Genomic DNA, 72,089 nt, shown 5'->3' on the forward strand with positions numbered 1-72,089 from the left:
CCTCGTTTCTCATCATTTTTGACCATGGGCTATAGCCCATATCGTACGGCATACTATAGCGCGCCGTTTTTCATCATTTTTGAGGATTTGAAAAAAATGACAAAATGACAAAAACGATGGGTTATAGCCCATGTTTTTTGAAATTTTGAAAAAAAAAGTTAGCCTCGTTTCTCATCATTTTGGACCATGGGCTATAGCCCATATCGTACGGGATACTATAGCGCGCCGTTTTTCATCATTTTTGACGATTTGAAAAAAATTACGAAATGACAAAAACGATGGGTTATAGCCCATGTTTTTGAAATTTTGAAAAAAAAAGTTAGCCTCGTTTCTCATCATTTTGGACCATGGGCTATAGCCCATATCGTACGGCATACTATAGCGCGCCGTTTTTCATCATTTTTGAGGATTTAAAAAAAATGACGAAATGACAAAAACGATGGGTTATAGCCCATGTTTTTGAAATTTTGAAAAAAAAAGTTAGCCTCGTTTCTCATCATTTTGGACCATGGGCTATAGCCCATATCGTACGGCATACTATAGCGCGCCGTTTTTCATCATTTTTGAGGATTTGAAAAAAATGACGAAATGACAAAAACGATGGGTTATAGCCCATGTTTTTTGAAATGTTGAAAAAAAAGGTTATCCTCGTTTCTCATCATTTTGGACCATGGGCTATAGCCCATATCGTACGGCATACTATAGCGCGCCGTTTTTCATCATTTTTGAGGATTTGAAAAAAATGACGAAATGACAAAAACGATGGGTTATAGCCCATGTTTTTGAATTTTTGAAAAAAAAAGTTAGCCTCGTTTCTCATCATTTTGGACCATGGGCTATAGCCCATATCGTACGGCATACTATAGCGCGCCGTTTTTCATCATTTTTGAGGATTTGAAAAAAATGACAAAATGACAAAAACGATGGGTTATAGCCCATGTTTTTTGAAATTTTGAAAAAAAAAGTTAGCCTCGTTTCTCATCATTTTGGACCATGGGCTATAGCCCATATCGTACGGGATACTATAGCGCGCCGTTTTTCATCATTTTTGACGATTTGAAAAAAATTACGAAATGACAAAAACGATGGGTTATAGCCCATGTTTTTGAAATTTTGAAAAAAAAAGTTAGCCTCGTTTCTTATCATTTTGGACCATGGGCTATAGCCCATATCGTACGGCATACTATAGCGCGCCGTTTTTCATCATTTTTGAGGATTTGAAAAAAATGACGAAATGACAAAAACGATGGGTTATAGCCCATGTTTTTTTTTATTTTGGAAAAAAAAGTTAGCCTCGTTTCTCATCATTTTGGACCATGGGCTATAGCCCATATCGTACGGCATACTATAGCTCGCCGTTTTTCATCATTTTTGAGGATTTGAAAAAAATGACGAAATGACAAAAACGATGGGTTATAGCCCATGTTTTTGAAATTTTGAAAAAAAAAGTTAGCCTCGTTTCTCATCATTTTGGACCATGGGCTATAGCCCATATCGTACGGCATACTATAGCGCGCCGTTTTTCATCATTTTTGAGGATTTAAAAAAAATGACGAAATGACAAAAACGATGGGTTATAGCCCATGTTTTTGAAATTTTGAAAAAAAAAAGTTAGCCTCGTTTCTCATCATTTTGGACCATGGGCTATAGCCCATATCGTACGGCATACTATAGCGCGCCGTTTTTCATCATTTTTGAGGATTTGAAAAAAATGACGAAATGACAAAAACGATGGGTTATAGCCCATGTTTTTTGAAATGTTGAAAAAAAAAGTTATCCTCGTTTCTCATCATTTTGGACCATGGGCTATAGCCCATATCGTACGGCATACTATAGCGCGCCGTTTTTCATAATTTTTGAGGATTTGAAAAAAATGACAAAATGACAAAAACGATGGGTTATAGCCCATGTTTTTTGAAATTTTGAAAAAAAAAGTTAGCCTCGTTTCTCATCATTTTGGACCATGGGCTATAGCCCATATCGTACGGGATACTATAGCGCGCCGTTTTTCATCATTTTTGACGATTTGAAAAAAATAACGAAATGACAAAAACGATGGGTTATAGCCCATGTTTTTGAAATTTTGAAAAAAAAAGTTAGCCTCGTTTCTTATCATTTTGGACCATGGGCTATAGCCCATATCGTACGGCATACTATAGCGCGCCGTTTTTCATCATTTTTGAGGATTTGAAAAAAAAGACGAAATGACAAAAACGATGGGTTATAGCCCATGTTTTTTTTTATTTTGGAAAAAAAAGTTAGCCTCGTTTCTCATCATTTTGGACCATGGGCTATAGCCCATATCGTACGGCATACTATAGCGCGCCGTTTTTCATCATTTTTGAGGATTTGAAAAAAATGACGAAATGACAAAAACGATGGGTTATAGCCCATGTTTTTTGAAATGTTGAAAAAAAAAGTTATCCTCGTTTCTCATCATTTTGGACCATGGGCTATAGCCCATATCGTACGGCATACTATAGCGCGCCGTTTTTCATCATTTTTGAGGATTTGAAAAAAATGACGAAATGACAAAAACGATGGGTTATAGCCCATGTTTTTGAAATTTTGAAAAAAAAAGTTAGCCTCGTTTCTCATCATTTTGGACCATGGGCTATAGCCCATATCGTACGGCATACTATAGCGCGCCGTTTTTCATCATTTTTGAGGATTTAAAAAAAATGACGAAATGACAAAAACGATGGGTTATAGCCCATGTTTTTGAAATTTTGAAAAAAAAAAAGTTAGCCTCGTTTCTCATCATTTTGGACCATGGGCTATAGCCCATATCGTACGGCATACTATAGCGCGCCGTTTTTCATCATTTTTGAGGATTTGAAAAAAATGACGAAATGACAAAAACGATGGGTTATAGCCCATGTTTTTTGAAATGTTGAAAAAAAAAGTTATCCTCGTTTCTCATCATTTTGGACCATGGGCTATAGCCCATATCGTACGGCATACTATAGCGCGCCGTTTTTCATCATTTTTGAGGATTTGAAAAAAATGACGAAATGACAAAAACGATGGGTTATAGCCCATGTTTTTTGAAATTTTGAAAAAAAAAGTTAGCCTCGTTTCTCATCATTTTGGACCGTGGGCTATAGCCATATCGTACGGCATACTATAGCGCGCCGTTTTTCATCATTTTTGAGGATTTGAAAAAAATGACGAAATGACAAAAACGATGGGTTATAGCCCATGTTTTTTGAAATTTTGAAAAAAAAAGTTAGCCTCGTTTCTCATCATTTTGGACCGTGGGCTATAGCCCATATCGTACGGCATACTATAGCGCGCCGTTTTTCATCATTTTTGAGGATTTGAAAAAAATGACGAAATGACAAAAACGATGGGTTATAGCCCATGTTTTTTGAAATTTTGAAAAAAAAAGTTAGCCTCGTTTCTCATCATTTTGGACCGTGGGCTATAGCCCATATCGTACGGCATACTATAGCGCGCCGTTTTTCATCATTTTTGAGGATTTGAAAAAAATGACGAAATGACAAAAACGATGGGTTATAGCCCATGTTTTTTGAAATTTTGAAAAAAAAAGTTAGCCTCGTTTCTCATCATTTTGGACCGTGGGCTATAGCCCATATCGTACGGCATACTATAGCGCGCCGTTTTTCATCATTTTTGAGGATTTGAAAAAAATGACGAAATGACAAAAACGATGGGTTATAGCCCATGTTTTTTGAAATTTTGAAAAAAAAAGTTAGCCTCGTTTCTCGTCATTTTGGACCGTGGGCTATAGCCCATATCGTACGGCATACTATAGCGCGCCGTTTTTCATCATTTTTGAGGATTTGAAAAAAAATACGAAATGACAAAAACGATGGGTTATAGCCCATGTTTTTTGAAATTTTGAAAAAAAAAGTTAGCCTCGTTTCTCATCATTTTGGACCGTGGGCTATAGCCCATATCGTACGGCATACTATAGCGCGCCGTTTTTCATCATTTTTGAGGATTTGAAAAAAATGACGAAATGACAAAAACGATGGGTTATAGCCCATGTTTTTTGAAATTTTGAAAAAAAAAGTTAGCCTCGTTTCTCATCATTTTGGACCGTGGGCTATAGCCCATATCGTACGGCATACTATAGCGCGCCGTTTTTCATCATTTTTGAGGATTTGAAAAAAATGACGAAATGACAAAAACGATGGGTTATAGCCCATGTTTTTTGAAATTTTGGAAAAAAAAGTTAGCCTCGTTTCTCATCATTTTGGACCGTGGGCTATAGCCCATATCGTACGGCATACTATAGCGCGCCGTTTTTCATCATTTTTGAGGATTTGAAAAAAATGACGAAATGACAAAAACGATGGGTTATAGCCCATGTTTTTTGAAATTTTGAAAAAAAAGGTTAGCCTCGTTTCTCATCATTTTGGACCGTGGGCTATAGCCCATATCGTACGGCATACTATAGCGCGCCGTTTTTCATCATTTTTGAGGATTTGAAAAAAATGACGAAATGACAAAAACGATGGGTTATAGCCCATGTTTTTTGAAATTTTGAAAAAAAAGTTAGCCTCGTTTCTCATCATTTTGGACCGTGGGCTATAGCCCATATCGTACGGCATACTATAGCGCGCCGTTTTTCATCATTTTTGAGGATTTGAAAAAAATGACGAAATGACAAAAACGATGGGTTATAGCCCATGTTTTTTGAAATTTTGAAAAAAAAAGTTAGCCTCGTTTCTCGTCATTTTGGACCGTGGGCTATAGCCCATATCGTACGGCATACTATAGCGCGCCGTTTTTCATCATTTTTGAGGATTTGAAAAAAATGACGAAATGACAAAAACGATGGGTTATAGCCCATGTTTTTTGAAATTTTGAAAAAAAAAGTTAGCCTCGTTTCTCATCATTTTGGACCGTGGGCTATAGCCCATATCGTACGGCATACTATAGCGCGCCGTTTTTCATCATTTTTGAGGATTTGAAAAAAATGACGAAATGACAAAAACGATGGGTTATAGCCCATGTTTTTTGAAATTTTGAAAAAAAAAGTTAGCCTCGTTTCTCATCATTTTGGACCGTGGGCTATAGCCCATATCGTACGGCATACTATAGCGCGCCGTTTTTCATCATTTTTGAGGATTTGAAAAAAATGACGAAATGACAAAAACGATGGGTTATAGCCCATGTTTTTTGAAATTTTGAAAAAAAAGGTTAGCCTCGTTTCTCATCATTTTGGACCGTGGGCTATAGCCCATATCGTATGGCATACTATAGCGCGCCGTTTTTCATCATTTTTGAGGATTTGAAAAAAATGACGAAATGACAAAAACGATGGGTTATAGCCCATGTTTTTTGAAATTTTGGAAAAAAAAGTTAGCCTCGTTTCTCATCATTTTGGACCGTGGGCTATAGCCCATATCGTACGGCATACTATAGCGCGCCGTTTTTCATCATTTTTGAGGATTTGAAAAAAATGACGAAATGACAAAAACGATGGGTTATAGCCCATGTTTTTTGAAATTTTGAAAAAAAAAGTTAGCCTCGTTTCTCATCATTTTGGACCGTGGGCTATAGCCCATATCGTACGGCATACTATAGCGCGCCGTTTTTCATCATTTTTGAGGATTTGAAAAAAATGACGAAATGACAAAAACGATGGGTTATAGCCCATGTTTTTTGAAATTTTGGAAAAAAAAGTTAGCCTCGTTTCTCATCATTTTGGACCGTGGGCTATAGCCCATATCGTACGGCATACTATAGCGCACCGTTTTTCATCATTTTTGAGGATTTGAAAAAAATGACGAAATGACAAAAACGATGGGTTATAGCCCATGTTTTTTGAAATTTTGAAAAAAAAAGTTAGCCTCGTTTCTCATCATTTTGGACCGTGGGCTATAGCCCATATCGTACGGCATACTATAGCGCGCCGTTTTTCATCATTTTTGAGGATTTGAAAAAAATGACGAAATGACAAAAACGATGGGTTATAGCCCATGTTTTTTGAAATTTTGAAAAAAAAAGTTAGCCTTGTTTCTCATCATTTTGGACCGTGGGCTATAGCCCATATCGTACGGCATACTATAGCGCGCCGTTTTTCATCATTTTTGAGGATTTGAAAAAAATGACGAAATGACAAAAACGATGGGTTATAGCCCATGTTTTTTGAAATTTTGAAAAAAAAGGTTAGCCTCGTTTCTCATCATTTTGGACCGTGGGCTATAGCCCATATCGTATGGCATACTATAGCGCGCCGTTTTTCATCATTTTTGAGGATTTGAAAAAAATGACGAAATGACAAAAACGATGGGTTATAGCCCATGTTTTTTGAAATTTTGGAAAAAAAAGTTAGCCTCGTTTCTCATCATTTTGGACCGTGGGCTATAGCCCATATCGTACGGCATACTATAGCGCGCCGTTTTTCATCATTTTTGAGGATTTGAAAAAAATGACGAAATGACAAAAACGATGGGTTATAGCCCATGTTTTTTGAAATTTTGAAAAAAAAAGTTAGCCTCGTTTCTCATCATTTTGGACCGTGGGCTATAGCCCATATCGTACGGCATACTATAGCGCGCCTTTTTTCATCATTTTTGAGGATTTGAAAAAAATGACGAAATGACAAAAACGATGGGTTATAGCCCATGTTTTTTTAAATTAAAAAAAAAAAAGTTAGCCTCGTTTCTCATCATTTTGGACCGTGGGCTATAGCCCATATCGTACGGCATACTATAGCGCGCCGTTTTTCATCATTTTTGAGGATTTGAAAAAAATGACGAAATGACAAAAACGATGGGTTATAGCCCATGTTTTTTGAAATTTTGAAAAAAAAAGTTAGCCTCGTTTCTCATCATTTTGGACCGTGGGCTATAGCCCATATCGTACGGCATACTATAGCGCGCCGTTTTTCATCATTTTTGAGGATTTGAAAAAAATGACGAAATGACAAAAACGATGGGTTATAGCCCATGTTTTTTGAAATTTTGAAAAAAAAAGTTAGCCTCGTTTCTCATCATTTTGGACCGTGGGCTATAGCCCATATCGTACGGCATACTATAGCGCGCCGTTTTTCATCATTTTTGAGGATTTGAAAAAAATGACGAAATGACAAAAACGATGGGTTATAGCCCATGTTTTTTGAAATTTTGAAAAAAAAAGTTAGCCTCGTTTCTCATCATTTTGGACCGTGGGCTATAGCCCATATCGTACGGCATACTATAGCGCGCCGTTTTTCATCATTTTTGAGGATTTGAAAAAAATGACGAAATGACAAAAACGATGGGTTATAGCCCATGTTTTTTGAAATTTTGGAAAAAAAAGTTAGCCTCGTTTCTCATCATTTTGGACCGTGGGCTATAGCCCATATCGTACGGCATACTATAGCGCACCGTTTTTCATCATTTTTGAGGATTTGAAAAAAATGACGAAATGACAAAAACGATGGGTTATAGCCCATGTTTTTTGAAATTTTGAAAAAAAAAGTTAGCCTCGTTTCTCATCATTTTGGACCGTGGGCTATAGCCCATATCGTACGGCATACTATAGCGCGCCGTTTTTCATCATTTTTGAGGATTTGAAAAAAATGACGAAATGACAAAAACGATGGGTTATAGCCCATGTTTTTTGAAATTTTGAAAAAAAAAGTTAGCCTTGTTTCTCATCATTTTGGACCGTGGGCTATAGCCCATATCGTACGGCATACTATAGCGCGCCGTTTTTCATCATTTTTGAGGATTTGAAAAAAATGACGAAATGACAAAAACGATGGGTTATAGCCCATGTTTTTTGAAATTTTGAAAAAAAAGGTTAGCCTCGTTTCTCATCATTTTGGACCGTGGGCTATAGCCCATATCGTATGGCATACTATAGCGCGCCGTTTTTCATCATTTTTGAGGATTTGAAAAAAATGACGAAATGACAAAAACGATGGGTTATAGCCCATGTTTTTTGAAATTTTGGAAAAAAAAGTTAGCCTCGTTTCTCATCATTTTGGACCGTGGGCTATAGCCCATATCGTACGGCATACTATAGCGCGCCGTTTTTCATCATTTTTGAGGATTTGAAAAAAATGACGAAATGACAAAAACGATGGGTTATAGCCCATGTTTTTTGAAATTTTGAAAAAAAAAGTTAGCCTCGTTTCTCATCATTTTGGACCGTGGGCTATAGCCCATATCGTACGGCATACTATAGCGCGCCTTTTTTCATCATTTTTGAGGATTTGAAAAAAATGACGAAATGACAAAAACGATGGGTTATAGCCCATGTTTTTTTAAATTAAAAAAAAAAAAGTTAGCCTCGTTTCTCATCATTTTGGACCGTGGGCTATAGCCCATATCGTACGGCATACTATAGCGCGCCGTTTTTCATCATTTTTGAGGATTTGAAAAAAATGACGAAATGACAAAAACGATGGGTTATAGCCCATGTTTTTTGAAATTTTGAAAAAAAAAGTTAGCCTCGTTTCTCATCATTTTGGACCGTGGGCTATAGCCCATATCGTACGGCATACTATAGCGCGCCGTTTTTCATCATTTTTGAGGATTTGAAAAAAATGACGAAATGACAAAAACGATGGGTTATAGCCCATGTTTTTTGAAATTTTGAAAAAAAAAGTTAGCCTCGTTTCTCATCATTTTGGACCGTGGGCTATAGCCCATATCGTACGGCATACTATAGCGCGCCGTTTTTCATCATTTTTGAGGATTTGAAAAAAATGACGAAATGACAAAAACGATGGGTTATAGCCCATGTTTTTTGAAATTTTGAAAAAAAAGGTTAGCCTCGTTTCTCATCATTTTGGACCGTGGGCTATAGCCCATATCGTATGGCATACTATAGCGCGCCGTTTTTCATCATTTTTGAGGATTTGAAAAAAATGACGAAATGACAAAAACGATGGGTTATAGCCCATGTTTTTTGAAATTTTGGAAAAAAAAGTTAGCCTCGTTTCTCATCATTTTGGACCGTGGGCTATAGCCCATATCGTACGGCATACTATAGCGCGCCGTTTTTCATCATTTTTGAGGATTTGAAAAAAATGACGAAATGACAAAAACGATGGGTTATAGCCCATGTTTTTTGAAATTTTGAAAAAAAAAGTTAGCCTCGTTTCTCATCATTTTGGACCGTGGGCTATAGCCCATATCGTACGGCATACTATAGCGCGCCTTTTTTCATCATTTTTGAGGATTTGAAAAAAATGACGAAATGACAAAAACGATGGGTTATAGCCCATGTTTTTTTAAATTAAAAAAAAAAAAGTTAGCCTCGTTTCTCATCATTTTGGACCGTGGGCTATAGCCCATATCGTACGGCATACTATAGCGCGCCGTTTTTCATCATTTTTGAGGATTTGAAAAAAATGACAAAATGACAAAAACGATGGGTTATAGCCCATGTTTTTTGAAATTTTGAAAAAGAAAGTTAGCCTCGTTTCTCGTCATTTTGGACCGTGGGCTATAGCCCATATCGTACGGCATACTATAGCGCGCCGTTTTTCATCATTTTTGAGGATTTGAAAAAAATGACGAAATGACAAAAACGATGGGTTATAGCCCATGTTTTTTGAAATTTTGAAAAAAAAAGTTAGCCTCGTTTCTCGTCATTTTGGACCGTGGGCTATAGCCCATATCGTACGGCATACTATAGCGCGCCGTTTTTCATCATTTTTGTGGATTTGAAAAAAAATACGAAATGACAAAAACGATGGGTTATAGCCCATGTTTTTTGAAATTTTGGAAAAAAAAGTTAGCCTCGTTTCTCATCATTTTGGACCGTGGGCTATAGCCCATATCGTACGGCATACTATAGCGCGCCGTTTTTCATCATTTTTGAGGATTTGAAAAAAATGACAAAATGACAAAAACGATGGGTTATAGCCCATGTTTTTTGAAATTTTGAAAAAAAAAGTTAGCCTCGTTTCTCATCATTTTGGACCGTGGGCTATAGCCCATATCGTACGGCATACTATAGCGCGCCGTTTTTCGTCATTTTTGAGGATTTGAAAAAAATGACGAAATGACAAAAACGATGGGTTATAGCCCATGTTTTTTGAAATTTTGAAAAAAAAAGTTAGCCTCGTTTCTCATCATTTTGGACCGTGGGCTATAGCCCATATCGTACGGCATACTATAGCGCGCCGTTTTTCGTCATTTTTGAGGATTTGAAAAAAATGACGAAATGACAAAAACGATGGGTTATAGCCCATGTTTTTTGAAATTTTGAAAAAAAAAGTTAGCCTCGTTTCTCATCATTTTGGACCGTGGGCTATAGCCCATATCGTACGGCATACTATAGCGCGCCGTTTTTCATCATTTTTGAGGATTTGAAAAAAATGACGAAATGACAAAAACGATGGGTTATAGCCCATGTTTTTTGAAATTTTGAAAAAAAAAGTTAGCCTCGTTTCTCATCATTTTGGACCGTGGGCTATAGCCCATATCGTACGGCATACTATAGCGCGCCGTTTTTCATCATTTTTGAGGATTTGAAAAAAATGACGAAATGACAAAAACGATGGGTTATAGCCCATGTTTTTTTGAAAATTTGAAATTCCACAGCATGGAGGAGGTGGAGGTGGGAGATCGCCGTGTCCGGCGTTGGTGAGGCAGAGGGAGCGGGGGGAGTTGGCGGAGCCGTTGGTTGCTGGACGCGGAGGCGGCTACCCGCCGGGTTGCCTGCGTTGCCTGGGTTGCCGTGGACACGCCGATGACCGGGAGCTGATCGGGGCAACGCGCCGGTCGCCAGAAGCCTCTGGAGGAGCGGCGTTTCAGGCGAGTCCGGGAAGGTGAGGTCGTCGTCAGAGGGAAAGAGATCAATGCTATCCATTTCGCTAGAATTGCTTGGGAACGTGTGCTGTGTAAGTACGGGACGTACGAGATACGATGCACGAATGGCTGGTGAAACAGGCTGGCATATATACTCTTCCCTTGGTGCAGCGAGGGCGGCGATAGGGTGGAGAGCTGGCGGTTGACATGGCAGCGAGGTCTCGGTGAGTAGTGAGGGTGGAGCTGGCGTTGGTAACCATGGCAGATTGATTGGGCTCGATACCTGAGGCTAGGGAGAGAGTTAGCATGGCATGGTGGCAGAGGAGGCCAACGATCTTAGCTTGTAAGCGTGGTCTTCCTCCTGAACATATGTTGTACCAACTTCAATGAAAGAAAACTCAAATGTAAATAAACATTTATATGAAAATATAACTACAGCCACGTCTATAATACATGTAATACTTTACTATTCTGCCCTGGTACAGTCAGTGAGTGGTTTAAGAAATGCTAGCCCTGAAACTGTCAGCTCGTGAAGTACGAGCGTCATGTGAACCATAAATTACCATACTGTAGTTTAAGAAATGCACTCTTTCATTATTTTATCCCCGAGATTAACATATCTACACTCTACAGCCACAAGGGAGCGCTCTGTACCAAGACGATCTGACGAGTATAATGGAAGAAAATAAAAACCAGGTTTAAAATTCTAATCAAATCATAGATGTAAAACAAAAGTGTGGGCAATTTGCCCTGTAAAAAGTCATTCATATTAATATATCAAACCATGGTGTGGTCCTGCTGATTGAGCTGAGCAGGACGTCCATCCATGGGAAAGTCAGAAGCAGTTTAACCCCATTTAAGGCCTGACCTCAGAATTAAAAGAAAAAGTCTTCTAAATCCTCCAGTTTTCTGAAATAAATATTTTCACGATTTTTCAAAAATAGCAGACCTACAAGCTCGTAGCGCGCCACTCGGTGGCGCGCTATGAGCTTGTAGATATGCCATTTTTCAATAGCTAAAGTATAACATCATTCTTAAAACACCAAAAGGGGTACCCGGCCAAAAGAGACAGCAGCCATGACGTCGCATTCTCCACAGCTGTATGGATGGACGTATGGGACGATCCACTCTGGAGGTGATGGAAGGAACACACCTGCAACCCATCAGCCTCAACACTCAAGGGATACAGGTTCAGTGGGCACATCAATGTTAAATTAACAGTTTCTCTCTCCTAAAAAAAAACATGTATGATTGGAATACATGTAAAGTATAAGATTTGAGACCAGCTCAGTGTCTTTGTGGTTAGAGTGTCCGCCCGAAGACTGGGAGGTCAGGCTTCGATCCCTGGTTGGATCATGCCAAAGACAAAAAAAACCCAAAAAGAAAACGGTGATTGGCACCGCCACCTACCCTTAATTTAATTGAGCCTTTATCTCCAAAATGACTGGATATAACAGGTTTTGTAGGAATTTGTATTATCTGTAGAAATGTTAGGCTTCAATATTATATAGTATGTATTTAGCCCCTCACTAATAAAATAAATGTAAATTGTAAATTGTAAAATGCAAAATACAAAACAATATATATTTTTAAAGGGTGACAAGTCCGTTGCTCACTGTTCCGGTTATCCCATCTACTGCAAGACAGGCTGCGTCTTCAATGAACGACTAAATCAATGGTAATAGACGGTTTAACACGGTCTAAAACCCAGACAGAGTGAGACAATTTATATGTTCACGGAAAAATCTGTTGTTCATGGCAGCCGGCAGTACATTACATTTACAACACATCATTGTGACAGATCCATTGCAAACAGCACCAGAGAAACAAATGCAACGCACACAAGGGGGACCTAGAGTGAGTCAATTTTAATGTTAATGCACTCCATTGAGGGGCTGAGTTTTTGGTGCCCTTCAAACCACCTTCATAACCCACTCACGCTTCATTTATACTTCGACCGTGGCGCGCACCCAAAATAACAGATCTACAAGCTCACGGTTCATCTCACGAAGTATAAATAAAGCTTCAAAACACCCAAATGAGGTAACTAAATCACACAAAAATAGGTCAGTAAACTTGTACAGTACAGTTCTTCTTCCTCATTTGAGTATCTTTGCAGCAATGACAATAAAGAATCTTCGAGATTGAATCAAACAAGAACACAATAAAAGGGGGGAAAGGGGCAGAATATAAGGTGGATGCTTCTGCACATCAACTCTCCTAAACCAATAAATATGATGCAACCACAACAAGTTGTTTGCGCAGAGGGGCTTCCAAAACAAAAGGGGGATTTACAATCAGGAAAATAGATGCTCTTTTAAACCCCAATAGACACATGAGGGATTAATGCTCTCTTGGCTTTAAGCAAAGAATTCTCAGGCAACTGTCTAAATATATTTTTAGTGCAGTTTCGGGTTTCTTAAATATAATTTCCTATAGACTAGTACTTTTCTCTGGTCGAGTATTGCAAGATGACCACTTCAAAAGAGGGGGGTAGGGGTGAAAGTATCAGTTTCTTTTCCATGATGCTGGTATACACAATCTTTTTTTTCTCTTCTTCCTCACAGAACTTACAGGACACATGCGTCATTACAGGTTTGAGATCTACACTTTGAAGGGGAAAAAGGGGAAAACAAAAAAGAACCTTATCAAAGGATAAATCAGCTTAGAATCATTTTATACTAGGGGTGTAGTAACTGCATCGAAAAATCTAATTTCAAGAATCGGAAGTTTAACGAATTGTAAACGGCAACATATCGTATTGTTGAAATTCAAATATTTCGAAGCAGTTACTATATCCTTACACCCCTACTAAATACGGTACTTTCTTTCTGTAGTATACTTCAAGATCAAGGAGTTTCTTCCATGTCCATGTGAAGTTTTTGTAGTTGTTCTGACTTTGGGAGGAACCAGAGAGCTCTTTCACATTACGTGCCGCTCCTCCTCGGTCTTCAGTGCTTTGTGTCTGAGACACCAGTCAGTCGGCAGAGTCTGTTGGAGGAGGTGGAGGTGTTTGAGAGGAGCGCCCCGCGCATCAGGCCGGGTCTCGGTCTCTCGTGCCCCGACTGACACTTTGTTGTGCCGTTGGTGTCACGTACTGAAGACGGCAATCTACAAGCTCACTCGTGGCATTTAGTGAGCTCGTGGTGAGCTCGCAGACCAACCATTTTCAGCAAGTGATACAACGTACGACAGAGCATAAACGACCCTCCAGTGTCCATGGGCACATTGGGCACGGTTTCCGGAGCTATACCAACTCTTTTCCCCTCCCCGCCCGGCCCTCCTCGCTCGCTCACTCACTCACTCGTCTTCGTCGTCCTCCTCTTCCTCACCGTCGGAGAGGGAGGTGCAGGGGCGGATCTGCCGGTACCCGTCCAGCCACTTCTCCACCATCTGGGTGACCAGGGGGTGGTTGCGGCGACGCGAGCTCTTCTGCATGGCGGCCAGCATGCCTCCGTCCGTCACACAGCAGTCCAGCCATTCCCTTAGTAGCTTCTCCTGCTGTTCCTCGTTGCCCATCTGAGTCACACATTAGAAGAACATTGATTTAACCCATTCTGACCTGAGATCAGAGTCATACGAGGTTTCCTACTGGACACACACTGGGTCTGATTAACCCATTCTGACCTGAGATCAGATTCTAAAAATGTCAGTCGCTCTTCGATTTTTCAAAAATAGCAGACCTACAAGCTCGTAGCGCACCACTCGGTGGCGCGCTATGAGCTTGTAGATCTGCTATTTTTCAATAGCTAAAGCATAACATAGTGCTTACACCAAAATGGGTTCCCGGTCAGAATGGGTTAAGGTTCTCGACTCCGTGAGCATAGTTTAACACCCTCCCCGCCCCCCCCCCCCCACCCCTCGTTTCGCTGTAAATATACCTTATGATGCCACCGAGTTTGATTCCAATATTATGTGCATGCTTTTTAGCATAACCTTTGACAGTACTACCTGACAGTACTACTATACTGTCTTCAAACTTAAAAAAATACGATGTAGCATACATCGGTTGTTTTATAGACTTTAGAGTAGGATATTCTGCATGACGTGACATGTAGATTGTAGAGGGTTCAGATCCGTTCTAGTGCAGAATGCAAATGGTCTGTGTGCGTGCATGTGTGTGAGAAAGTTAATAGAGTCTAGACCGTTCTGAGCACTAAACAAAAAATAGAAACCAGGCTTTCCATAGGCATTGCGTTTCCACAATTGTGATGCAAGGTTTACATACATATGGACACGGCAAACCAAAAGCTGGTGTTTTGCCCATTGTGGTTAGTAGGACATGTTTGTTAGTCGTTACTACAGCATGCAGAACGATTGCGTCATTTGCAGCCAAGTTTTCCTAATCCATGCAATGTGACATCTTAATCGTATACAGTCGACTTGACCTGACAGATTGGATTTCCACACAAAAATGATTTTTTCTTTTTAACATTTAGAAGACACTTAGCATTTACTCTTCCCTGAACTCTTCAACTGCATGTGGAGATGACAGGTACTTTATCTGCTTTCAATACTGCACTGGAAGCAGAGAGACAAAGGGCTACCCCTTACCCCAAACTTATTTGCCATTTTTTACTATTTTGAAAAACATTTAAAAAGATAGTTCAAATAGCCGATCTACATGGTCACAACGTGTCGATGTAGATAAGCTGGTTCAACGATATTAAAATGTTTTTCAAAAAGGTCTTGTTTTTTTGAAAAACCATTTCAAAATAGTGAAAATAGCTGATCTACATCGACACGTGGTGAGCTCGTAGATCGGTTATTTCCACCATTTAAAAATGCTTTTTAAAATAAGGGGTAAGGCGGCGTGCAAGATAGGTCCCACAGGCTCATTCCAAATTTTCTTGGGAAATTGAGAGGGAACTGCGTAAAAATTGCAGCAGGTCATCTATGATTTTTAGGAGGCCAGCGGTATGGTCTAACGACTCTAACTCTAAAACAGATCATATACCGCTGCGGTTACTCATGTTTATTTTGTTTATGTTTATGAAAACCCCACACACACGCACTCGCATACGTTTGACAGAGACGTGTGTTCCACGTGTAAAACATTGACAGTGGGATACATGATACTGGGAATTGATACTGTATCTGTAAATACAGTGGCTGTATAGGCTTCTAGTGTTGTAGTACTCGAGTTCGGTCTCGAGTCCGGTCCTGGTCTCAAATCCACATTTACTCGGTCTCGTCTCGATCTCACACACAATATTTGACTCTTGACTCTGTCTCAGACAAGGGACTCGGGACCCTCCCCCCACCGAGTCACAAGTCACTACAATGCTATAGAATAAATGTATTCTGTAGGGATGTCCTGATCACATTTCTTTGCTCCCGATCCGACCATTTGATTTTGAGCATCTGCCGATAACAATGTTTCCCCATCAGATATTTATATTTTATAGAACACGTTTATGCCATATCAGTGATATCACAATAGCACAATATCCCAAATCACAGACAATATCCAGTCTAATATCATGATATGGATATAATCTTGATCTGCTATTTTTGAGTGCAACCACTCCAAGGAACAGCAATGTCCGTGTTCACCTATGTGTGGTTAACCTATGTGACGTTAATGAGCACCAGTATGAGTTGTGCCATGCAGAAACAGAGAGAGAGAGAGAGAGAGACAGAGTGCTTTACTGTTGCCTGCTAATGAGAGAGAGAGAGGGGGGGGGGGGGGGGGGGGGGGTTGCACCACTCGGTTCACACGGGTGTGATTTTCAATAGCCAAAAGGGGTTCCCGCCCAGAATGGGTTAAGGGGCTTGCCTTGACGTCGATCGAGCTCTACCGTTCCCCTTACCTCTTGCGCGGACAGGAAGTGGACGTGCAGCAGCTTCCTCTCGCTGTCCACCAGCGGCAGGAAGGTGACCGTGACGTCGTCGTCCGTGTTGAGGTTGGCGCCCGCGCCGCGATTGTCGTAGCCGTCGTTCTCCATGGCGACCAGGGCCGAGAAGTGGCCCCGCGTGTAGCCCAGGGCGATGGGGCTCTTCCAGCAGAAGCTCTGCTCCCAGAGCAGAGGCAGGTACACACCTACACACACACACACACACACACATGTTGACTATAACAGAGGCAGGTACACACCTAGAAACACACACACACACACATGTTGACTATAACAGAGGCAGGTACACACCTAGAAACACACACACACACACATGTTGACTATAACAGAGGCAGGTACACACCTAGAAACACACACACACACACACACACACACACACACACACCCACACACACACATGTTGACTATAACAGAGGCAGGTACACACCTAGAAACACACACACACACACACACACGTGTTTACAATATAATCAGAAACTCTGCTCCCATAACAGAGGCAGGTACACACCTAGAAACACACACACACACACACACACACACACACACACACACACACACACACACACACACACACACACATGCTGACTATATTGCAGAGTGCAAAGGTACACACCTAGAAACACACACTCACACACACACACACACACACGTGTTGACTATATTCAGAGCGCAACACCGGATCGCAAACCAAATGTAAAATTACTTTTAGTTCTACTGGATATCCACTAGTCCCTCCCTGACATTTTAGTCTAGTTTTTATTTGTTGATGAAATGGGTCATTATATTTAGTCTTAGTCGTCATAGCTTAGGTTTCGTCTGTCATACAAGGTAGTCCACACACACACACACACACACACACACACACGTACGTCAGTCCAGCTGGGGACCGTTGCAACAAAAGCCTGAGTCTCTGGACACTCAAGCGCCCCCATAGGGACATGTGGCTCCTGCTGTTCCAGAGTCAGATTACAACACAGCGTGTGAGTTCTGCTCGGGGCGAAGCTCCGTCTCAGTATTGGACTGGGCACCAACAGTGGCTGCTCTCCAGGTCCGGGCCCAGAACAACTGGCCCATTGTGAGCTCTGTGAGGAGTGAGAGAGAGCAGCCTCTGTGCTCCCCGGTGCAGCCTAGTGCCCTGCTTTTTTCATCACTAAAACCCCCAACCCAACCCCCATCTTCTCCTCCTCTATAGTCAACTTGGCCATTGCCCGGCATAGAGACTTAACCCATTCTGACCTGAGATCAGATTCATACGAGGTTTCCACTGGACACACACTGGTCTGATTAACCCATTCTGACCTGAGATCAGATTTAAAAAAATGTCTGTCGTTCTTCGATTTTTCAAAAATAGCAGACCTACAAGCTCGTAGCGCGCCACTCGGTGGCGCGCTATGAGCTTGTAGATCTGCTATTTTTCAATAGCTAAAGCATAACATGATGCTAACACCAAAATGGGTTCCCGTTCAGAATGGGTTAACCACTTCAACCCTATATACACATTTCGGCCAATTGAAAAATCGGCCGATCTACAAGCACACAATGTGCCACATTGTCAGCTTGTAGATCTGCGATTTTCAAAAGGTTTTTATACTGTACTGTGTGAAAACACAACGAGCACTTTTACTTGGTACTTTCACTACATTGTGATGCCAATACTTTTGTGCTTTCACTCAAGTATATATTGAATTTGAATTTCTACATTGCAGTAATGATACTTTTACTTAACCCATTTTGACCTGGGAACGATTCTACATTGAAAAAGCTGTTTCTATGTCAGTCGTTTTAAAACACTTTCATGTCACTTTTCATGATTCTTCAAAAATAACAGACCCACAAGCTCGTATGAGCTTGTAGATCTGCTATTTTTCAATAGATAAAGCATTGCATAATGCTTAAAACACCAAAAGGGGTTCCCGCCCCAAAATGGGTTAAGTAAGAAACGCGAGAACTTTTTCCACCACTACAAAATGAGGCCTCTACGGTCGATGTTGGTTCATATGTCTATCCATGTATGGATGCCAGCACCAAGCCCCAGCCTCCCTGCTGCAGGGCTGCTAGTCGGTCACCAGACAAACCACTGGCCAATTAGCCTGCAATGCAGACTGGAGCCAACAACTCCAACTCTGTGGCACACGCACACACACAGAGTCTGGTCGTCATTACTGCTTGCTGCTTTATGGCCTGTATTGCAGTCTGCCGTTGACTTGAACGCTGTTGTGTAACAATTATACACAGTTTAAATTCTTACATTATTCTTTTGCACAATGTGTAACTCTGAGAAGGTGCAAATGCACGGTCCGTTTGCACCCTCTCAGCAGGCCCCTTTTCCACCGGGGTCGAACCGGTTCGGTTTCCACTGTATTTCTACTGAAAATTAATTGGTTCAGAACTCTTAAAAGTTGGTTCGGAACTGGAACCGTAAGAATTCCGTGAAAGCATCAAGGTTCCAAGAATCCAGAACGGAACCAGTTCCAGAACCGAAAACGTTTCTTTTGGTGGAAAAGGGGCCTCAGAGTTAAACGAACACAGAAGATTTTTTACCGGTGTGGTTTTGTAGATTAATATAGGTTACGACTTCTTCGTGGGATTATTGTGCATCTCCAGAGACAGATATACTACAGGCTATTGGCAGGAATCACTGTTCAGCACAAAAAATAAAAAAAATAAACCGCAGACCACATCTGATCTGATCGAGGGCCCGTTCATGCTACGGGTCCAGGTGGATCCAGTTAAAACCCCATTTAGAAACTCAATAATAGAGTTAATGCTTTTCCCAGGTTCTGCAGGGTTGCTTATGGTTGTCAAACATCATTCTCAAATACATAACTGCAAGCTAAACGGTCTCTCGTGCATGTTAAATGACCAGTGGTTGAGAGTCACGAAGTACATTTACTCAAGTACTGCACTATTACTTTACCCGAGCATTTCAATTTACCGGTACTACTGCTACTTTATACTTGTACTCCACTGCATCTCAAAGTAGGTATGTCAATTTAGAGAGTACCTTTCACAGACTAACAAATTAATTAATACAATTAAGAAAAAAATCACACCCGTGTGAACTGAGTGGTGCAACTCCCCTCTCTCTCTCTCTCTCTCTCTCATTAGCAGGCAACAGTGCAATAATACCATCTCTCCCTCTCTGTTTCTGGCAAACAGCGCCCCTACTGGTACTCGTGCTCATTAATACATACATAGGTGAACACATAGGTGAACACACAGGTGTACACAGACATTGCTGCTCCTTGGAGTGGTTGCACCACTCTAAAACACCCCTTTTACTACACCAACATTATTATTTGACTGCTTTAGTTACTAGTTACTTTGCAGATGTAGTTTGTTAACACAAAGTATACATATACACTAGTATGTACATACTGTACATATGGGTGAAGTGGTCCTTTGAATAAATTAAATATGAATGCTTCTCCCATCACAACAAGTGAAGCCAGACATCGGCGGCTCACCTTGAAAGCGAGTGTAGCCCAGCGTCTCCCCGCGGAAACTCACCTTGAAAGCGAGTGTAGCCCAGCGTCTCCCCGCGGAAACTCTTGTAGTATTTCACTCCGTAGACTATGATGGGTCTGCGAAGGATGTGTGCAAGGACGAAGATGTGGGTCTGCTCCAGGCTGGCCCCGGGCTGTGGTGAAGAGAAACACATCCCAAACGGGATGGTTGGATTGTTAACCCATTTTGACCCGAGATCAGATTCTAAAAATGTCTTCTAAATCCTGACAGTTTTCTGAAAAAGCTATGTTTCTATGTCAGTCGTTTTTTTCAAAAATAGCAGCTAAAGCATAACATAATGCTAACACCAAAAGGGGTTCCCGCCCCCAAAATGGGTTAATTAATTAACAGAGTCCGATTCTACTAAGTGTCTTCTGTTTCAGTGGTGCTCAAACCTTTCAAGGCCCCCGAGAAACCTCTCCAAAATAAGCGCGGCATGAAGTGACGCAACGTGAGCTTGTGAATCTGCCATTTCTGAGTAGCCCTGCCAAATAATTTTGGTTACAATTGATGTAGTTTGACCAGCTTTGACCTGATGCCCTGAAGAGTCCACTTGAGACCTAAACATGTTGGCATGTTTTAGCCTGTTCAATTATGATCTAGCGGTTTTAACCTTTTGAAGAGTTTAATTATAGGTGCTTAAAAGTGCTTTCCTCCTTTTGGATCAAAGAGCATCTTCTACACCTTTGTCTTCACTCACTAATCTTTTATTTTTTCTTTATTTTTTGTACAATATTTATCCCACGATTTATTTCATCACAGTGTAAATTATCTAATGTAATCCTAGGCACTACACTCTCTTCTGCCAATCTGGGGAGAGCAACGGACTGACCCCATGTTTCCTTCTATGCATGAGTGCAATTAGCCACTTCTTTTCACCTTTTCAACACAAGTTTTCCCGGATGGACATAGCATGTGGAAGGAACACTTTATTCCAACCAGTTCCTTTCCCATCCACCAGGTGCCCCGGCTGGCCAGGGGGAGGCAGTATAGTCTTCAATAGTCTTACAACACCGTAGCGTTCGTAGCCCTCCCCTTTTTTTAAATGTTGAATGGAGGTGTCTGCCTACACTACATTATGTGTTCACCCGCCACCTCGATTTTCCTGGTTCTCTCAACTGTGCCGTGCCATGTAAAGCAACAAACGCTGGAACAGAATAACCTTTCAAGCGTACTGCACAGCTCAAGATAAACATAAATAATTCTTTGAGGGACTTCAAAGTCACCGGCGTAGGAACATGAAGGGGTTGGATCGGCCATCACGTCCCCGGGATCACATCTCTCCTTGGCAGCCGAAGGCCTGTCACAGTAATCGCGTGGTAGCTTTGTAGGGTTTTGTTTATACTGCTTATAGTGCTTTGCAGCACCATCTAAATGCCTGTAAATCCCTGCAGGGTCACATGCTGGGAAAGGAGCACTGCATCAGCAGGCCTTGCCACTAGGCCAGACGAGCCATCAGGCTGCAGCAGCTCTACATCTTAAAGGATCTAGCTTGATGATCACTTCTGTCCTCTCCTCCGGGAACAGTGGTTACCAAACCTTTTCACAACAAGGCCGCCCCAACTGAACAATTATTTGCCTAGCGGACAAAATGAGCTTGTGGATCTGCTAATTGTGATACTTTTGCGTGACACCGTAGTATGATCAAGTAGTAGGGCATTGTTCATTTACGAAAAAACACCAAAAGTTAAAATATGGAGGTTTCTGCCCGACAGCAACGAAATGCCTTCTAAATCTGAAAAACGTATGTTGCAATATATAGCTATAGAGCTACAATTTAAAATGACAGATGCTTTCCCTGTATCACGGCTTGAACGGCTCCACAGGGATTTCCACCTACGATAATTGCCATAATTTCCTCAGAGATCCTAGTCCCCATTATGTTCCCATCATCTCCCTCACACTCACCACCACCGACACATTGTCCGTTCCGTGAACTCAAGTCATTTCAGAACAATGTATTGGAGGAGAGCTCCATGGTTACCTGGCTGGCCAGGGAGAGGATGAAGGTCCAGTCCTCCTGCCACTGCTCCTCTCTCAGGGAGAAGTGCAGGCCGAAGCTCTGAGAGTACCAGGACTCCCACTCCTTCCAGCGCGTGTAGAACCTACAGGGAACACACATTTCACTGGACCATTAAAATGTCGCTCAAATGATTGCGATTGATAATTGAATTGCCGCCTCCGTTATGTCGTGTTATGTCCGTTATGTCGTCAGAACTTTATGAATAAAATGTACTTTTCTGTTTGACTTCGTAAACAAAAAGGTGCACTGGGCAGATATGACAAATAACTATATATAAATGTATACTTAAAGACCTAGGGAAAGGAAAAATATGTTTTTCACACCTTTAGAGCATATCATGTGGGCCTAACAATCTATGCCAAAACAATGAGAACATTTCCATTTTTGTGTATTTTTATATCTAAAGTCCATAAAAAGCCAATGTTAATTACTTCCTTTGAACGAAAAGGAGGCCTGCATGAATAAAAAATTATCTTGATTTCATTCACCTGGTTTATTCCCACCGCTGTGTGTCCTCCAAACACAGCTGATTTTGATTACAGAAACATAATAATTCAAGATGACATCCAGACAGTGTATTACTCGTTTTAAACTTAATCGGCAGGCTAAAATATGTATCTGAAAACATTATAGGGATAGAAATAAGCTACAAGCGTTGCTGCCCGTCTGTCAGTGACTTGTAAACAAACAAACTCCATGCAGAGCTACGTCCCATAGCTTGAAAGGATGCTCTGATTAGTTAATAGTTCAGTAGCCTGAGCTAACGTGTTAAGTTTCTGGTCTATAGGGGTGGGTCGCGGCTGAGATTTGCGCACGCCCTGATTGGATCTCACCGATCTGTCCGTCAGCCCTGGCCACTCCTCTCCCACCTAGTGAAGCGCTACGTCACATAATGTGGAGCGACACCCACCCGGAAGCGTTGACTCCCACTTCTAGACCAAGGCAGCCAATGTGTTCCTCCAGGCTTTCATTTTTCGCGCAGACGAAATGAAAGCCTGGGTATCGAGGCTAATAGTTCAGAAACTTTCCGTTTCAGAGTGAAACTTCAAAGTAAAACTTAAAAATAAAATGCCCCAGAAAGCCATTACATGTACTGTACACACGAAGAATTAGCCCTCGTTTACAGAGTACCTGAATCTACTGTATTTGACTGCGTGTGCAGCCCAATCCCCATGCAAATGCATGGGGATTGGACCTGCAAGCAAATGTTCTAAACTGTACAGCATGACAACAAACAGCATGGCATTGGTGGCACGACTTATTTATACACCGTAGTCATTTGTAAAATCTATAGAACAAGTAGAGCACTCACTGTATCACAGCGCCTTGACATATTATATCACTCTCTCTGGATGTCTATATATAGCTTATGCGTGTGTGTGTGTGTGTGTGTGTGTGTGTGTGTGTGTGTGTGTGTGTGTGTGTGTGTGTGTGTGTTTGTGTGTGTTTGCACGTGCGTGCGACGTGCGTGTCAAAACACTGAACCCCTAAAGTAAATAATAAATAATTGTAAATAAATGCACCATTAACACAACTATGTCCATCACTCATTCCCTACACATTCAATTGTTTTGCTAATGGTGGAAATAAGCTCTTGAACTTTATTGGATTTCATCATTTGAATACAATTATAGTGCAATTTGTCCATTAAGTTGTACAAATATACATGTTTGCACATTGCGCATTTTGTCCATTAAGAGGCCAATTGATCAGCTCAGCTGTTTTTACACACTGCACTGTCTAAAATGTTCAAACTAAACAGAAGGCAGGTCGTAGCACATCACACATTGCATGCCAGCCTTGCCAGGATTTATCAGAAACGTTCTTAACCCATTCTGAACGGGAACCCGTTTTGGTGTTTGCATCATGTTATGCTTTAGCTATTGAAAAATAGCAGATCTACAAGATCATAGCGCGCCACCGAGTGGCGCGCTACGAGCTTGTAGGTCTGCTATTTTTGAAAAATCGAAGAACGACTGACATTTTTAGAATCTGATCTCAGGTCAGAATGGGTTCATCAGACCAAGTGTGTGTCCAGTGGAAACCTCGTATGAATCTGATCTCAGGTCAGAATGGGTTAATATCTCTTATTATCCTGCCTGCATGCGTGCGTGACAGCTGAGGCAGGCACAGGCACAAGATGTCTGTGTGAGTGACGAATAAAAGCTTGCCCAATACTGACTTTGCAGTAATCACTTGGGTCTGTGTCTGTTAACAAAATGACTGGTGTGAACCGATTAAACTTGGCGTGAATGATTAACAAGCTGCCCGCAGACATTATTAACATTTGGGTGAACAATGTCAAGGTAAGAATATCGGGGAAAACTCACAGATGCAGAACCAGATTAGTAGGTAGATGCAGTGTTTGCTCCCCATGTTGTGTTTTTGAGTGGTGCAACCACTCCAAGGAACAGCAATGTCTGTGTTCACCCGCCTATGTGTTGGTTCACCCACCCATGCACCTATGTGACTGTGAGCACCATTAGTACACTATTAGTACCAGTAGGGGCGCTGTTGTGCCAGAAACAGAGAGTGAGATAGTGCTGCACTGTTGCCTGCTAATGATTTTGTTTAAACATTTAAAAAAAAACAGGAACAATTCGAAAGCCGATTCGTTGCGAGCTTGTATAGAGATCAGCGCTTTCTTCTGCCGTTCAGTGTTAAGCATACAGGGCTTAAGTGGGTTAAACGGCTACTCTACTTGTACAAATCCACGCTTATCCTGACGACAGGGGGGGGCCTTGCCGAGGTGCAGCCCAGTGATGATTTCGTCGACTAAAACTATGACGAAAAATGTTTGTTGACTATATTTGAGGGCCGCTAGTCCCTCCTATGCCCAGCTTTATGTCTGTGTGTGTGTACCACGGAAATGATTTGATTGGCTGTGCACGGAATGTAATGTATGGTGATACAGAGAGCGCCCCTCACTTCACATGAGTGTGATTTTTCTTCACAGACGAAAACTAAATAAAAAACTAAATACAAACTAAGCTGTGATGACCAAAAACTAAGAATAAGTAAACCGACAATTTTGTCAATTAATTAAAACTAGACTAAAATGTTGGGGAAGGAACTAGTGGAAAAGAGATATAGTAGAAATAAAACTAAAAGATAAGTCATTTTATGTTTGGGTGTGTGCACTGCAGGTGTCACTACATGAAAATAGCCGATCTGCAAGATCGCAAGCTCACAACGTGTCGCGTCACGTTGTGAGCATGTACAGTACATCTGCCATTTCCGTCACACAGCAGAGTATGAATCGGGCATTTCAATGCCATCACGGGCCACAGAAATACATTCTAGTTGACTAAAATCTTCTGATATTTAGTCGTCTAAAACTAGACTAACACTAAAACATCTCAGATGACTAAATATGACAAAAACTAAATGGAAATAAATAAACTAAGGTCCGCGGCACCTAGACTGGTAAATCCAGCGTGTCGCTTGCAGGTTCGACTCCCGATCCCGACGACCGGGGGGGGAAAAAAAATCAGACCAGTCTGAAGTGAATGGGCTGACTGTACTCTTGCTGTACTGTACTGTACTGTACTGTACAAGCCCTCCTCCCTGGCCTCAGTGTGTGTGTGTGTGTGTGTGTGTGTGTGTGTCTGACGCTGCTCAACAGTGCCATCCAGTGGTATTAGCGAGGTGTTTCAGCTAATCGCGCTCAGACAGACATAAGGGACACGTATAGGGGCCACACATAGCTGTGTATAGGAGTGGCTAACACCACTCAAAAAGTCAAATCAACACTGGTGCAGCCAGTGAGCGTGTCTCACCAGTGCGAGCAGTCGTGCAGGCTGTCGTGGAGGGTCTTGCGGAGGACAGAGTCCTTGTCGTAGATGCCCCAGGTGGCCTGCAGCACGGAGTCCAGGAGGCAGTCGCCCGCCGTGCGGTTCCACAGGGCGTACAGCCGGCTGTCCAGCGCGTGCCAGCTCCAGGACCAGTTGATGACGGGAGACTCTTCTTCTAGCTCTGTGGCAGAGGAGGAGGACGAGAAAACACAGGAGGAACAGGGTTTAGTGAGAGCAGTGGTTCTTCTCCACCGTTTCTTTTTAGAGCAAGGACCACCCCACAACAATATACAGTATGTGTGTGTGTGCGTGTGTGTGTGTGCGTGCACACATATACACACACACACACACACACACACAGTACAGTATTGTACAGTTATACGTAAGTAGCTATACTGTGTATGAACGCATGAACAGTAATTTCTGTTTAAACATGTTATAATTTAGCTATTGGAAAATATCAGATCTACAAGCTCATAGCGCGCCACCGAGTGGCGCGCTAGGAGCTCGTATAGGTCTGCTATGTTTTAAGCATCATGTTATACTTTAGCTATTGGAAAATAGCAGATCTACAAGCTCATAGCTTGAAGGTCTGCTACTTTTGAAAAATGCGGCACAAATCTTTGAATATATATTCTTTCAGAAGACTACAGACTATGTCCATTTTCCCATGGACCACCTGTAAATTATGCCACGCACAACCAGGAAACGGTGAGCTGGAGAGAGAGAGAGAGAGAGAGAGAGAGAGAGAGAGAGAGGCAGATGGTCGGTAGAAGAGAGACAAATGGCGACGTGGCGGTCAGCAATAATTCTATTAGTGGTTCCTCAGCACTTCTCAGAACAATGTGGGGCACCGTTCCCTTGGAACCCAATTTGATGCAGAGCCTTACATAAAAGGGTCATAAGACACCTCTGAGGCCTATGACACACACACACACACACACACACACACAGACACAGACACAGACACACCTACGTGGGAGGGGAAAATGAGAAGGCTCAATTAGTCTAATTAGCGTGGGAGCAGGAGAGCAAGGCAGGTAGTACAGTACAGTATAGTATAGCTTGACGATGGAAGAACAGCTCCAGCAGACTGCATTGCAGAAGGAGAGGCCAACCAAAAAAATAATAATAATACATTGTTTTGTTTTATATAGTGGTTAACCCATTTTGACCCGAGATCAGATTCTAAAAATGTCTTCTACATCCTGACAGTTTTCTGAAAAAGCTATGTTTCTATGTCAGTCTTTCTTCGATTTTTCAAAAATAGCAGACCTACAAGCTCATAGCGCGGCACTCGGTGCCGCGCGATGAGCTTGTAGATCTGCTATTTTTCAATAGCTAAAGCATAACATAATGCCAACACCAAAAGGAGTACCCGCCCAAATTGGATTAACACAAAAATGTGTTAACCACTTAACACAGTGTCCCAGTGTCCACTGGAGCTTTTTTTCCTGGGCTGGAAAGGCCTGGGTGCTCGCCAGCCAGGCAACACGTCCATGAACCGGGGTTGGAAATATTTGAGCTCTCAGCAGGAGGTAGAGCAAAGCGCCTCGCATGCACGAGTGCGAAGGTAAAAGGCCAGCACAATGCCAAGCTGCTGGCGTTTACAGAAACACAGCGATCCCGTTACAAACCATTAAAAACATGCGCTGCGCTCAGGATAAACATCTTGGTGGCCTTAAGCCCCATGAAAAAAACATTTCAAGAATAGCCTATTTACAAGAGACAAGTTTGAAAGAAATTGGAGATAGATAGATGGATGATATACATAGATTGATGATAGGATGACAGACAGACAGACAGACAGACAGACAGACATGCCCAAATTTGGGATGCCAGGTCAAAAGTAGTTAGCCGTGACCCATAATTGCCTACGAATGTCATCCCTTGTTCCAACTGCTTTCATTTCCATCTTTTATTTAGTTTTTTTTTTAAATTCTGTATGTAAAGCACTCTGTGAGAAGTGCTATATAATAAATACTCGATAAATGGGGGTGGCTCTACACCCACAACACCATCACGTGTTACCGGCTGAAGTTGCACGTTAGTGAGAGGTGGTAATAACATATTCCATTAATAAACATAGATAACACAGTACATATCCATTACCTTTCTGTACATCACGATCCAGCACCTCATCAAACAGTTTCTCCTGGACAGCAGGGGGGAGGTCCTCTATATCTGCAGCGAGAGAGAGAGAGAGAGAGAGAGAGAGAGAGAGAGAGACAGAGAGACACATGAGTAAAGGCATTGAATTTCCATGGTCATGATGAACCCGGGCTGTATGCGAGTGCACCAGAGGCCACACAGAACGACCATGGTTAATGACACACAGAGGGAAATGTGGGCTTTTTTTGTGATTCCATTCATCGGCTGACATTTCGTCAATGGCTGACTGTAAACATCAGCGCTGTGCAGCACGTTGTTTGTGTGTGTATTGCACACACACACACACACACACACACACACACACACACACTCCATAGTGAATACACTACGTTGAAAAGAGAGAGAGAGAGAGAGCGAGAGAGCCCTGGAGATGGCCCAGGGCCAAGTTCTGCCTGCAAAGAGAAAATACTTGGCAATGACGGCGAAACACTCAAATCCTCCGATGAACCCTGCGTAATCTTTCATCCTAGCAGCAGCGGAGGCATGTTCTCTAACAGAGCACTAACCAGCAGAGTGTGCATGTTTTCAATGAAGACATTATGCCATGGGGCGTCGAGGATCTGACAGAGAGAGAGAGAGAGAGAGAGAGAGACGCTGGACTGGGAGGCTAGCCTGCATGAATTCCTTCTACGCCCCAGTAAAAAAAAAAGAAAAGGACAAGAAAAATCACTCGAGTGAGATCACATGCCGAAATGTTGCACCTTTATACCATTCCGAGGGAAATTCTACAGATGAGCGTGAAACTAAATCATGAATATAATCCTGAAGGCCACAAGGAATTAATCTTTACCAGTGCAATGAGGAAACGTATTGTTTTTCTGCGCTGGGAAACTCGTAATGTTCAACTAAACATCAATCCTCATTTAGGGACACAAAGTACAGATGTTTAGAGTATATGAGCCATGCTGGCTGACGGTGTTGCATTATTAAAAACCGCTGGCTGTTTTGTTTCTGATTTGGATTGCTTAATGAGGAGCACATTGTAAAGTATTGTGTATTTAATGTACTTTTGTCCGTGGTAACTATGGAGTCATGGCAGCTAAATTCACATAGTCCACACTTATTCCTTTAACCCATTCTGAACGGGAACCCATTTTGGTGTTAGCACTATGTCATGCTTTAGCTATTGAAAAATAGCAGATCTACAAGCTCATAGCGCGCCACCGAGTGGCGCGCTACGAGCTTGTAGGTCTGCTATTTTTTGAAAAATCGAAGAACGACTGACATTTTTTTAATCTGATCTCAGGTCAGAATGGGTTAATCAGACCAGTGTGTGTCCAGTGGAAACCTCGTATGAATCTGATCTCAGGTCAGAATGGGTTAACTACTAGAGCAAGGGTCTTCAACAGGGGGTACGGGTATCCTGCAGGGGGCCTGGGCCACCAAATCTTAGTGTGGCCCAGGCCCTTCCATCCCTATTCTGTGGGGAACATTAGCCAAAAAATAGCAGATCTACAAGCTCGCAACGCGTTGTGAGATTGTAGATCAGCTATTATCAGTGAAGAGGTTTGGTGTTGTACAGGGAAAAAAGGAGCAGACCAAGTACCGAGCCAAAGTTGGTTTAAGTTGTTAAATGTCTGAAAGTGAAAACACACATTTAAAGTGGGGGAGCCCTGCTTCATCTCACTCAGCTAAGGGACAGGGAAACACTGAAGAGCACTGGACTAGAGCTTTATTATTTCATGCAATCAGACATGATTTATTAGCTACGGGCAGCCAGGCTGGGCAGTGGACAGAGTGGTTTAGCTACGGGCAGCCAGGCTGGGCAGTGGACAGAGTGGTTTAGCTACGGGCAGCCAGGCTGGGCAGTGGACAGAGTGGTTTAGCTACGGGCAGCCAGGCTGGGCAGTGGACAGAGTGGTTTAGCTACGGGCAGCCAGGCTGGGCAGTGGACAGAGTGATTCAGCTACGGGCAGCCAGCCAGGCTGGTTTAGTGGACATAGCGAGTGGTCAGTCACCTGCAGGCAGGGTGAAGGTCACCAGGTCAGAGAGGAAGTAGCAGGCGAAGTCGCCCTTGCGCTGGTGCAGCGAGGCCGCGATCTCTCTGCGGATCTGCTCCGTCAGCTCAGGACACACCATGGAGGGGATGCACTTAGCCGCCTGCTGGTTCACCTGGTGGGAGGTTAGAGAGAGATGGAACATTAACCCATTTTGACCTGGGAACGATTCTATAAATGTCTCGACAGTTTTCTGAAAAAGCTATGTTTCTTCTGTTCTTCGATTTTTCAAAAATAGCAGACCTACAAGCACAAACACCCGTGTGAAGTGAGGGGCGCTCTTATCATCGTACATCATCTCATTCCGGCCAATCAGCATTTGCGTCCTCACCTTTGTCTTCAATGTTTGTGTTTACACAAACACTGAAAATTGTCCATTCATTGTCAATGGGATTTAATGTTTGTGTTAGGACAAAGTCTGTGTTTGCACACATACTAAAAGCTGGACATGGGAGGGGCAATCGCCCATCCCATGAAAATGTCTGTATGGCCAAGTCAAAGGCCAATGTGCAATTTGTGAAACATTATGAAAGGACTCCCCCACACACTAGCAATGATGTTTTAGTAATATTGTTTATGCCAACCAGGTGAATAAATCAAAATCACAGATTGAGGCTTTCTTTTATGTGAAATATCTGAGACCGTTAATGGAAGATGTGTCTGAACATAATTGCTAGTTTGACGACTTCAAATGCTCCAATCTTATTGACAGCTTGTAGCTATTTTCGCTGTGCAACATGCTTCCATAGAAGACATGCTGGCTTCTATGGGATCCAAATGAGTGAAATGCCCATATATGGACTGGACATGCCTGAAGTTATCCCAAACTTTATGGCAGTGCAAATCCCGATCGTTGCTAGCCTGGATCGAGCCCAAATACCCCGCCCACTCTCTGAGTGGACTAGAGTCTGATAATCAGGCTAGATCGTTGTTTTTAATATGAAAGCAACAGGATGATTTGACCAGAATTTGGCTGGTGACTGATGTTAACTCATTTGATAATATATTGCAGTATTGATACTTTTAATTAAATCAATAATTTGAGTACTTTTTCCACCACTGACTTGACTACCACCAGTAGACACAGTGTCACAGTGAGTGCACAGGCAAGCTTTCAACTCTGCCCTGCTGCCACAGTCACTTGCGTGTGCTTGCCTTCCGTGTCATCCCTAATCACCGCCTGCCCTCTCTCTCTCACTGCGTGCCACATGAGCTCTGTGGCATGGTCACCTCCACTGAGAACCAATGGCAGGAGGATTGCAGCTTGGCTAATCCTGGCCCTAATCCTCAAAGTACACTTCCCCTGCAATCATAGTCATTATAGTAAAGTCCTACTATTTGTCTGAAACATTGCTGTATGCAAAGTTTGTTCTCCACGTTTGACCCATCTTTTGGAGCGGTGATCCGCAGCAGTGCCGCACTCGGGAATAATCTGTCGTTGATCTAACCCCTATCCAACCCTTGATGCTGAGTGCCAAGCAGGGAGGCATTGGGTCCCATTTTTACAGTATTTGGTATGACCCAGAGTAATCTAGTAAGAGAGTGGCCACATTAACATTGACTCCCATTGTAACAATGGGATGCGGAAGTGCTCATTCTATCTCAATGGGACAGTTCCAATGTTTGGAACTATAGCCCATAGCACCCCGCTTTGCGCCGAGATCAAAGCGGGTCGCCATTCTCTCACTAGATTACTCTGGTATGACCCGGCCGGGGATCGAACCTCGACCTCAGAGTTTCAGGGCGGACACTAACCACAAGGCCACTGAGCTGGTCAGCTGTATATCGTCTCTGCTGGGCCTCGACAAATATAGGTGGTGTAAAAAGAGATGCGTACTGCTGTTGACATATATATATACATTTTTTAATAGCCATCTGTTGTCTGCGATTGACGTGGGTATATATATACACGTTTTAAATCGCTTTATATGGATCTGAAACGGCACGCTGAAACCTTTAGCCCTGAGCCGGTTGCTAGGCAACGCCTTTCTCACCCCTGCACTGCGTAAACTACTGTTATAATTAGGATCTTCCCTGGCTCTTTTCTCCAAAACTACTTCGCTGTCCGTTGTACTGATCAGACATCCCGAGGTTTGGATCTCATTTTAGATTTTTCATCGCATCGCGATCGAAATATAAACATTTCTGGAGAAAGATAGCTAGTGTGAGCATTAGCCCTTTCTTATAATGGCAGTCTGCAAGCGGGGGAAATGGAAGTGCTCCCCAATTCCGGCCCCTCGCAAGATATTTACCACTTAAGGCCACACGGTCCTTGTGTTAACAAATTCAATAGTTCGACACGCTATGACCAAACCAGATAATTTGGCTTTAAATGATCAAATGATTCCCCCAACAACATGTTTCACAAAAGTCACAGGTCGTGTTTTTCACCGTGCAAGCATTGCACCTTTCGTTTGGTGTCTCACGAATGGAGGTGGAATTAGCATGTTAATGCCAGTATGCATACTGCTGATATGAGCTTTTAGCTAAGCCTGTGTACGTCAGGAAGTGTGTGTGTGTGGGGGTGGTTGAGTGAACGAACTGCTTTTTAAATAGGGCTCAGAGTATATTCACGCCTCTTAAGTTCCTCAAAGGAGGTGGCATTAAAACCAGAGGTATACTTGGTGGCAGATCGTGTCGTGCACCAATCTACAAGCTCCCTAATGCATAACGTTGTGGCGCCTTGCGAGTTTGTAGGTCTGCTATTTCCGGTGTGTGCGGCATGGTGTGCAACAGAGTATAAATAAGGCTTTATCAAATACTATATGGGTACCGTGCATTTTTTGAGTTGCTAATCCCTTCCTAGTGCAGTCAGTGGTGAAAGCAAAGCCCACTCCCCCCTTCCCTCTCTGCCTCCCTCAGGACAAGCTTACCTCAGTGAGAAGGATGGCCAGCATGTCCTGCCTCTGGAAGCGGATGGCCAGGTGGACCAGTGTGAAGCCCACGTCGAACGCCGACTGCCGGCTGAGGAGGCGCACTTCGTCGGCGGTGAGCTGCCGGGCGATGTCTCCACCGGAGGATTTATAGGCTTCCACGGCCGTGAGGTCGCCTTCGACCACGCCTGTAGTATAGCACAGTTGCGAGAAAGAGAGAGAGAGAGAGAGAGAGAGGTCGAAAAGGTCAAGGAGTGCAGGAGTGGCCGACGTGGAGCCTTGAGGGGGTTAGACGGAAGAGGTCTGCTAACATGCCAACTGAACAGACTGTCAAATGTGATGAATGTGAGGGCGACACATGACCATGGTGTTTGCGGTTCGCATTCAAGGAAACAACACTGTAATTCCCAGAAAACAGTGATTCACCTTAAGCACCTGTCAGCTCTCTCAGGCAAGCACTGCCGTCAAGATGTCGGGCCGCTTGGTAAACAATACGATGAAAACATGCTTCCTCAAATACCTCTGTGTGCTTTTCAAACGCATCTGCGAGGCAATTTTGTCTTAATGATTTTTTTTCTTTCTTTCTTTTTAGACAGAAATGCTCGGGGGATGGATGGATTAGTCTGGCATTTGGACGTGCTCCAGCTGCAGCAGTGTGTGTGCCTGCTGCTGTTAATGAAAAGCGGGACATAATGGACAGCTTGTCATGTTCATTAACCCATTCTGACCCGAGATCAGATTCTAAAAATGTCTGTTTGAAAATGACAGTTTTCTGAAAAAGCTATGTTTCTATGTCAGTCGTTCTTTGATTTTTATAAAAGAGCAGACCTACAAGCTCGTAGCACACCACTCGGTGGCGCGCTATGAGCTTGTAGATTTGTAGTATTTTTCAATAGCTATATTATAACATAATGCCAACACCAAAAGGGTTTCCCGTTCAGAATGGGTTAAATGCACTACAGAGGCGTCCATCAACCGCGAACACACATCAAACCCGCTCCTAGTCGATGGCAATTAATCTGAATTTTGCCTATGAAAATCTGCAGCGGCATTTGCATAACCAATGTGTACCAGCAGGCACAGAGAGAGAGAGAGAGGGAGCTGAACGTTGTACACCTAACCAAGCACGCAGAGAGAGAGGGAGCAGGGTTCTCTACTAGTGCCTGACGTCAAACCTCCATAACTCAGTCATGACCTCTCTGGGTCAAACATGCATTTACTAGCTGACCCAAGGGTGACTAGTTATCACCCTATCATGGGCCTGCAAAGCAGAAACAGGCAGAATCCTTCAATTAAACATAACGGTTTAACAATCTAAATGTCTGCGGTTCCATCATGGGGCAGTTTTCTGTGAATGTAATGCGGTCTACGCGTGCATGTGGCCGAAGAAGTCACGCATGTGGGCCGGTTTTAAAAAAAGTCGTCGTCCCCACCTTGGTAGCCACAGAAATGTCTCTGCTTTTGCATGTGATGTGACAGACAAGACAGTGCACTTTTTATTTCATTTTATTCCTCATACAAAGACGCCATTGCCTGGCCCTGTATCTCAAATGGTCAATAATTATTTGATTAAGGAATATCATATGCCTTTTGTATTCTTTCTGTGTATGAGCAAAATGTAGATTTTTATGTTCGACATTGAGGGGAATTAAGAAAAATAAACTCTGCTTATCGTTATCATAACCTGTTAATCGATCGATAAGGTTAACAAAACATATGAATTATCAATTATTTAATTAATCAATAATTCCCATCCTTAGTGTACAGTCTGTACACATTCACTGCACACCTCCGTCTTCACCAGAGACTGTAGTTAGGGCTGTCACGATTACAGATTTAAGTTGACGATTAATTGTCACACAGACAATTGCGATTGTTCCAATTATAATTTTTTGGCATTGGAACATAGAAGAATACATTTCTGTTTGCCTGGTAATCAAAAAGATGCACAGGGCAGATTTGACAAATAATTGAAATATATATACAAAGAAATGACTGACACATTATTTTCATAAAAAAATGGAAAAATAAATCTGTTTTTTTTTTTTGGTATGAAAATTTCAACATGGAAACTATGACAAAATAATTGCGATCATCTAAAAAAATTGCGATAAGACGATTATGTAAAAATTGTGACAGGCCTGTATCTGTAGTCCCAGCATCTGTTATGACTGAAACCAGAGGCGGAGGTAGGTATAGTGCAGAGAGAGGCGAACCAGGAAGCGTATGGCTAATTTTAAACAGATTCCCAGAGAGAGTACATTCTCTGGCAGAGAAGACAGTAGAGAGTGTTCTAACGCATTACCTTCTTCCTCATAGGACCTGGGCTGGGACACGGCAAGAATGTCCTCTGACTTTAACCATGCCAGGTGACATTTGGCAAACCTTTTCATGGGCTGCCTCAGCCTGACAAAGGATTTAAGGTTAGGCTACATATAACCAGATGCTATGCTGGAGATCTTGTATGAAAAGGTTAAGGACAGAGCAAGATTACAGTAAGTGTATGGGTGGGTACCGTGTGTGGGTGACACATTTCAGCATACAAGATCGGGGGGTTTTCCTGTCTCCGAACAGAGCTTTCTTTGGGGGGGGGGGTGACTAGACTACACACACGACATTAATAATAATACTAATAATAATAATACATATTATTTATAAGGCGCCTTTCAGGGCACTCAAGGTCGCCGTACAACAGGTTGAAACAGTTTATACAAACACAGTTAAAAGCAAAACATAACCAAGGCACAGCTTGCAGCAGAAGACAACAGAGGTCAGCCATATGCCTGCCTAAACAGGTGGGTTTTGAGGCGGGTTTGGAAAATGGTGATAAGAGTCCATGATTCTAATATCAGGGGGGAGGGAGTTCCAGAGGTGGGGGACGGAGCGGCTGAAGGGATTAAGCATGATTGGCCTCCGTCATGAACAGTGTTACTAAAACTATGGCGAAAAATGTTCGTCAACTACCGTATTTCACTGACGAAAATGTAATGAAAACAAAATAAGATCTAAACAAGACGACTAAATATGCAGACAATTTTGTAGACAAATAAAAACCAGACTTAAAATGTTAGGGAGGGACTAGTGGAGAAGAGCTTGTAGATCTATTTTCGGGGCATGCTGTAATGATTTAGCTAGGGCGCCCGAGCCGGCGACCTTCGGGGGTCGCCACAGCTGCCAAATCCATATGGCCACCATTAACATCCTATAGAAGGCAAAAACTAAATCTAAATTTCATTATGCTTTAAGTAGCATGTGACATGTCAAACTAGGGGGTTTTGTTGATTCTGCATCCATTCCAAGCATAGTTTAGCAAGAAACACACTCCTTGGGCTAAAGGCCAAAAGGGCTAAGTGCCAAGAGGCCATAGTCACTTGCCCAAATGTGATGACGGCTATGGACGTTTTTAGCCCAAGGAGTGTTTTTCGTGCAAAACTAATGTTTTGCACTAAAGGACATCACAATCACAATTGTACAATTTGTAGATGCGTTGCTTACAGTGTGTTAGCACAAGTGCTAATTTTCACAACCTGTCCACAGGAGACTTTTCAAAAAAATATGTTTGCCTTATATAGGTTCAGATTGTTAATGGTGGCCATATGGATTTGGCCGCTGTGGCGAGTCTGGCGACCCCAAAGGTCAGCGACCTCAGGAGCCCTAAACAAATCATTAGAGCATGCCCTGGGCTACATCTGTGCAATATTTGGCGCTTTTAGACGAATTAGCGAGCAATATCCCTAAGCTCCTCCACGACCAGGAGTATATACAGTAAACACTTTGTATATCAAGTACTGGGGTTGAGTACTATGTCCACCACTGTTATCAACACATTAACTTTGAGTCCAACATGAACGACGGAGCTCTTTTATCAAATCTAATCTTGGGGGAGTGGGGAGGTGGACTCATTGAATTCCAATTATATAACATTTCCATGCTGAAAAAGCAGCACTAAAGTGTTTTCATGATTTTGTTTTAATAAAGACTCATTTTCTCCACAAGGGGAAAATGTATTCAGTTGCAGCATTTAGTTGGCTCGCCGAAACAAAAGAACAATATTAAACAAACAGTGTCCATTTCCTTGTGAGGAAAAACAGAATGGATTGGGATCATCCAGTTTTGGCCCCAGATGGGGCAGCACTGAAACAACATCAAACATGAACTGCGGGGAGCGGTCGGAGCAGCGTGAGGCGAGGTTCTGGGACTAGAGGAAGTGCTGGACGTGACCATAATGGACTGCCTGGCTCGGACACTTCCTCCATCAACAAATACCACACACTCTCACAGAACGCACTTTGAACTTGCCTGCAACGAATGCGTGTACAACATGACCGAGACCAATTAGATCCCATGGCACAACCGAAGCAGATAGAAGCAAAAAAGAAAGAGGCCGGGGTTGTTCAGCAGCGAGTCATAAGTCATAAGGCCAAGTTAATGAACCATGAAAAGGCTTATGTCAGGGCAGATCATATAGGCCATAGGTGAACTGTCTCACTGGTACATCTGTCTTGTCTGTCCCCCCTGGCTGGAATAATATTTTCTACTCCTCAGCAGCAAAACAATCCAAACAGGCAGCAGAGAGAGGCAGGAGGGAGAGGAATCGTGTGAAGGTCAGGAGGACTCTGATCACATGCACTGGTCTTTTCTTTTTTTTGGGTGGGTGGGGGGGGGTGGGCGGAGACTGGTGCTCATGTCTTGTCAAGGCTATTTTAGCCTGCTGGCTTGCTTGGCTCAGCACATAGACACCAGTGTTTACAAGGACTGTTGACGGGGAGCCAGCCAGGAGGAGCCTAGCTTCGGATCCAGGGGCTCCACTCTCTCTCCCTCTCTCTCTCTCCCTCCCTCTGCTACCCAGACGGTCCATTCATCCCCACCGGGCGGCCAGGAAAACACTCTCACTCACACTCTCACACTGCCTGAAAAGATGCTCACAGTGCCGATATAACCCAGCGATTTATTGGGGGGGGGACTATGCCATTCAGCTCTCCCCGGTCCGCACATGATTATGTCACTCTGTATGTCCATATTTCATCATTTATAATTTTTTCATATATTTACACCAAGTAATGACAGTATGACATGGTGTTGTTGCGCAAAAGTAGGAAAAAATAGCTCACTATACATCACGATTCGTGATGTGGCGTGTTGTGACCTTGAAAACGTATTTTCATCTCAACATCTTGAAACTAGTAAAGGACATTGCCCCTCCCCCGATGATATGCCCAAAATAGGGGTGACAAAGTCCGTCTGTGGGTTTTATAAATAAATATTTAACCATTTAAAAAAAAGGTATAAACAGGCGATTGTGACTGTAAATAATAACAACTACATCCAGTGGAACAGGTTCCACAGCAACATTTTCATAGGGCTGAAATTTAGCACCGTATTCACACCGATGACAACGATACAAAAATAATCTCATCCCAGCAAACACGGCCCGTGTAATGAAACCTCTCACGTTCTACTACAGTGAGGGCGGGCCTTGCCGTGCCTCTGTCTTAGTTACAAATAGGAAAAGGGCACACAATACGCTCCGTCATTCATTACGCTGCTCTACAGTTTCACGTGTAAACAATAGACGAGTGTGCAGGCCAAGAGCAGAAGTGTTGCAATCTGTCACCAAAACCACCAAACGGTATATATACACAACTACACACAGCCTAGACTTAACCCTAAAGAGCAGAGGCCGAATATGACTATGGGTTCACACTTATTTTACATTTATAAGCGTAGCAACTGTGAAAACAGCATATTATATGTAAACAGTGCTTATATTAAGAACTATTAAGACTCGTTTATAGACCGTTGCATTGCATCCCTTCCTTGCCTCGTCAGGCAACGTGAAAGCAAACTCTACCTGTCCGATTGTTTTATTTACCTGCCAGGGGCAGGTGGGCAATGCTTACAACACCTGTATATTCAAAGACTTGCAAACATTTTCAGGATTCTTCTAAAACAGAGCTATGAGCTAAAACAATTACCGTATGCTTTTTTTTAGCTCAAAACTGAAATGACACGGCAGGCAGATGCTTTCCCGGTTTTAGCATTATGTTATGCTTTAGCTATTGAAAAATAGCAGATCTACAAGCTCATAGTGTGCCACCGAGTGGCGCGCTACGAGCTTGTAGGTCTGCTATTTTTGAAATGTCGAAGAACCACTGACATAGAAACATAGCTTTTTCAGAAAACTGTCATTTTCAAACAGACATTTTTAGAATCTGATCTCAGGTCAGAATGGGTTAAGGAGGTTGAGGTCACCATCCGTACAGTAGCAAATGGAGGAACTTGAATCCACTCCTTGTCATTGACCTCGGACAAGACAATACAACTACGTTATTACCTCCTCCATCCACGCTGGTATGTAACTCTCTCCGGCGCTATCACACAGTGTGCGTGTGACATCATAAACTACCGTAATAGCCTGCCATCACAATAGAAGCCTTGTAACCGGGGAAGTCAGTTCTTAAATAATAGCTCAGCCTATGCATTCATCATACACGGAATGTAAATACAACTATAGGAAGAGCACTTACACAAGAATACATCAAGACAAAGCTGAATGGGAGGGGGTGGGGAGTGTATGTCACGTGTGTGTGTGTGTATGTTGTTGAAGTTGTTGTCAGCCATTAATCACATCATGAACCGTAGCATCCCTTGCCTGTCAAACATATACAGTACTATATAGCCGATCTACGAGGACACAGAACACATCGCGTCGTGATACATCGTCAGCCTGTAGAGCGGCCATTTTCACCAAAGAGATTTGGTGTAGATGGGGGGGAAAAAGGGGCCCAAGTATTAGACCCCCTGGGGATAATAGTGAAGTGCATCTGGGGGTTTTAAGTGGTTATAGAAACAACTTACCAGCACAAGCATTGAGGAACAGCCAGTCTGTTTTCCTCATTCGATTTTTTATTTGCTTCAGCTTTTTGAAGTCGATCTCTTGCTCCTCTCTGCTGCTCATGGCTCCGGCGGCCAGCTCTATCCTCTGGAAGTCCATGTTCCCTCCGTCCGTCTCCCTCTTGGAGGTGGGTGGGGATCTCCTCTGGCCCTGGCTTCCTCCGCTGCAGCTGCCCCTCCAGCGGCCTCTGTCCTGGGGTTGGAACGACACGACTTCAAATCAATATCACCAAGATTATTTAAAACCTTTGTCACGATTACTTGTGTTTTTTTTTTTTTATAATGTGAAAATAGCAAGCTAACAACGCATCACTCTGCAAAGCGTTATGAGCTTCTAGATCGGTTATTTTCCCTATTTGTGTAACAAAGTATAATACATGTTAAAGTGGTTAATCAGAATAATCGGTTTAGTCGATTATAAACATAAATCGACTGTTGATATATAATGTTGATATATAAAATAATATATAAAATAAAAAAAGCCTTGCTTCTCGACTATTCGGTTATAGGTCAGTTATTGGTTTTCGATATTCATTATTTGATGATAATTGATCTCCCAGCCCTACCCTGGCCTGCTCATTGATGACGGGCGAGGGCTCCGGCGACTCGGCCAGCTCTATGGCATCCTGGATTTTGTTGTTGTTGTTGGGCTTGGCGTGGGCACACACCACGCACTTGCCGGTCTTGGGCAGGTTCTGGTACGTGCAGCCCGCGCACGTCCAGTGCTGCTGGCGGGTGTTGAGCCTGTTCTTGTCGTTGTACTCCTCACAGGCGGGGTCCACCACCACCACGGGGGACGGCGGTGCCGAGGCGGGGCGGCGCCCCCCCGCGTTGGAGCCCCCCGTGGAGGAGGTCTGGGGGGACTCCGTGGGGGGGCTGCGGGCCCTCTGGCGTGGCGACAGGCACTGCGTGCAGCGGATGGCCCGGGGCCAGTTCAGGTAGGTGCACAGGTGGCAGGACCACTTGCTGGCGGCCTCGGCGGTGTTGGGCGCCTTGACCCGGGGCCTGGCGCTGGAGTCCGGGCAAATGAGGAGGCTGTTGTTGCTGCCGCCGTTGTTGTCGGTCCTTGGCACCAGGTCCCATTCCAAGCCGGGTTCACGACTCGGGCTGCTCTTGTAAGGTTCCTCTGTGATGATGGCGGGCCCTCTGGACCTCTGCGCACGACACATGGTGCACTTTCCCGTTGAGGGCCAGTTTTCGTAGGTGCAATAGTCACAGGACCATTTCGTCTTGTTCTCCGTCATCATGGGAGCTTCTGGTTTTTGGTCAACCTGTAAACATAATAAAACAGCAATAAGAGACAAACCCCATGCAAGTGTGCCAGCACGCAGTCAAACGGTCTGGCTGTGTCCACTATTACAGTGATTCTCATCCTGTGGCTCAGGACCCCCAAGGGTCTCCAGATGATTTTTGAGTGGTGCAACCACTCCAAGGAACAGCAATGTCCGTGTTCACCTATGTACCTATGTGGCCATGAGCACCAGTATATGACTATGAGTACCAGTAGGGGCGCTGTTGTGCCAGAAACGGAGAGAGATAGTATTAGTGCGGCACTGTTGCCTGCTAATGATAGAGAGAGAAAGGAGAGGAGGGGGGGGGGGAGGAGAGAGAGGGGAGTTGCACCACTCAGTTCACACAGGTGTGATTTTTTTTTTTTTAATCCCAGATGACAGTGAAGTGACAATGTATTAAAGGACTTTTAAGAACCATTACTGCATCAAAAGTAATCAACAAATTCTATACAATATTTTCACAATATGTATTTGTGGAACCGAGTCAAACTAAATGTAATTTCTCAACCAAACGATTCCATAGGGTGTGGGATGAGGGATCCCCAGTTCAAATGTGATCATTTTGGTGGGTCCCCAGTTCAAAAATATGATCATTTCGGTGGGTCCCCGGTTCAAAAATATGATTTTGGTGGGTCCCCGGTTCAAAAATATGATTTTGGTGGGTCCCCAGTTAAAAAATATGATCATTTTGCACTGGAAATGGAAACCTAAAGCACTTGGGTCAGAGTCCACCAGTGCTCTCCTGGCCTGGGTCAACAACAAATGTACTTCACTAAATGTCATATGTGTTCAGGATTATGCAAACTATATTAGACTGACTCGTCAGGTCAGGTCATCTTTCGGGGACAGCCGCCGTCCCCCATCACAGACAGACTAGACAGTGTATAGTTATATAACAATAAAATGCAAGCCAGCTAATGCCATTCGACATTATCGAGCACACAGTTGGCAGGCAGGATTTTTAACAGTGGTACATGTTGTTATTGTGGGTTAGCGTTAGCTACAGTAGCTCGTGATAATGTTACACACACTCACTGACTGACTAGGGTTCTTTAGCTGCTTGTTGTGATAATAACTACTAGCCAAACAGCTAACGTTAGCTTGGGAAATGTTGTCTATTTAACATAAACCGTTAAATGAAATACCCCCGGCCGGGGACGAGGAAAAGGGTCTCGTATTGCGTAACACACACACACACACGCACACACACAGTACACACGGCTAAAAAGACGACATGTCAAACTCTTCTTACCCGTAACGTACGGTGTCACACGGTTCGCTGCCGTTGTTTTTCTGGAGTGTAGTCCGTAGAAAAACCACAACAAACCCTCTCGGTCAGTCCACTACAGTCCTCCTCCTCGAGCTAACCAAGCGTTCCCAACAATCCAAGCGTATTTCAAATAGCATGTATACTCTAGCTGTCTCGAAGGCTCTCACATCATGTTTACATTTTTTACAAATAATAGCTTGCTACTAAACATATCCCCACGACGACGACGCCAGCGTAAAGCCCCCACCAGTCTGCCTTATCATGTTGCTAAAATAAATCCCCCTCGCAGACCAGACAGTCACTCCATGGTTGGGTTCTTTTTTTTCTCTTTTTTTTTTTCTTCCCTTTTTTCACCGTGTTTTAATGGCGGCGACGGGGAGACAAATGAACACCAGGGGCAAAACAAACGCTCAGTTCACAGAGAGAGGAGAGCAAAAAGGCAGGCCAGGCTGGCTCCGTCACGAATCATCTGGTACAGAGAGAGCACAACGGGATTGGACCAGGACTGGATGCGTAACTTTGAAAAGAGTGACACTGTGGCTTTGAATGCTTTCACTGTCACTGTCACTGATTGAAAGTAAAAAGAAAAAACATTATCCATTGATTGATTGATTGATTAATTGGGTACAGAGACTAGTCCAAAGAAGGTACAGGTCAATCAATACAAAAACTGCTAGGATAAAAGCAGAAATTGTAATATCAGGGTCCTCCAGGATTCCCCTTCAATACAGTAGCCTACCTCTGGTAGCCTAAATAGTAAATACTGACATACTGTAAACACAGTGACTGATCCTGTTACACAGTAGACTCAGTAGGAGCGACACAGACACACCCGGTATCAGGGACCTTTCTTTTTTTTTTTACAAGAAGAGCGAGGTTTTTATTGTATTAATAGTCAGTGTGCACGTTTAATTATGACACCACATTTCCAACATATTTTGATTCTACATAATAGAGGCCTGCATAAACCTTGATTTCTGCAAAAAATATATATATATTTTCTTTCACATCAGGATGTAATGATTATTAGGGATGAGCAATAATCCACTGTATCTCCCAGACAGTGTAACTGCGCATTCAGAGTCAGGATTTGAATTATTGTAGAATTATGTGCAGGAAGTCATTTATATACAGATGTGAGGGGATGTAATATAATTGACTACATAACAAAATACATATTTCTTATTTTATTTTTAAATTATATTTTTTATCCCACAATTTTGTAACCCATTTTTCACCCCTGTGTCAATCATCTACTGTGATCCTGGGCTCTACAAACCCTCCGCCAACCTGGGGAGAGCAACGAACTTAACTCATGCTTCCTTCATGCTTGAGTGTCCAAGTTGCTCCTTTACACCTGACAGGGGGGAGTTTCCCTGGTTGGACGTAGCGTGTGGAAGGAACACGTTATTCCAACCAGTTCCTTCATAGTTTTATTTTAAACCAAAACACTTGCCAGTGTGCCAGTGATCATGCTCCCCTGTGAGGTTTGAACTAACAACCTCAGCCTTTCTCAGCAGTAAAATGCAGCATATCAGCCTTGGGAAATGCACGCTCCCTCTGTGCATTTCATCTGTGGTTTTGAGGACAACTTGATTGGGCATAAGATCTCTGCTCCAGGTGAGGCTCGACCTCAACCTCGGCATTGCCTAGCTGCAGGTTACTGTTATATAAGTACCGCGCGCTAAACGATTGCGCCACTGGAGCTTATATATACACGTTTCTAAATCAATAGACAATATTTAGACTTATAGTTATAGCTCACTACAAGTGAGGGTTGAACTAACAACCTCAGCATTTCTCAGCAGTATATCAGCCTTGGGAAATGCACGCTCCCTCTGTGGTTTTGAGGACAACTTGATTGGGCATAAGATCTCTGCTCCAGGTGAGGCTCGAACTCACAACCTCGGCATTGCCTAGCTGCAGATTACTGTCATATAAGTACCGCGCGCTAACCGATTGCGCCACTGGAGCTTATATATACACTTTTCTAAATCAATAGACAATATTTAGACTTATAGTTATAGCTCACTACAAGTGGTTTGAAATAACAACCTCAGCATTTCTCAGCAGTAAAATGCAGCATATCAGCCTTGGGAAATGCACGCTCCCTCTGTGCATTTCGTCTCTGGTTTTGAGGACAACTTGATTGGGCATAAGATCTCTGCTCCAGGTGAGGCTCGAACTCACAACCTCGGCATTGCCTAGCTGCAGATTACTGTCATATAAGTACCGCGCGCTAACCGATTGCGCCACTGGAGCTTATATATACACTTTTCTAAATCAATAGACAATATTTAGACTTATAGTTATAGCTCACTACAAGTGAGGTTTGAACTAACAACCTCAGCATTTCTCAGCAGTAAAATGCAGCATATCAGCCTTGGGAAATGCACGCTCCCTCTGTGGTTTTGAGGACAACTTGATTGGGCATAAGATCTCTGCTCCAGGTGAGGCTCGAACTCACAACCTCGGCATTGCCTAGCTGCAGATTACTGTCATATAAGTACCGCGCGCTAACGATTGCGCCACTGGAGCACATATATACACTTTTCTAAATCAAAAGACAATATTTAGACTTATAGTTATAGCTCACTACAAGTGAGGTTTGAACTAACAACCTCAGCATTTCTCAGCAGTTAAATGCAGCATATCAGCCTTGGGAAATGCACGCTCCCTCTGTGCATTTTGTCTGTGGTTTTGAGGACAACTTCATTGGGCATAAGATCTCTGCTCCAGGTGAGGCTCGAACTCACAACCTCGGCATTGCCTAGCTGCAGGTTACTGTCATATAAGTACCGCGCGCTAACCGATTGCGCCACTGGAGCTTATATATACACGTTTCTAAATCAATAGACAATATTTAGACTTATAGTTATACCTCATTAGAAGAGGGTTGAACTAACAACCTCAGCATTTCTCAGCAGTAAAATGCAGCATATCAGCCTTGGGAAATGCACCCTCCCTCTGTGATTTTGAGGACAACTTGATTGGGCATAAGATCTCTGCTCCAGGTGAGGCTCGAACTCACAACCTCGGCATTGCCTAGCTGCAGGTTACTGTCATATAAGTACCGCGCGCTAACCGATTGCGCCACTGGAGCTTATATATACACTTTTCTAAATCAATAGACAATATTTAGACTTATAGTTATAGCTGACTACAAGTGAGGTTTGAACTAACAACCTCAGCCTTTCTCAGCAGTAAAATGCAACATATCAGCCTTGGGAAATGCACGCTCCCTCTGTGCATTTTGTCTGTGGTTTTGAGGACAACTTGATTGGGCATAAGATCTCTGCTCCAGGTGAGGCTCGAACTCACAACCTCGGCATTGCCTAGCTGCAGGTTACTGTCATATAAGTACCGCGCGCTAGCCGATTGCGCCACTGGAGCTTATATATACACTTTTCTAAATCAATAAACAATACTTAGACTTATAGTTATAGCTCACTACAAGTGAGGTTTGAACTAACAACCTCAGCATTTCTCAGAAGTAAAATGCAGCATATCAGCCTTGGGAAATGCACGCTCCCTCTGTGGTTTTGAGGACAACTTGATTGGGCATAAGATCTCTGCTCCAGGTGAGGCTCGAACTCACAACCTCGGCATTGCCTAGCTGCAGATTACTGTCATATAAGTACCGCGCGCTAACCGATTGCGCCACTGGAGCACATATAAACACTTTTCTAAATCAAAAGACAATATTTAGACTTATAGTTATAGCTCACTACAAGTGAGGTTTGAACTAACAACCTCAGCATTTCTCAGCAGTAAAATGCAGCATATCAGCCTTGGGAAATGCACGCTCCCTCTGTGCATTTCGTCTGTGGTTTAGAGGACAACTTGATTGGGCATAAGATCTCTGCTCCAGGTGAGGCTCGAACTCACAACCTCGGCATTGCCTAGCTGCAGATTACTGTCATATAAGTACCGCGCGCTAACCGATTGCGCCACTGGAGCTTATATATAGACTTTTCTAAATCAATAGACAATATTTAGACTTATAGTTATAGCTCACTACAAGTGAGGGTTGAACTAACAACCTCAGCATTTCTCAGCAGTATATCAGCCTTGGGAAATGCACGCTCCCTCTGTGCATTTCGTCTGTGGTTTTGAGGACAACTTGATTGGGCATAAGATCTCTGCTCCAGGTGAGGCTCGAACTCACAACCTCTGCATTGCCTAGCTGCAGGTTACTGTCATATAAGTACCGCGCGCTAACCGATTGCGCCACTGGAGCTTATATATACACTTTTCTAAATCAATAAACAATATTTAGACTTATAGTTATAGCTCACTACAAGTGAGGTTTGAACTAACAACCTCAGCATTTCTCAGCAGTAAAATGCAGCATATCAGCCTTGGGAAATGCACGCTCCCTCTGTGCATTTTGTCTGTGGTTTTGAGGACAACTTGATTGGGCATAAGATCTCTGCTCCAGGTGAGGCTCGAACTCACAACCTCGGCATTGCCTAGCTGCAGATTACTGTCATATAAGTACCGCGCGCTAACCGATTGCGCCACTGGAGCACATATATACACGTTTCTAAATCAAAAGACAATATTTAGACTTATAGTTATAGCTCACTACAAGTGAGGTTTGAACTAACAACCTCAGCATTTCTCAGCAGTAAAATGCAGCATATCAGCCTTGGGAAATGCACGCTCCCTCTGTGCATTTTGTCTGTGGTTTTGAGGACAACTTGATTGGGCATAAGATCTCTGCTCCAGGTGAGGCTTGAACTCACAACCTCGGCATTGCTTAGCTGCAGGTTACTGTCATATAAGTACCGCGCGCTAACCGATTGCGCCACTGGAGCTTATATATACACTTTTCTAAATCAATAGACAATATTTAGACTTATAGTTATAGCTCACTACAAGTGAGGTTTGAACTAACAACCTCAGCATTTCTCAGCAGTAAAATGCAGCATATCAGCCTTGGGAAATGCACGCTCCCTCTGTGCATTTTGTCTGTGGTTTTGAGGACAACTTGATTGGGCATAAGATCTCTGCTCCAGGTGAGGCTCGAACTCACAACCTCGGCATTGCCTAGCTGCAGGTTACTGTCATATAAGTACCGCGCGCTAACCGATTGCGCCACTGGAGCTTATATATACACTTTTCTAAATAAATAAACAATATTTAGACTTATAGTTATAGCTCACTACAAGTGAGGTTTGAACTAACAACCTCAGCATTTCTCAGAAGTAAAATGCAGCATATCAGCCTTGGGAAATGCACGCTCCCTCTGTGCATTTTGTCTGTGGTTTTGAGGACAACTTGATTGGGCATAAGATCTCTGCTCCAGGTGAGGCTCGAACTCACAACCTCGGCATTGCCTAGCTGCAGGTTACTGTCATATAAGTACCGCGCGCTAACCGATTGCGCCACTGGAGCTTATATATACACTTTTCTAAATCAATAAACAATATTTAGACTTATAGTTATAGCTCACTAAAAGTGAGGTTTGAACTAACAACCTCAGCATTTCTCAGCAGTAAAATGCAGCATATCAGCCTTGGGAAATGCACGCTCCCTCTGTGGTTTTGAGGACAACTTGATTGGGCATAAGATCTCTGCTCCAGGTGAGGCTCGAACTCACAACCTCGGCATTGCCTAGCTGCAGGTTACTGTCATATAAGTACCGCGCGCTAACCGATTGCGCCACTGGAGCTTATATATACACTTTTCTAAATCAATAGACAATATTTAGACTTATAGTTATAGCTCACTACAAGTGAGGTTTGAACTAACAACCTCAGCATTTCTCAGCAGTAAAATGCAGCATATCAGCCTTGGGAAATGCACGCTCCCTCTGTGCATTTTGTCTGTGGTTTTGAGGACAACTTGATTGGGCATAAGATCTCTGCTCCAGGTGAGGCTCGAACTCACAACCTCGGCATTGCCTAGCTGCAGATTACTGTCATATAAGTACCGCGCGCTAACCGATTGCGCCACTGGAGCACATATATACACGTTTCTAAATCAAAAGACAATATTTAGACTTATAGTTATAGCTCACTACAAGTGAGGTTTGAACTAACAACCTCAGCATTTCTCAGCAGTAAAATGCAGCATATCAGCCTTGGGAAATGCACGCTCCCTCTGTGCATTTTGTCTGTGGTTTTGAGGACAACTTGATTGGGCATAAGATCTCTGCTCCAGGTGAGGCTTGAACTCACAACCTCGGCATTGCTTAGCTGCAGGTTACTGTCATATAAGTACCGCGCGCTAACCGATTGCGCCACTGGAGCTTATATATACACTTTTCTAAATCAATAGACAATATTTAGACTTATAGTTATAGCTCACTACAAGTGAGGTTTGAACTAACAACCTCAGCATTTCTCAGCAGTAAAATGCAGCATATCAGCCTTGGGAAATGCACGCTCCCTCTGTGCATTTTGTCTGTGGTTTTGAGGACAACTTGATTGGGCATAAGATCTCTGCTCCAGGTGAGGCTCGAACTCACAACCTCGGCATTGCCTAGCTGCAGGTTACTGTCATATAAGTACCGCGCGCTAACCGATTGCGCCACTGGAGCTTATATATACACTTTTCTAAATAAATAAACAATATTTAGACTTATAGTTATAGCTCACTACAAGTGAGGTTTGAACTAACAACCTCAGCATTTCTCAGAAGTAAAATGCAGCATATCAGCCTTGGGAAATGCACGCTCCCTCTGTGCATTTTGTCTGTGGTTTTGAGGACAACTTGATTGGGCATAAGATCTCTGCTCCAGGTGAGGCTCGAACTCACAACCTCGGCATTGCCTAGCTGCAGGTTACTGTCATATAAGTACCGCGCGCTAACCGATTGCGCCACTGGAGCTTATATATACACTTTTCTAAATCAATAAACAATATTTAGACTTATAGTTATAGCTCACTAAAAGTGAGGTTTGAACTAACAACCTCAGCATTTCTCAGCAGTAAAATGCAGCATATCAGCCTTGGGAAATGCACGCTCCCTCTGTGGTTTTGAGGACAACTTGATTGGGCATAAGATCTCTGCTCCAGGTGAGGCTCGAACTCACAACCTCGGCATTGCCTAGCTGCAGGTTACTGTCATATAAGTACCGCGCGCTAACCGATTGCGCCACTGGAGCTTATATATACACTTTTCTAAATCAATAGACAATATTTAGACTTATAGTTATAGCTCACTACAAGTGAGGTTTGAACTAACAACCTCAGCATTTCTCAGCAGTAAAATGCAGCATATCAGCCTTGGGAAATGCACGCTCCCTCTGTGCATTTTGTCTGTGGTTTTGAGGACAACTTGATTGGGCATAAGATCTCTGCTCCAGGTGAGGCTCGAACTCACAACCTCGGCATTGCCTAGCTGCAGGTTACTGTCATATAAGTACCGCGCGCTAACCGATTGCGCCACTGGAGCTTAAATATACACTTTTCTAAATAAATAAACAATATTTAGACTTATAGTTATAGCTCACTACAAGTGAGGTTTGAACTAACAACCTCAGCATTTCTCAGAAGTAAAATGCAGCATATCAGCCTTGGGAAATGCACGCTCCCTCTGTGGTTTTGAGGACAACTTGATTGGGCATAAGATCTCTGCTCCAGGTGAGGCTCGAACTCACAACATCGGCATTGCCTAGCTGCAGATTACTGTCATATAAGTACCGCGCGCTAACCAATTGCGCCACTGGAGCACATATATACACTTTTCTAAATCAAAAGACAATATTTAATGGGGCACGGTGGCACAGTTGCTAGTGCTGTCGCCTCACAGCTAGAAGGTCCTGGGTTCGATTCCCGCTCGGGGCAATGTGGGTGCTGGCGGCGTGTTTCCTCCTCCGCGTCATCAGTGCCCATACCCGAAGGCGGGGGTTGGCGAAAGGGCCTTTCTGTGTGGAGTTTGCATGTTCTCCCCGTGTCCCCTAGGGTAGGTACCCTCACAAAAACATGCAGTAATCCTGGTCTCTAAACTGCCTCCCCCTGGCCAGCCGGGGCGCCTGATGGAGGGGAAAGGAACTGGTTGGAATAACATGTTCCTTTCACGCGCTACGTCCAACCAGGGAAACTCCCCCCTGTCAGGCGTAAAGGAGCAACTTGGACACTCAAGCATGAAGGAAGCATGAGTTAAGTCCGTTGCTCTCCCCAGGTTGGCGGAGGGTGTGTAGAGCCCAGGATCACAGTAGATGATTGACACAGGGGTGAAAAATGGGTTACAAAATCGTGGGATGAAAAATATGAAGAGAAAAAGACAATATTTAGACTTATAGTTATAGCTCACTACAAGTGAGGTTTGAACTAACAACCTCAGCATTTCTCAGCAGTAAAATGCAGCATATCAGCCTTGGGAAATGCACGCTCCCTCTGTGCATTTTGTCTGTGGTTTTGAGGACAACTTGATTGGGCATAAGATCTCTGCTCCAGGTGAGGCGCGAACTCACAACCTCGGCATTGCCTAACTGCAGGTTACTGTCATATAAGAACCGCGCGCTAACCGATTGCGCCACTGGAGCTTATATATACACGTTTCTAAATCAATAGACAATATTTAGACTTATAGTTATAGCTCACTACAAGTGAGGGTTGAACTAACAACCTCAGCATTTCTCAGCATTAAAATGCAGCATATCAGCCTTGGGAAATGCACGCTCCCTCTGTGCATTTTGTCTGTGGTTTTGAGGACAACTTGATTGGGCATAAGATCTCTGCTCCAGGTGAGGCTCGAACTCACAACCTCGGCATTGCCTAGCTGCAGGTTACTGTCATATAAGTACCGCGCGCTAACTGATTGCGCCACTGGAGCTTATATATACACTTTTCTAAATCAATAAACAATATTTAGACTTATAGTTATAGCTCACTACAAGTGAGGTTTGAACTAACAACCTCAGCATTTCTCAGCAGTAAAATGCAGCATATCAGCCTTGGGAAATGCACGCTCCCTCTGTGGTTTTGAGGACAACTTGATTGGGCATAAGATCTCTGCTCCAGGTGAGGCTCGAACTCACAACCTCGGCATTGCCTAGCTGCAGATTACTGTCATATAAGTACCGCGCGCTAACCGATTGCGCCACTGGAGCACATATATACACGTTTCTAAATCAAAAGACAATATTTAGACTTATAGTTATAGCTCACTACAAGTGAGGTTTGAACTAACAACCTCAGCATTTCTCAGCATTAAAATGCAGCATATCAGCCTTGGGAAATGCACGCTCCCTCTGTGCATTTTGTCTGTGGTTTTGAGGACAACTTGATTGGGCATAAGATCTCTGCTCCAGGTGAGGCTCGAACTCACAACCTCGGCATTGCCTAGCTGCAGGTTACTGTCATATAAGTACCGCGCGCTAACCGATTGCGCCACTGGAGCTTATATATACACTTTTCTAAATCAATAGACAATATTTAGACTTATAGTTATAGCTCACTACAAGTGAGGTTTGAACTAACAACCTCAGCATTTCTCAGCAGTAAAATGCAGCATATCAGCCTTGGGAAATGCACGCTCCCTCTGTGCATTTTGTCTGTGGTTTTGAGGACAACTTGATTGGGCATAAGATCTCTGCTCCAGGTGAGGCTCGAACTCACAACCTCGGCATTGCCTAGCTGCAGATTACTGTCATATAAGTACCGCGCGCTAACCGATTGCGCCACTGGAGCACATATATACACTTTTCTAAATCAAAAGACAATATTTAGACTTATAGTTATAGCTCACTACAAGTGAGGTTTGAACTAACAACCTCAGCATTTCTCAGAAGTAAAATGCAGCATATCAGCCTTGGGAAATGCACGCTCCCTCTGTGCATTTTGTCTGTGGTTTTGAGGACAACTTGATTGGGCATAAGATCTCTGCTCCAGGTGAGGCGCGAACTCACAACCTCAGCATTGCCTAACTGCAGGTTACTGTCATATAAGTACCGCGCGCTAACCGATTGCGCCACTGGAGCTTATATATACACGTTTCTAAATCAATAGACAATATTTAGACTTATAGTTATAGCTCACTACAAGTGAGGGTTGAACTAACAACCTCAGCATTTCTCAGCAGTAAAATGCAGCATATCAGCCTTGGGAAATGCACGCTCCCTCTGTGCATTTCGTCTGTGGTTTTGAGGACAACTTGATTGGGCATAAGATCTCTGCTCCAGGTGAGGCTCGAACTCACAACCTCGGCATTGCCTAGCTGCAGGTTACTGTCATATAAGTACCGCGCGCTAACCGATTGCGCCACTGGAGCTTATATATACACTTTTCTAAATCAATAAACAATATTTAGACTTATAGTTATAGCTCACTACAAGTGAGGTTTGAACTAACAACCTCAGCATTTCTCAGCAGTAAAATGCAGCATATCAGCCTTGGGAAATGCACGCTCCCTCTGTGGTTTTGAGGACAACTTGATTGGGCATAAGATCTCTGCTCCAGGTGAGGCTCGAACTCACAACCTCGGCATTGCCTAGCTGCAGATTACTGTCATATAAGTACCGCGCGCTAACCGATTGCGCCACTGGAGCACATATATACACGTTTCTAAATCAAAAGACAATATTTAGACTTATAGTTATAGCTCACTACAAGTGAGGTTTGAACTAACAACCTCAGCATTTCTCAGCATTAAAATGCAGCATATCAGCCTTGGGAAATGCACGCTCCCTCTGTGCATTTTGTCTGTGGTTTTGAGGACAACTTGATTGGGCATAAGATCTCTGCTCCAGGTGAGGCTCGAACTCACAACCTCGGCATTGCCTAGCTGCAGGTTACTGTCATATAAGTACCGCGCGCTAACCGATTGCGCCACTGGAGCTTATATATACACTTTTCTAAATCAATAGACAATATTTAGACTTATAGTTATAGCTCACTACAAGTGAGGTTTGAACTAACAACCTCAGCATTTCTCAGCAGTAAAATGCAGCATATCAGCCTTGGGAAACGCACGCTCCCTCTGTGCATTTTGTCTGTGGTTTTGAGGACAACTTGATTGGGCATAAGATCTCTGCTCCAGGTGAGGCTCGAACTCACAACCTCGGCATTGCCTAGCTGCAGGTTACTGTCATATAAGTACCGCACGCTAACCGATTGCGCCACTGGAGCTTATATATACACTTTTCTAAATAAATAAACAATATTTAGACTTATAGTTATAGCTCACTACAAGTGAGGTTTGAACTAACAACCTCAGCATTTCTCAGCAGTAAAATGCAGCATATCAGCCTTGGGAAATGCACGCTCCCTCTGTGCATTTTGTCTGTGGTTTTGAGGACAACTTGATTGGGCATAAGATCTCTGCTCCAGGTGAGGCTCGAACTCACAACCTCGGCATTGCCTAGCTGCAGATTACTGTCATATAAGTACCGCGCGCTAACCGATTGCGCCACTGGAGCACATATATACACTTTTCTAAATCAAAAGACAATATTTAGACTTATAGTTATAGCTCACTACAAGTGAGGTTTGAACTAACAACCTCAGCATTTCTCAGAAGTAAAATGCAGCATATCAGCCTTGGGAAATGCACGCTCCCTCTGTGCATTTTGTCTGTGGTTTTGAGGACAACTTGATTGGGCATAAGATCTCTGCTCCAGGTGAGGCGCGAACTCACAACCACGGCATTGCCTAACTGCAGGTTACTGTCATATAAGTACCGCGCGCTAACCGATTGCGCCACTGGAGCTTATATATACTAGTGCTGCCAACGAATATTCTATATCCGAATATAGATTCGAATCAAAAATAATAATTAATAACCGAATATATAAAATTAAGGTTCGAATTAAAAATAATAATAAAAAATATTTTTTTATTTATTATTATTATTAGTTTTCGGTGCCATGGGTAAGCGTTGTGACTTGTGAGCTTGTAGATTAGTTATATTTGCCACGCGACACGCCGACAACGGCATACATTGAAGAATAAATCATTTCCTAAACACAGACTATACAGCGCAGCGCAGCGCAGTTCTGATTGGCTGCCTCGTCTCCAGCCGTGTTGCCTCAGAATTCTTTAGGGTCACTAATTTGAGCATAACAGCGGAGCGGCGGAGCTAGCCAGCTAAAAAGTTTCATAACGTCGGCACTCGGCAGCAGACCCACAGTCCACAGATAATAATAATGCAGCAGAATTAACACTGCCTCCGTGCCTCGTTTTGATAAGGCTGTGTGGTAGGATTGCTCATTTAAGAAAAATGTTTTACTGGAGAAGGGAGAATGTATGCGTTCCGTTCCATCTCAGTTTTCAGCAACACCAATGCGCGGAGAGAGAGAGTTGCGCCAGCAATGCGATCTTAAATGTTATGTCTCAGGTTGTATTGGTGTAAATATAATTATAAAAAAATCCGATTGGCTCGAATTGAAATCCGAAATCCGAATGGCTCGAATTGTTCGAATCCACGTGGGTTTTTAAAACGAATATCCGAATCCAATTTTTGGACAATTACGGCAGCCCTAATATATACACGTTTCTAAATCAATAGACAATATTTAGACTTATAGTTATAGCTCACTACAAGTGAGGGTTGAACTAACAACCTCAGCATTTCTCAGCAGTAAAATGCAGCATATCAGCCTTGGGAAATGCACGCTCCCTCTGTGCATTTCGTCTGTGGTTTTGAGGACAACTTGATTGGGCATAAGATCTCTGCTCCAGGTGAGGCTCGAACTCACAACCTCGGCATTGCCTAGCTGCAGGTTACTGTCATATAAGTACCGCGCGCTAACCGATTGCGCCACTGGAGCTTATATATACACTTTTCTAAATCAATAAACAATATTTAGACTTATAGTTATAGCTCACTACAAGTGAGGTTTGAACTAACAACCTCAGCATTTCTCAGCAGTAAAATGCAGCATATCAGCCTTGGGAAATGCACGCTCCCTCTGTGGTTTTGAGGACAACTTGATTGGGCATAAGATCTCTGCTCCAGGTGAGGCTCGAACTCACAACCTCGGCATTGCCTAGCTGCAGATTACTGTCATATAAGTACCGCGCGCTAACCGATTGCGCCACTGGAGCACATATATACACGTTTCTAAATCAAAAGACAATATTTAGACTTATAGTTATAGCTCACTACAAGTGAGGTTTGAACTAACAACCTCAGCATTTCTCAGCATTAAAATGCAGCATATCAGCCTTGGGAAATGCACGCTCCCTCTGTGCATTTTGTCTGTGGTTTTGAGGACAACTTGATTGGGCATAAGATCTCTGCTCCAGGTGAGGCTCGAACTCACAACCTCGGCATTGCCTAGCTGCAGGTTACTGTCATATAAGTACCGCGCGCTAACTGATTGCGCCACTGGAGCTTATATATACACTTTTCTAAATCAATAGACAATATTTAGACTTATAGTTATAGCTCACTACAAGTGAGGTTTGAACTAACAACCTCAGCATTTCTCAGCAGTAAAATGCAGCATATCAGCCTTGGGAAACGCACGCTCCCTCTGTGCATTTTGTCTGTGGTTTTGAGGACAACTTGATTGGGCATAAGATCTCTGCTCCAGGTGAGGCTCGAACTCACAACCTCGGCATTGCCTAGCTGCAGGTTACTGTCATATAAGTACCGCACGCTAACCGATTGCGCCACTGGAGCTTATATATACACTTTTCTAAATAAATAAACAATATTTAGACTTATAGTTATAGCTCACTACAAGTGAGGTTTGAACTAACAACCTCAGCATTTCTCAGAAGTAAAATGCAGCATATCAGCCTTGGGAAATGCACGCTCCCTCTGTGGTTTTGAGGACAACTTGATTAGGCATAAGATCTCTGCTCCAGGTGAGGCTCGAACTCACAACCTCGGCATTGCCTAGCAGCAGATTACTGTCATATAAGTACCGCGCGCTAACCGATTGCGCCACTGGAGCACATATATACACTTTTCTAAATCAAAAGACAATATTTAGACTTATAGTTATAGCTCACTACAAGTGAGGTTTGAACTAACAACCTCAGCATTTCTCAGCATTAAAATGCAGCATATCAGCCTTGGGAAATGCACGCTCCCTCTGTGCATTTTGTCTGTAGTTTTGAGGACAACTTGATTGGGCATAAGATCTCTGCTCCAGGTGAGGCGCGAACTCACAACCTCGGCATTGCCTAACTGCAGGTTACTGTCATATAAGTACCGCGCGCTAACCGATTGCGTCACTGGAGCTTATATATACACGTTTCTAAATCAATAGACAATATTTAGACTTATAGTTATAGCTCACTACAAGTGAGGGTTGAACTAACAACCTCAGCATTTCTCAGCAGTAAAATGCAGCATATCAGCCTTGGGAAATGCACGCTCCCTCTGTGCATTTCGTCTGTGGTTTTGAGGACAACTTGATTGGGCATAAGATCTCTGCTCCAGGTGAGGCTCGAAGTCACAAACTCGGCATTGCCTAGCTGCAGATTACTGTCATATAAGTACCGCGCGCTAACCGATTGCGCCACTGGAGCTTATATATACACTTTTCTAAATCAATAGACAATATTTAGACTTATAGTTATAGCTCACTACAAGTGAGGTTTGAACAAACAACCTCAGCATTTCTCAGCAGTAAAATGCAGCATATCAGCCTTGGGAAATTCACCCTCCCTCTGTGATTTTGAGGACAACTTCATTGGGCATAAGATCTCTGCTCCAGGTGAGGCTCGAACTCACAACCTCGGCATTGCCTAGCTGCAGGTTACTGTCATATAAGTACCGCGCTAACCGATTGCGCCACTGGAGCTTATATATACACTTTTCTAAATCAATAGACAATATTTAGACTTATAGTTATAGCTCACTACAAGTGAGGTTTGAACTAACAACCTCAGCATTTCTCAGCAGTAAAATGCAGCATATCAGCCTTGGGAAATGCACGCTCCCTCTGTGCATTTTGTCTGTGGTTTTGAGGACAACTTGATTGGGCATAAGATCTCTGCTCCAGGTGAGGCTCGAACTCACAACCTCGGCATTGGCTAGCTGCAGGTTACTGTCATATAAGTACCGCACGCTAACCGATTGCGCCACTGGAGCTTATATATACACTTTTCTAAATAAATAAACAATATTTAGACTTATAGTTATAGCTCACTACAAGTGAGGTTTGAACTAACAACCTCAGCATTTCTCAGAAGTAAAATGCAGCATATCAGCCTTGGGAAATGCACGCTCCCTCTGTGGTTTTGAGGACAACTTGATTAGGCATAAGATCTCTGCTCCAGGTGAGGCTCGAACTCACAACCTCGGCATTGCCTAGCAGCAGATTACTGTCATATAAGTACCGCGCGCTAACCGATTGCGCCACTGGAGCACATATATACACTTTTCTAAATCAAAAGACAATATTTAGACTTATAGTTATAGCTCACTACAAGTGAGGTTTGAACTAACAACCTCAGCATTTCTCAGCATTAAAATGCAGCATATCAGCCTTGGGAAATGCACGCTCCCTCTGTGCATTTTGTCTGTAGTTTTGAGGACAACTTGATTGGGCATAAGATCTCTGCTCCAGGTGAGGCGCGAACTCACAACCTCGGCATTGCCTAACTGCAGGTTACTGTCATATAAGTACCGCGCGCTAACCGATTGCGTCACTGGAGCTTATATATACACGTTTCTAAATCAATAGACAATATTTAGACTTATAGTTATAGCTCACTACAAGTGAGGGTTGAACTAACAACCTCAGCATTTCTCAGCAGTAAAATGCAGCATATCAGCCTTGGGAAATGCACGCTCCCTCTGTGCATTTCGTCTGTGGTTTTGAGGACAACTTGATTGGGCATAAGATCTCTGCTCCAGGTGAGGCTCGAAGTCACAACCTCGGCATTGCCTAGCTGCAGATTACTGTCATATAAGTACCGCGCGCTAACCGATTGCGCCACTGGAGCTTATATATACACTTTTCTAAATCAATAGACAATATTTAGACTTATAGTTATAGCTCACTACAAGTGAGGTTTGAACAAACAACCTCAGCATTTCTCAGCAGTAAAATGCAGCATATCAGCCTTGGGAAATTCACCCTCCCTCTGTGATTTTGAGGACAACTTGATTGGGCATAAGATCTCTGCTCCAGGTGAGGCTCGAACTCACAACCTCGGCATTGCCTAGCTGCAGGTTACTGTCATATAAGTACCGCGCTAACCGATTGCGCCACTGGAGCTTATATATACACTTTTCTAAATCAATAGACAATATTTAGACTTATAGTTATAGCTCACTACAAGTGAGGTTTGAACTAACAACCTCAGCATTTCTCAGCAGTAAAATGCAGCATATCAGCCTTGGGAAATGCACGCTCCCTCTGTGCATTTTGTCTGTGGTTTTGAGGACAACTTGATTGGGCATAAGATCTCTGCTCCAGGTGAGGCTCGAACTCACAACCTCGGCATTGCCTAGCTGCAGGTTACTGTCATATAAGTACCGCGCGCTAACCGATAGCGCCACTGGAGCTTATATATACACTTTTCTAAATAAATAAACAATATTTAGACTTATAGTTATAGCTCACTAAAAGTGAGGTTTGAACTAACAACCTCAGCATTTCTCAGAAGTAAAATGCAGCATATCAGCCTTGGGAAATGCACGCTCCCTCTGTGGTTTTGAGGACAACTTGATTGGGCATAAGATCTCTGCTCCAGGTGAGGCTCGAACTCACAACCTCGGCATTGCCTAGCTGCAGATTACTGTCATATAAGTACCGCGCGCTAACCGATTGCGCCACTGGAGCACATATATACACTTTTCTAAATCAAAAGACAATATTTAGACTTATAGTTATAGCTCACTACAAGTGAGGTTTGAACTAACAACCTCAGCATTTCTCAGCAGTAAAATGCAGCATATCAGCCTTGGGAAATGCACGCTCCCCCCATGCATTTTGTCTGTGGTTTTGAGGACAACTTGATTGGGCATAAGATCTCTGCTCCAGGTGAGGCGCGAACTCACAACCTCGGCATTGCCTAACTGCAGGTTACTGTCATATAAGTACCGCGCGCTAACCGATTGCGCCACTGGAGCTTATATATACACGTTTCTAAATCAATAGACAATATTTAGACTTATAGTTATAGCTCACTACAAGTGAGGGTTGAACTAACAACCTCAGCATTTCTCAGCAGTAAAATGCAGCATATCAGCCTTGGGAAATGCACGCTCCCTCTGTGCATTTCGTCTGTGGTTTTGAGGACAACTTGATTGGGCATAAGATCTCTGCTCCAGGTGAGGCTCGAACTCACAACCTCGGCATTGCCTAGCTGCAGATTACTGTCATATAAGTACCGCACGCTAACCGATTGCGCCACTGGAGCTTATATATACACTTTTCTAAATCAATAGACAATATTTAGACTTATAGTTATAGCTCACTACAAGTGAGGTTTGAACAAACAACCTCAGCATTTCTCAGCAGTAAAATGCAGCATATCAGCCTTGGGAAATGCACCCTCCCTCTGTGATTTTGAGGACAACTTGATTGGGCATAAGATCTCTGCTCCAGGTGAGGCTCGAACTCACAACCTCGGCATTGCCTAGCTGCAGGTTACTGTCATATAAGTACCGCGCGCTAACCGATTGCGCCACTGGAGCTTATATATACACTTTTCTAAATCAATAGACAATATTTAGACTTATAGTTATAGCTGACTACAAGTGAGGTTTGAACTAACAACCTCAGCCTTTCTCAGCAGTAAAATGCAGTATATCAGCCTTGGGAAATGCACGCTCCCTCTGTGCATTTTGTCTGTGGTTTTGAGGACAACTTGATTGGGCATAAGATCTCTGCTCTGGGTGAGGCCTGAACTCACAACCTCGGCATTGCCTAGCTGCAGGTTACTGTCATATAAGTACCGCGCGCTAACCGATAGCGCCACTGGAGCTTATATATCACCTTCACCTATCCCGTAACCCCGGAGGGTCGTTGGGGCACCACAGACGATCTGTTGACCAGCTCTCTCCATCCCTCTCTGTCCTCGGCAGCTCTCATTGCCTCACTGAGTTTCAAGTGTGTCCATTCTCCGATGTTATCTTTCCATCTTTTCTTTTGTCTCCCTCTTCTCCTGCCACCTCGTACGGTACCTTGCAGGATGGTCTTTGCAAGGCCAGAGGATCTGGTGATGTGTCCGTACCACCTCAGTTTCCGTTTTATGACCGTAGTAAGAAGGTCATCATGTGGGCCAATGGCTTGGCTGACCTTTTGCCGTACTTCCTCGTTGGTGACGTGTTGGGTGTAGGAGATACCCATGAGTCTTCTGTAGCATCTCATCTCCATGCTCTGTATTCTCCTCTGGAGCTCAGCTGTAAGGGTCCAAGTTTCGCAAGCATATAAGAGGATTGACATGACAAGTGATCGCAGTAGTCTCACCTTTGATGTCAGACTGATGTGTTTGTCTTTCCATATGGGCTTGAGTTTTGCCAGGGCAGCAGTTGTTTGCGCAATTCTGGCAAGGACTTCCCGTTTGGATCCTTCATCGGACACGATTGCTCCAAGATATTTGAAACTGGAGACCGTGTCCAGTGACTGTCCGTTGACTTGGATGTCTGAGCATATGCCGCTGACGTTGTTGGTCATCATTTTTGTTTTCTCTGCGTGGATTTCCATTCCATAGGCTCGGGAAGTGTTGTCAAGCCTTTCCACTAGGCTGGCAAGTTCTTTTTCTTCTCCAGCTAGCCCATCAATGTCATCCGCAAAGCGGAGGTTGGTGATTGGTCTGCCTCCTATGCTGACAGTTCCTTCATGGTCTGTCAGGGCATCCGTCATGATACGCTCCAGAAAAATGTTAAAGAGAATGGGTGAGAGAAGGCATCCTTGGCGCACTCCAATTGTTGTCCTGAACCAGTCTCCGATAGCTCCGTTGTAGATAACTGCGCTGGTAGCTTTGTTGTACAGTTGTTGTATGACATTGACAAGGTTAGGGCTGATGTTATATTTCCTCATGGTCGCCCACAGCGCAGCATGCCATACCCGGTCAAAGGCTTTCTTGAAGTCAATGAACACGTGGTAAAGGTGTTGTTGATGCTGCAGATATCTCTCGCAGATAATCCTCAGGTTGAATATCTGTTCTGTGGTGCTCCTTCCTGCCCTAAATCCAGCCTGTTCTTCCGCTATGATTAGTTCAGCTTGAGGTTTTAACCTATTCAGCATAATTTTCAGTAGGACTTTGCTGGGATGGCTGATGAGACTGATGGTGCGGTAGTTTTGGCACAGTTGAAGATTGCCTTTTTTCGGAAGTGTGATGATGAGTGACTGTGTCCATGATGTGGGCCATTCACCACTCTGCCAGATTTTATTGCACAGGATGGTGAGGGTGTCGATCATCGCATCTCCCCCTGCTTGGACGAGCTCTGCTGTGATGTTATCTACTCCAGCAGTTTTTCCTTTTTTCAGTGCTCGGACTGCTGCCACAACTTCTTCACGGAGGATGTGAAGCTTGTCTTCTTCCTCCGTGGATTGAGGACATGTCAGGACTGTTGGATCTCCGTTTGCCGTGTGGTTGTAGAGGTCAGAGCAGTATTCTGTCCACCTATCCAATATGTTCTGTTCTTCCGTTAGGCTTTCACCGGTCTTGCTCTGGATTGCAGAGACTCTGGTCGGTTTTGGTCTTGTTAACTCCTTAACAATTTGATAAGCCTTCTTGGTGTTGTTGTTGGCATTCAGGCTGTTCTCAACTTCTTCGCACTTTCCCTCAATCCAATTCTGTTTTGCTGACTGCATGCCTTTCTTAATGCTCTTGTTGATTTCTCTATAAGCATCAGAACCTTCAGGTGTGTTCTTACTCTTCTTCAGAGCTCTTCGCTTGTCACATAAGTCTAGCCTAAGCCATAAGACCGAGCCGGTATGGGTAAAGCTGTAGTTGTCATCATGTGGTGTGTCTTGGGCAATTAAACCTGGCGGCGCCCATCCCTCTCCAGGTTGGATGCAGTTTAACGTCATACCCAGGACGTAGCTTATGTATACACTTTTCTAAATAAATAAACAATATTTAGACTTATAGTTATAGCTCACTACAAGTGAGGTTTGAACTAACAACCTCAGCATTTCTCAGAAGTAAAATGCAGCATATCAGCCTTGGGAAATGCACGCTCCCTCTGTGGTTTTGAGGACAACTTGATTGGGCATAAGATCTCTGCTCCAGGTGAGGCTCGAACTCACAACCTCGGCATTGCCTAGCTGCAGATTACTGTCATATAAGTACCGCGCGCGAACCGATTGCGCCACTGGAGCACATATATACACTTTTCTAAATCAAAAGACAATATTTAGACTTATAGTTATAGCTCACTACAAGTGAGGTTTGAACTAACAACCTCAGCATTTCTCAGCAGTAAAATGCAGCATATCAGCCTTGGGAAATGCACGCTCCCCCCATGCATTTTGTCTGTGGTTTTGAGGACAACTTGATTGGGCATAAGATCTCTGCTCCAGGTGAGGCGCGAACTCACAACCTCGGCATTGCCTAACTGCAGGTTACTGTCATATAAGTAACGCGCGCTAACCGATTGCGCCACTGGAGCTTATATATACACGTTTCTAAATCAATAGACAATATTTAGACTTATAGTTATAGCTCACTACAAGTGAGGGTTGAACTAACAACATCAGCATTTCTCAGCAGTAAAATGCAGCATATCAGCCTTGGGAAATGCACGCTCCCTCTGTGCATTTCGTCTGTGGTTTTGAGGACAACTTGATTGGGCATAAGATCTCTGCTCCAGGTGAGGCTCGAACTCACAACCTCGGCATTGCCTAGCTGCAGATTACTGTCATATAAGTACCGCGTGCTAACCGATTGCGCCACTGGAGCTTATATATACACTTTTCTAAATCAATAGACAATATTTAGACTTATAGTTATAGCTCACTACAAGTGAGGTTTGAACAAACAACCTCAGCATTTCTCAGCAGTAAAATGCAGCATATCAGCCTTGGGAAATGCACCCTCCCTCTGTGATTTTGAGGACAACTTGATTGGGCATAAGATCTCTGCTCCAGGTGTGGCTCCAACTCACAACCTCGGCATTGCCTAGCTGCAGGTTACTGTCATATAAGTACCGCGCGCTAACCGATTGCGCCACTGGAGCTTATATATACACTTTTCTAAATCAATAGACAATATTTAGACTTATAGTTATAGCTGACTACAAGTGAGGTTTGAACTAACAACCTCAGCCTTTCTCAGCAGTAAAATGCAGTATATCAGCCTTGGGAAATGCACGCTCCCTCTGTGCATTTTGTCTGTGGTTTTGAGGACAACTTGATTGGGCATAAGATCTCTGCTCCAGGTGAGGCTCGAACTCACAACCTCGGCATTGCCTAGCTGCAGGTTACTGTCATATAAGTACCGCGCGCTAGCCGATTGCGCCACTGGAGCTTATATATACACTTTTCTAAATCAATAAACAATATTTAGACTTATAGTTATAGCTCACTACAAGTGAGGTTTGAACTAACAACCTCAGCATTTCTCAGAAGTAAAATGCAGCATATCAGCCTTGGGAAATGCACGCTCCCTCTGTGGTTTTGAGGACAACTTGATTGGGCATAAGATCTCTGCTCCAGGTGAGGCTCGAACTCACAACCTCGGCATTGCCTAGCTGCAGATTACTGTCATATAAGTACCACGCGCTAACCGATTGCGCCACTGGAGCACATATATACACTTTTCTAAAACAAAAGACAATATTTAGACTTATAGTTATAGCTCACTACAAGTGAGGTTTGAACTAACAACCTCAGCATTTCTCAGCAGTAAAATGCAGCATATCAGCCTTGGGAAATGCACGCTCCCTCTGTGCATTTCGTCTGTGGTTTTGAGGACAACTTGATTGGGCATAAGATCTCTGCTCGAGGTGAGGCTCGAAGTCACAACCTCGGCATTGCCTAGCTGCAGATTACTGTCATATAAGTACCGCGCGCTAACCGATTGCGCCACTGGAGCTTATATATAGACTTTTCTAAATCAATAGACAATATTTAGACTTATAGTTATAGCTCTACAAGTGAGGGTTGAACTAACAACCTCAGCATTTCTCAGCAGTAAAATGCAGCATATCAGCCTTGGGAAATGCACGCTCCCTCTGTGCATTTCGTCTGTGGTTTTGAGGACAACTTGATTGGGCATAAGATCTCTGCTCCAGGTGAGGCTCGAACTCACAACCTCGGCATTGCCTAGCTGCAGATTACTGTCATATAAGTACCGCGCGCTAACCGATTGCGCCACTGGAGCTTATATATACACTTTTCTAAATCAATAGACAATATTTAGACTTATAGTTATAGCTCACTACAAGTGAGGTTTGAACTAACAACCTCAGCATTTCTCAGAAGTAAAATGCAGCATATCAGCCTTGGGAAATGCACGCTCCCTCTGTGGTTTTGAGGACAACTTGATTGGGCATAAGATCTCTGCTCCAGGTGAGGCTCGAACTCACAACCTCGGCATTGCCTAGCTGCAGATTACTGTCATATAAGTACCGCGCGCTAGCCGATTGCGCCACTGGAGCTTATATATACACTTTTCTAAATCAATAAACAATATTTAGACTTATAGTTATAGCTCACTACAAGTGAGGTTTGAACTAACAACCTCAGCATTTCTCAGAAGTAAAATGCAGCATATCAGCCTTGGGAAATGCACGCTCCCTCTGTGGTTTTGAGGACAACTTGATTGGGCATAAGATCTCTGCTCCAGGTGAGGCTCGAACTCACAACCTCGGCATTGCCTAGCTGCAGATTACTGTCATATAAGTACTGCGCGCTAACCGATTGCGCCAGTGGAGCTTATATATAGACTTTTCTAAATCAATAGCCAATATTTAGACTTATAGTTATAGCTCTACAAGTGAGGGTTGAACTAACAACCTCAGCATTTCTCAGCAGTAAAATGCAGCATATCAGCCTTGGGAAATGCACGCTCCCTCTGTGCATTTCGTCTGTGGTTTTGAGGACAACTTGATTGGGCATAAGATCTCTGCTCCAGGTGAGGCTCGAACTCACAACCTTGGCATTGCCTAGCTGCAGATTACTGTCATATAAGTACCGCGCGCTAACCGATTGCGCCACTGGAGCACATATATACACTTTTCTAAAACAAAAGACAATATTTAGACTTATAGTTATAGCTCACTACAAGTGAGGTTTGAACTAACAACCTCAGCATTTCTCAGCAGTAAAATGCAGCATATCAGCCTTGGGAAATGCACGCTCCCTCTGTGCATTTCGTCTGTGGTTTTGAGGACAACTTGATTGGGCATAAGATCTCTGCTCGAGGTGAGGCTCGAACTCACAACCTCGGCATTGCCTAGCTGCAGATTACTGTCATATAAGTACCGCGCGCTAACTGATTGCGCCACTGGAGCTTATATATAGACTTTTCTAAATCAATAGACAAACTTTAGACTTATAGTTATAGCTCTACAAGTGAGGGTTGAACTAACAACCTCAGCATTTCTCAGCAGTATATCAGCCTTGGGAAATGCACGCTCCCTCTGTGCATTTCGTCTGTGGTTTTGAGGACAACTTGATTGGGCATAAGATCTCTGCTCCAGGTGAGGCTCGAACTCACAACCTCGGCATTGCCTAGCTGCAGGTTACTGTCATATAAGTACCGCGCGCTAGCCGATTGCGCCACTGGAGCTTATATATACACTTTTCTAAATCAATAAACAATACTTAGACTTATAGTTATAGCTCACTACAAGTGAGGTTTGAACTAACAACCTCAGCATTTCTCAGAAGTAAAATGCAGCATATCAGCCTTGGGAAATGCACGCTCCCTCTGTGGTTTTGAGGACAACTTGATTGGGCATAAGATCTCTGCTCCAGGTGAGGCTCGAACTCACAACCTCGGCATTGCCTAGCTGCAGATTACTGTCATATAAGTACCGCGCGCTAACCGATTGCGCCACTGGAGCTTATATATACACTTTTCTAAATCAATAGACAATATTTAGACTTATAGTTATAGCTCACTACAAGTGAGGTTTGAACAAACAACCTCAGCATTTCTCAGCAGTAAAATGCAGCATATCAGCCTTGGGAAATGCACCCTCCCTCTGTGATTTTGAGGACAACTTGATTGGGCATAAGATCTCTGCTCCAGGTGAGGCTCGAACTCACAACCTCGGCATTGCCTAGCTGCAGGTTACTGTCATATAAGTACCAGCGCGCTAACCGATTGCGCCACTGGAGCTTATATATACACTTTTCTAAATCAATAGACAATATTTAGACTTATAGTTATAGCTGACTACAAGTGAGGTTTGAACTAACAACCTCAGCCTTTCTCAGCAGTAAAATGCAGTATATCAGCCTTGGGAAATGCACGCTCCCTCTGTGCATTTTGTCTGTGGTTTTGAGGACAACTTGATTGGGCATAAGATCTCTGCTCCAGGTGAGGCTCGAACTCACAACCTCGGCATTGCCTAGCTGCAGGTTACTGTCATATAAGTATCGCGCGCTAGCCGATTGCGCCACTGGAGCTTATATATACACTTTTCTAAATCAATAAACAATATTTAGACTTATAGTTATAGCTCACTACAAGTGAGGTTTGAACTAACAACCTCAGCATTTCTCAGAAGTAAAATGCAGCATATCAGCCTTGGGAAATGCACGCTCCCTCTGTGGTTTTGAGGACAACTTGATTGGGCATAAGATCTCTGCTCCAGGTGAGGCTCGAACTCACAACCTCGGCATTGCCTAGCTGCAGATTACTGTCATATAAGTACCGCGCGCTAACCAATTGCGCCACTGGAGCTTATATATACACTTTTCTAAATCAATAGACAATATTTAGACTTATAGTTATAGCTCTACAAGTGAGGGTTGAACTAACAACCTCAGCATTTCTCAGCAGTAAAAAGCAGCATATCAGCCTTGGGAAATGCACGCTCCCTCTGTGCATTTCGTCTGTGGTTTTGAGGACAACTTGATTGGGCATAAGATCTCTGCTCCAGGTGAGGCTCGAACTCACAACCTCGGCATTGCCTAGCTGCATATTACTGTCATATAAGTACCGCGCGCTAACCGATTGCGCCACTGGAGCACATATATACACTTTTCTAAATCAATAGACAATATTTAGACTTATAGTTATAGCTCACTACAAGTGAGGGTTGAACTAACAACCTCAGCATTTCTCAGCAGTAAAATGCAGCATATCAGCCTTGGGAAATGCACGCTCCCTCTGTGCATTTTGTCTGTGGTTTTGAGGACAACTTGATTGGGCATAAGATCTCTGCTCCAGGTGAGGCTCGAACTCACAACCTCGGCATTGCCTAGCTGCAGATTACTGTCATATAAGTACCGCGCGCTAACCGATTGCGCCACTGGAGCACATATATACACTTTTCTAAATCAATAAACAATATTTAGACTTATAGTTATAGCTCACTACAAGTGAGGTTTGAACTAACAACCTCAGCATTTCTCAGAAGTAAAATGCAGCATATCAGCCTTGGGAAATGCACGCTCCCTCTGTGGTTTTGAGGACAACTTGATTGGGCATAAGATCTCTGCTCCAGGTGAGGCTCGAACTCACAACCTCGGCATTGCCTAGCTGCAGATTACTGTCATATAATTACCGCGCGCTAACCAATTGCGCCACTGGAGCACATATATACACTTTTCTAAATCAAAAGACAATATTTAGACTTATAGTTATAGCTCACTACAAGTGAGGTTTGAACTAACAACCTCAACATTTCTCAGAAGTAAAATGCAGCATATCAGCCTTGGGAAATGCACGCTCCCTCTGTGGTTTTGAGGACAACTTGATTGGGCATAAGATCTCTGCTCCAGGTGAGGCTCGAACTCACAACCTCGGCATTGCCTAGCTGCAGATTACTGTCATATAATTACCGCGCGCTAACCAATTGCGCCACTGGAGCACATATATACACTTTTCTAAATCAAAAGACAATATTTAGACTTATAGTTATAGCTCACTACAAGTGAGGTTTGAACTAACAACCTCAGCATTTCTCAGCAGTAAAATGCAGCATATCAGCCTTGGGAAATGCACGCTCCCTCTGTGCATTTCGTCTGTGGTTTAGAGGACAACTTGATTGGGCATAAGATCTCTGCTCCAGGTGAGGCTCGAACTCACAACCTCGGCATTGCCTAGCTGCAGATTACTGTCATATAAGAACCGCGCGCTAACCGATTGCGCCACTGGAGCTTATATATAGACTTTTCTAAATCAATAGACAATATTTAGACTTATAGTTATAGCTCACTACAAGTGAGGGTTGAACTAACAACCTCAGCATTTCTCAGCAGTAAAATGCAGCATATCAGCCTTGGGAAATGCACGCTCCCTCTGTGCATTTCGTCTGTGGTTTTGAGGACAACTTGATTGGGCATAAGATCTCTGCTCCAGGTGAGGCTCGAACTCACAACCTCGGCATTGCCTAGCTGCAGATTACTGTCATATAAGTACTGCGCGCTAACCGATTGCGCCACTGGAGCACATATATACACTTTTCTAAAACAAAAGACAATATTTAGACTTATAGTTATAGCTCACTACAAGTGAGGTTTGAACTAACAACCTCAGCATTTCTCAGCAGTAAAATGCAGCATATCAGCCTTGGGAAATGCACGCTCCCTCTGTGCATTTCGTCTGTGGTTTTGAGGACAACTTGATTGGGCATAAGATCTCTGCTCCAGGTGAGGCTCGAACTCACAACCTCGGCATTGCCTAGCTGCAGATTACTGTCATATAAGTACCGCGCGCTAACCGATTGCGCCACTGGAGCTTATATATACACTTTAACAACCTCAGCATTTCTCAGCAGTAAAAAGCAGCATATCAGCCTTGGGAAATGCACGCTCCCTCTGTGCATTTCGTCTGTGGTTTTGAGGACAACTTGATTGGGCATAAGATCTCTGCTCCAGGTGAGGCTCGAACTCACAACCTCGGCATTGCCTAGCTGCATATTACTGTCATATAAGTACCGCGCGCTAACCGATTGCGCCACTGGAGCACATATATACACTTTTCTAAATCAATAGACAATATTTAGACTTATAGTTATAGCTCACTACAAGTGAGGGTTGAACTAACAACCTCAGCATTTCTCAGCAGTAAAATGCAGCATATCAGCCTTGGGAAATGCACGCTCCCTCTGTGCATTTTGTCTGTGGTTTTGAGGACAACTTGATTGGGCATAAGATCTCTGCTCCAGGTGAGGCTCGAACTCACAACCTCGGCATTGCCTAGCTGCAGATTACTGTCATATAAGTACCGCGCGCTAACCGATTGCGCCACTGGAGCTTATATATACACTTTTCTAAATCAATAAACAATATTTAGACTTATAGTTATAGCTCACTACAAGTGAGGTTTGAACTAACAACCTCAGCATTTCTCAGAAGTAAAATGCAGCATATCAGCCTTGGGAAATGCACGCTCCCTCTGTGGTTTTGAGGACAACTTGATTGGGCATAAGATCTCTGCTCCAGGTGAGGCTCGAACTCACAACCTCGGCATTGCCTAGCTGCAGATTACTGTCATATAAGTACCGCGCGCTAACCGATTGCGCCACTGGAGCACATATATACACTTTTCTAAAACAAAAGACAATATTTAGACTTATAGTTATAGCTCACTACAAGTGAGGTTTGAACTAACAACCTCAGCATTTCTCAGCAGTAAAATGCAGCATATCAGCCTTGGGAAATGCACGCTCCCTCTGTGCATTTTGTCTGTGGTTTTGAGGACAACTTGATTGGGCATAAGTTCTCTGCTCGAGGTGAGGCTCGAACTGACAACCTCAGCATTGCCTAGCTGCAGGTTACTGTCATATAAGTACCACACGCTATCAGATTGCGCCACTGGAGCTTATATATACACTTTTCTAAATCAATAAACAATATTTAAACTTATAGTTATAGCTCACTACAAGTGAGGTTTGAACTAACAACCTCAGTATTTCTCAGAAGTAAAATGCAGCATATCAGCCTTGGGAAATGCACGCTCCCTCTGTGGTTTTGAGGACAACTTGATTGGGCATAAGATCTCTGCTCCAGGTGAGGCTCGAACTCACAACCTCGGCATTGCCTAGCTGCAGGTTACTGTCGTATAAGTACCGCGCGCTAACCAATTGCGCCACTGGAGCTTATATATACACGTTTCTAAATCAATAGACAATATTTAGACTTATAGTTATAGCTCACTACAAGTGAGGGTTGAACTAACAACCTCAGCATTTCTCAGCAGTAAAATGCAGCATATCAGCCTTGGGAAATGCACGCTCCCTCTGTGCATTTTGTCTGTGGTTTTGAGGACAACTTGATTGGGCATAAGATCTCTGCTCCAGGTGAGGCTCGAACTCACAACCTCGGCATTGCCTAGCTGCAGATTACTGTCATATAAGTACCGCGCGCTAACCGATTGCGCCACTGGAGCTTATATATACACTTTTCTAAATCAATAGACAATATTTAGACTTATAGTTATAGCTCACTACAAGAGGTTTGAACTAACAACCTCAGCATTTCTCAGCAGTAAAATGCAGCATATCAGCCTTGGGAAATGCACGCTCCCTCTGTGCATTTCGTCTGTGGTTTTGAGGACAACTTGATTGGGCATAAGATCTCTGCTCCAGGTGAGGCTCGAACTCACAACCTCGGCATTGCCTAGCTGCAGATTACTGTCATATAAGTACCGCGCGCTAACCGATTGCGCCACTGGAGCTTATATATACACTTTTCTAAATCAATAGACAATATTTAGACTTATAGTTATAGCTCACTACAAGTGAGGTTTGAACTAACAACCTCAGCATTTCTCAGCAGTAAAATGCGGCATATCAGCCTTGGGAAATGCACGCTCCCTCTGTGGTTTTGAGGACAACTTGATTGGGCATAAGATCTCTGCTCCAGGTGAGGCTCGAACTCACAACCTCGGCATTGCCTAGCTGCAGATTACTGTCATATAAGTACCGAGCGCTAACCGATTGCGCCACTGGAGCTTATATATACACTTTTCTAAATCAATAGACAATATTTAGACTTATAGTTATAGCTCACTACAAGAGGTTTGAACTAACAACCTCAGCATTTCTCAGCAGTAAAATGCAGCATATCAGCCTTGGGAAATGCACGCTCCCTCTGTGCATTTTGTCTGTGGTTTTGAGGACAACTTGATTGGGCATAAGATCTCTGCTCCAGGTGAGGCTCGAACTCACAACCTCGGCATTGCCTAGCTGCAGGTTACTGTCATATAAGTACCGCGCGCTAACCGATTGCGCCACTGGAGCTTATATATACACTTTTCTAAATCAATAAACAATATTTAGACTTATAGTTATAGCTCACTACAAGAGGTTTGAACTAACAACCTCAGCATTTCTCAGCAGTAAAATGCAGCATATCAGCCTTGGGAAATGCACGCTCCCTCTGTGCATTTCGTCTGTGGCTTTGAGGACAACTTGATTGGACATAAGATCTCTGCTCCAGGTGAGGCTCGAACTCACAACCTCGGCATTGCCTAGCTGCAGATTACTGTCATATAAGTACCGCGCGCTAACCGATTGCGCCACTGGAGCTTATATATACACTTTTCTAAATCAATAGACAATATTTAGACTTATAGTTATAGCTCACTACAAGTGAGGTTAGAACTAACAACCTCAGCATTTCTCAGCAGTAAAATGCAGCATATCAGCCTTGGGAAATTCACGCTCCCTCTGTGCATTTTGTCTGTGGTT

General features: G+C 43.3%; 1 protein-coding gene across 1 annotated transcript; it reads right to left on the reverse strand.

The window, feature by feature from the left end:
• Positions 1–12,576: 12,576 nt before the first annotated feature.
• On the reverse strand, positions 12,577–42,801 carry zranb1a (zinc finger, RAN-binding domain containing 1a). The gene is made up of 11 exons (XM_080789709.1): positions 42,390–42,801; positions 40,412–41,116; positions 39,810–40,038; positions 32,952–33,139; positions 30,040–30,193; positions 28,022–28,093; positions 25,895–26,090; positions 22,077–22,197; positions 20,096–20,225; positions 16,541–16,770; positions 12,577–14,246 (listed from the first exon to the last, which is right to left on the reverse strand). Exons 2-11 carry the CDS (start codon positions 41,090–41,092, stop codon positions 14,028–14,030), a joined length of 2,220 nt encoding a protein of 739 aa, XP_080645835.1. The 5' UTR covers positions 41,093–41,116; positions 42,390–42,801; the 3' UTR covers positions 12,577–14,027.
• Positions 42,802–72,089: the final 29,288 nt, after the last annotated feature.

Source organism: Protomyctophum bolini, assembly GCF_963924005.1.
Source record: "Protomyctophum bolini genome assembly, chromosome: 18".
Lineage (NCBI taxonomy): Eukaryota > Metazoa > Chordata > Actinopteri > Myctophiformes > Myctophidae > Protomyctophum > Protomyctophum bolini.

Coding starts and splice junctions, on each gene's coding strand:
- zranb1a (XM_080789709.1), bottom strand. CDS start 41,092: ATGATGACGGAGAACAAGACGAAATGGTCCTGTGACTATTGCACCTAC. Junction 30,194..32,951: donor TGGCCATCCTTCTCACTGAG/GTAAGCTTGTCC, acceptor ACCTCCCACCAG/GTGAACCAGCAGGCGGCTAA. Junction 16,771..20,095: donor GGGCTACACTCGCTTTCAAG/GTGAGTTTCCGC, acceptor GTGTGTGTGTAG/GTGTGTACCTGCCTCTGCTC.